At 38.9% G+C, this 60,948-nt stretch overlaps 1 protein-coding gene across 1 annotated transcript; it reads left to right on the forward strand.

The window, feature by feature from the left end:
* The first annotated feature begins 20,548 nt into the window (after positions 1–20,548).
* PTAR1 (protein prenyltransferase alpha subunit repeat containing 1) lies at positions 20,549–55,818 on the forward strand. The gene is made up of 7 exons (XM_017807332.1): positions 20,549–20,680; positions 27,848–28,017; positions 34,283–34,349; positions 38,924–39,028; positions 42,838–43,051; positions 45,283–45,584; positions 46,139–55,818. Exons 1-7 carry the CDS (start codon positions 20,595–20,597, stop codon positions 46,485–46,487), a joined length of 1,293 nt encoding a protein of 430 aa, XP_017662821.1. The 5' UTR covers positions 20,549–20,594; the 3' UTR covers positions 46,488–55,818.
* Positions 55,819–60,948: the final 5,130 nt, after the last annotated feature.

Raw genomic sequence — 60,948 nt, forward strand, 5'->3', positions numbered from 1 at the left:
AAGTAAGTCTACTAAAGGAGAGACAGTGGTGATTATTCACCACAGCAGTAGGCATTGTAAAAAGTTTTGGTCATAATATGTGCAGAATCTGTAAAAATTGAGATAAAATCTCAGTATCCCAAAGTAAGGAGCAAGTTAAAATAAAAAGGAACCATGGTTAAAGGTATAATGCCATGCAAAGATGCTGACAAGTCTGAGCTCAGCTGAAAAGATCACAGCCAACTTAATACCTGGCATGGATGTGGCAGTAATAAAGTAAAATCATTATTAAAAGCTACAGTGCATATGCACAGTGAGTGTATTTCTACTGACACAATCTGGCTCATTTTGAAGAAGCCAGAAATTTGATGGAAAAGACATGTGAATATCTATGCCAGAAAGGTACGCCATGATCAACAAAGTCTTCCTACTTGGAATCCCCTGATTCTGTCCTGCCAGGAGGTTTTCATAATTGCTGCAGGCAGCTTCACAGAAAGCATGAGTGTGAAAGCAGAAGCTATTCCTTTCTGCAGACATGTAAGGAAACATGGTACCCATCAGAAAGTAATAACGTTTTTGTATGAAAGACGTAATTCAGACAACATTGCAATATTCTTCATTGAAATAATTTCTGCTTAAGAACTACCTGTGTTGGTTTTCCTTAAAAAGAGAAATTCCCAAATACCACAGAAGCAGAGAATTCTGTAAGCAGAAGTACTGAAAGCATCTGGTTTTAAAGATTTACTCATACAGTAAATGAATTTTCAAGTGTTTTTATAAATGTAAATCACATATAGATCCTAATTCTGATCTCCACTATATTCACGAAAACCAGGAGAAAGCCTTCCCAAGCCAGTGGAGCTACATTTCATGAGGAGGTCCAATTTAAGATGAAAATACAAGTTTGATGCTGTTAAACAGCTGGTGACCATCAGGCCTGTTGAAATCAGACCACAAACTCATTAAGGCAGGAATAGCTTCTTTGTTTTTGGCTAGTGTCTTATTTCTTAATTGCAAGTGTTATTACAAAATGAGAGCAGAAAGGAAAGCTCTGATTTTTGCTAATTCAAAGCAGAACTAGAACGACATCAGTTTGTTAGGGCTGGAAGCTGAATTTTGACATGTGTAAATAACAGAAACCCTATTACACTGTCAAGCACTAGAAAGTTAAATCACATTTGACTTTGCTATGGTCACACACTCTGTTCAGTACTAACATTTTACGCAACATCTTGCTTTCAGACACACAATTAGTAATTCATTTTCAACGAAGATTCAAAATGTCTTGATGAAAATAGAAAAGAAAAACATCAATTCTGGAAAAAAAAGTACTTCTGAAAATGTTGGCACAGGCAAAATTAAATATTCCGCTTACTTCAGCCTGCCTCATAGTGATGTGTTTCCCTGTTTTTTTTGTCATATTCTCTAAATATTATCAACTAAGTCTTCCCACTGATAGTTCCTGTGTGCCAAAACAACAAATTGAATTTCGAAAAGAGTGTAGTAAAAGGCTAGAGAATAATACAATATTAATACTCAATTAATTTCTATAATAGACATAGGGAGGAAAAAGTAAAATGAGAAAAAAACTAGGATCAGACACTGCTTTCAAGAAACTGCATTTAATGACTCACCTGTAAAGACCCTTCTCACTAAAGGAAGAAAAAGACTTTCTCTTTATATTAATGGCAATAAGTGAGGGTCTTCAGTCACCTACAGATGCTGCAACCTGAAAAGATATGTATCCTTGAAGACTATTTTGGATATAATGAGAATATTTATTTTATTTTATTTTCTCCACTGTTATTTGGTGCTAGAAATAGAAAGGTAGTCTCAATAGCAGCAAAGAGCTTTAGTCAGCCACTAGAACACCCAAACATGTAATACAGATAACAATTTTTTTCTCTGGCATCCAGTGGAGATAATATTAAGAACTTGGGTCATGACCCCATGCAGTGCTACAGGGTGGGGAAAGAGTGGCTGGAAAGCTGCCCAGCACGAAAAGACCTGGGGGTGCCAGCTGAGGGCCAGATGGATATCGGCAGTGTGCCCAGGTGGCTAAGAAGGCCAAGGGTATCCTGTCTCATACAGCAATAGTGAGGCCAACAGAACCAGGGTAGTGACCATCCTCCCGTACTTGGTACTGGAGAGGCCACATCTTGAGTCCTGTGTCCAGTTCTGGGCCCCTAACCACAAGAAAGACATTGAGGTACCGCAGTGTGTCCAGAGAAGGGCAACAGAGCTGCTAAAAGGTCTGGAGCATAAGTCTTATGAGGAGAGGCTGAGGGAGCTGGGGTTGTTTAGCCTGGAGAAAAGGAGGCTCAGGGAAACCTTATTACTCTCCAGAACTACCTCAAAAGTGCTGGAAGCAAAGTGGGTGTCAGTGTCTTCTCTGAGGTAATAAGCAATAGGAAGAGAGGAAATGGCCTCAAGTTGTACCAGGGAAGGTTTGGATTGGATATTACAAAAAAAATTCTTCAGCAATAGGGTTGCCAAGCACTGGAATAGGCTGCCCAGGGAAGTAGTGGAATCACCGTCCTTGGAGGTATTTAAAAGATGTGCCGACATAGCAGTTGGGAACACAGTATAGTGGTAGAGTTGGCAGTGCTAGGTTTACAGTTGGACTTAAGGCCCAAACTAAAAGGTGTTTTCCAACCTAAATGATTTTATGATTTATGATTCATATGATTCTAAAGAACATCAGAGGTCTTAATACAGGAACATGTCATTTTAAGAATCCTCTGAGCAATATGGTTAGGAATTGTCTCCAAGAAAGATCCAAAGGACAATTAGGGAATAAATCCATGATGGTCATGAAAGGCATCTTGCCTCAGCTCATCTGGCACATCACAGCAGAGGATCAAGATTTCTGCTTTCAGAACAGAAACAAACCAGTACTTTTTAAAATTAATTACTGAATGAATAGGTTATTTTCTTTGCCTTACTGTGCTTTTCTTCCTAAATATGAAATTCAAATTTTCAAATATATTTTAAAACCCACCATAACACTAGATCAGAAATTCCCCTTTCTCTTGGAACAGAATGTAGATTCATGTTCAGAATATCACCTCATTTGTAGGCAAGACAGCTACTAGTTCACTGGGATGCAAACTTAAACCCACTTCTTGTCCCTATACACACCATTTAAGTTTTCTCTGTGACTTAAAGGTGCACATAACAGGCAATGGGTCAATTCCTAGTCTCATCCAATCAGATATAAAAGTCAGCAAACTCACATGAAATCAAGGCAGGCAGAATAACACACAAGAGAAGCCTGGTCTTTTAGGCAGGAGCACTAATCTGCCTGCAAAACAGCCTTGCACACTTTTTCTTTTGCCTTTCAAGTGATTTGTATACAGCTGTGACATATGTTTACCATTTCTGCCACTGCTTATTTTCAGGGCAAAGTTTTGTTGGTACAAAGAATCTCCGACCTCTTCCACCTTCACCATTTCCAACTGTGGACTTCCAGCCACTCCACTGTATTCAGCTAGTTCCTTGGCAAACTCCCCTTCCCCTTAGAAGTGATGTCCCAGAGATTAAGTTCTGATTTGCATTTGACAAGCATTCCCGTGTTAAAAGAAGTTGGAGGGTGTTCACAACTGAGGGCAATTTGCATTTGGAACCAATGACTACACAGTTTCAGACACAGATTTAACTTTTTGTGTGTTAAAAGCCCTTGAAGCTAACCCCAGAACAATTATCAGCATTTGTAATGGTGATTTCTGACATGCCATTGGGGATTGCTTCATAATCAGAAAGAACAGAACCACAAAAGTAAAAGTTCTGCCAGAAAAGGAGCAGACTAAACTAGACAGATGGTTAATACTAATTGAAAAGACATCCAGATTTGTGATTTTCTTTTTTCTTAACAGCAGTATCAACAAACAAATCGAGAAAGTTCATAATATTTCTTCAATTAACTGTTCAAACACTTAGTCTCTTTGTATTCCTTAGGTGATCTGTCAGCACCATCAGGTTCATCTCCCAGACAGACAGGGCACATGGGGATAGGTGGAGATCTCACCCTGTTCCAGAGACTTTTTAGTGGAAAACTGTGCACAAAACCCAAAGGCGTAGTGTGCACCCTGGCATGCAGTATCACTGTAACATTGTGCTACTGATGCATTTTGCCTCTCCTAACACAGGGCATGAGGGCACGCACCAACCTCCTGGCACTGCGCATGGTGAGAGAAATCACACATGGTGCAACGTGTGTTTGTGCTGCCTCTTTGTTAACATCCATGTATTGAAACACCCAGCCAGATCTGCACAAGTTTCCCCTGCCCCATCTCAGAGTACACCATGTATGAAGTACATACATGTGCGTCCTGAGTGATGAACCATAGGAAAAGGTCCTTCAGCAAGGCAGGCATTACAGTAAACTGTCTACTTACTCCCACATACTCTCCAATGGTAAAGGAAATTATGTCAAACAAGTTCATCTATGTGTTTTTGTTTCTCCCATACTAGCCCGCTCTGTAACTAGGTCTCCAAGTGGCTTTTTTTCTTCTTGATGCTCAAGTTTCCATGCAAAACGTAAAATTTGTGGCCACTAGGCTGTTATCTTCAAGGCTGGGAGCCATGTGTCTTTCTTCTTGGGTGGCTTCCACAGTAGGATACTATAATCAGGATCAATTATGGATTTATTTCTTAAAAAGAACAGCCACTTCTTATGGTTTACTCTGCCTTTTTGGATAGTAATTGAGACAATTCAGATTCCTGTGTCCCAAACAGAAGAGAAATTCTCTTAAAAAATAGGAGAAGATTTAGCAGACAGGATTTATTGGAAATAACTCTTCCTGCATATAGTAGGTCACAACATAGGCCAAATATATCATTATAAAGTTACTACTAGACCATGAGAAACTAGGGCAATTTCTGCAAAAATATTCTGTAACATTTGAAGCTAACACTTAATATTAGGCAAAAGAAGTACATAGATGAACCAAAGAAGGAAAACAGAGCAAACTCTAGCTTTTTCATACACGAAGTTTTATCTGTGCAACAAATGGAAATGCAGGCTCCTACAGCCCATACCAGAAGATGCAGCTTCATCAAACACTGCTTTGCTGGAGCCACACAGCCTTCCCTGTGAAACAGCCCCATGTGACCATCAAGTGCTGAGAGAGTGGAGATGACAGTGGCCAGCATCAGCTGGGAAGGGGGGCATTCTGTGGGCCCATGGCCCAGGAGACAGAGGATTTCCTCCTGCTGAGTTTCCTAAACAAAACCTGAATTATCAACATGCACAAAAAACCAGGTCCACGCTGAAGAGCCTTTGGCTGTAAGAACACCTCAACAGTGTAAAAGGCGGCCAGGCTACACTACTTCTTTTTTTCCTACTTAGGTGCAGATCTCATTGGCTCTGCTCTGTTTTACATGCCACTAAGGGTACAATGCCAGTGTAACTGCAGTATGCCTTCCTGCAGCCCATGCTGCTGCACTGCAGCCCAGCCTGTGCCCACACAAAAGCCTGCAAAGCTCTCCGTGCATGGAGCAGCAGAAAATGGTGTCGCCTAAGCCAGCATCTCGAGAGACCCATCAGGGTCCAGCTGAGCCAGCAGTCTTGGTACTCACTAGGAGAGAGATTCCAGCCCTACTACACTAATTGACACAGCTGTTTAGCATATCAGATATCCATATTTTGAAAGTTTTATTTGTCATTATTGCCAGATGTCAAAGGAATTATTAACCTAGATGCGAGCAGTATCTGAGATGCCTGCAGCAAGGTTATGGTGACCCATGTAAAAAGTTCTAAGTTCACATTCCTGTGGTCTAGGACTTCAGATTAGTCCTATTAGCAGATAATTCGTACATTTAGGAAGTGTTTATATGTTTCTAATTACTTGAAGCTCCATCTAAAAAGACCATATCTACAAGACCTTGAAAAGGTCACGTATGACCCGGTAAACCATCAAAACAATGAAAAGGCCTTTATAGACATATTACACTTCAGGCTGAAGAAATATGTTTAAGGCTTCCTACTTTGTTCCAGTTTCCCCAGCAAGCTAAAAACTATTCTTCAGTTGTTTTAGAAAGAGGTCATTGAAGTAACAACCACTTTCCTCCAACTCCTCTTGAACTAGGGAGAATAGAAATGAGGAAACAAAAGGTCTTTCACTACTGATATGATTTGGTCTGCACTTTTAGTACCGTGTAACAGAAATGTGACCTGATAACTCCAGTATATCTCTTTGAGAGAATGGGTTTCCTATTTTAAAGCACAATTCTTTCTAGAGTAAAAACTAAGAGGATAGGGATTTGCTATACCCAAGATTCCCATTGCAAAAACTCTCTTCACAAAGAAAACATGTTTTGCTATCTACTTAGCTCATACACCTTCATGGGTGCTCTGTTTTGTGTGCCATTGCCACAAGTATTTTATTTGCAGTTATTGCTGAAACGTGAAACAGAAACAGTCCAGTGGAACAGAACAGAGTGGGGAGAATGGTCACAGAGATGGCTTTGAGGCCTTCTCTCTGTCTACATATCTTCTGGAAGAGCTGTTCCTGCATGGGCTGTCAGCATAACCAGGGCTCAGGAATGTACAGGGATAAAAGTCCCTCTCTGCTGGTTGCAAAGAGTAAGGAACAGAGTACAAGACACAATAACAGTCTGAAACATGTTTCATGTTATCTTAGCTATATTTAGATTGGTTAAAATGCTATTACTATCTCCTAGTTTAATAGCAATTGTTCCATCTGCTCATGTTCATTAGCATAAGAGAGCAAAATAAATATCAAGACAGATGAGGAGTACTTGTTCCTACAGTTTAAATAAGTAACCTCTCATATTTTTTTTGGGGGGGGGGGCATGTAGTGAGAACTACAGCTAGGATGTTGTGGAAAAGGCTCTCAGTCACATGGTGTGATTCTTGGGGCTGTCCTGTGCAGGGCCATGAGTTGGACTTCGATGATCCTAGTGGGTTCCTTCTAACTCAGGAATCTTCTATGATTAATTCTATGAGTATTTACTTGTAACATTTTTTTCCACTCTTCTAACTTGAAAAAAAATAGTAAAATACATAACATATAGGCCTAAAATGAGAATTTGACCCTGCTTCTTAAATCAAACTTTTCCTTCACATGAGAATAAATTGGATAAAATAGTCATTTCTCAACAGTTTTCATCACTTGTGTATAGGAAGAGAGAGTTAAATTTTAGTTCACGCTTCCAATTTTAGCAATCCACTTCCTTTTTGCATTTACTTGGTCTCTTTTAAAAGTTCTCCTCCTCTGTTAAACACCTCCAACTTCAATAACTATGCTCTTTGGACTTTTTCTGAGCTGAAGCACAAAAATTCTTTGATTTCATTCTGGAGTCACTGAAAATTTACAGACAATGGTAAGCTTTCTCTCATGTTTTTGCTTTTAAATCTCTGCAAGTTTAGTGCAGGGGAAGAAGGAGGAAAGCAAAAAGAGTGAGCAAGGTCAGCAGAAGTACTGAAAATTTAAAATAGTGACAGTAGTAAATTTCATGGTTGGTTTTTTTTTTGAGTGTCCAAATGATAGTTGAAATTAATTTTCCTTTTGCAATTTCTCCATCATCAAAATAAAAAATCAAGTCACAATCATTATTTTTCTCACAGCAATAGCCAAAATCAACACCATCACTCTATTCTGAGGTGCATGGGAAAGCAATATCTTGGAGAAAGAAACAAACATCATGAGAACAATGTGTACTATAGTGGGTTGACCCTGGCCGGATGCCAGGTACCCATTAAAGCCACTCTCACTCTCCCTCTGCAACTGGCCAGAGGAGAGAAAAAAAACAGCTAAGGATTCATGAGTTGAGATAACAGCTGGGAGAGATCAGTTACTGATTACCTTCATAGGCAAAACAGGCTCAAAGTGGGGATAGTACTTAAATTTATTACTAACAGGATAAGAGCCAAATAGTGAGAAATAAAACAATCTTAAAAACACCTTCCCCCCACCCTCCTTCTACGTTCTCCCTCCTCCACCCAAGTAGTGTAGGGGGACGGGGAATGGGGGTTACGGTCAGTTGTTGTTTCTGCTGCTGCTCAGAGAGAGGAGTCCTTCTCCTGCTCCCGCGGGGTCCCTCCCATGGGAGACAGTCCTTGATGGACCTCCGGCATGAGTCCATCCCTAGGGTACCAGTTCTTCCCAAACTGCTGTTCCCTGGGTCACTCCTCCATGGGGTGCAATCCTTCACAAATGAGCTGTACTGGCGCCGGTCCCCCACAGGGGCCACAAGTCCTACCCAAGAAAAACCTGCTCCAGCGTGGGCTTCCCTCTCCATGGGCTGCAGGTGCCAGGCAGGACCCTGCTCCATCCTGGGCCTCCCATGGGGTCACAGCTTCTTTCATGCATCCACCTGCTCCAGCACAGGTTCCTCCATGGGCTGCAGGTGGGTCTCTGCACCCCGATGGTCCTCCATGGGCTGCAGGGGCACAGCTGCTCCACCATGGTCTGCACCACGGGCTGCAGGGACCTCAGCTCCGGCACCTGGAGCACCTCCTGCCCCTCCTTCTGCACTGACTTTGGTGTCTACGTTGTTGTTCCTGTGTTCTCGCACCACTCTTCCCTGGCTGGAATTCTTTCTGTGCCACAACCTTCTGTTCTTAAATATGTTATCACAGAGGTGTTACTGTTACTCCTAATTGACTTGGCCTTGGCCTTGGCCAGCGGCAGGAAGTCTGTCCTGGAGCTGGCTGGAATTGGCTCCACAGGACAGGGGAAGCTTCTAGCGGCTTCTAACAGAAGCCACTCCTGTAGACCCCCACCACTACCAAAACGCAGCCACAGAAACCCACTACATGTACTTAGCATGAAATGCCTCAATGTGTGTGAGGAGCACACTAGTGTAGATGTATGAGACAACCCCTGCAAGCACTGATTTATTTGGTACAGCACACCTCCCCTATAAATATCACAATATGAAAGGGTTTTCAGGTTTTTTTTGGTTGATTGGTTGGTTTTTTTGGGTTTTTTGGGTTTTTTTGTTTGGTTGGTTGATTTGGTTTGGTTTGGTTTTGGAGGTGTTTTTTATATTGTGGGACGCTTAACATGGTTATCACCAGATGCTTGTGTTTTTTATGTCCAAGGTAGAATAGAACAGCATGTATTGCAACACACTAAAAAAAACCCAAATTTGAGTTGTACTGGCATGAACAACTGCAAAAAATTGCACTGTCTGTTCCTTAGGAATATATGTTCTTAGGCTCTTCCAGTGAAGCAGGCCTAATGTAAGAATGTCCTGCTGTGTCCTTGGTTTTAGCCATCAAATTCACGTGGCATCTGCTGCCCGACACAGAAGTCTAGTAATTCTGATTCTTCTAATTTTGCTCCATAGACTTTGACTTCTGGACAGGCAGAGTAGAATAGAAGACATGGATCTGAACATGCATATGTGGGTCTCTCTCACACTCATAACTATCCTGTTACCAGCTTTGCATTCTCCATTCATCACCAACAGTCTTCTTTGCCACCCTATTCTGTCCCCCCCTCAACTAAAAAATAAGGTTTTCTCACACAAGAGTAGGGACAAAGATAGGTACAGGATCAGACAGGGCCTAATGCAGACACTCCTTGGTGCAGGATTTGGCATTTTAATTCATTAAATTTCATCCCATTAATCCCAGCTCAATGCTCCAATCTATCCAGATGCCTCTTGGCCTTCAAAAGAGTCAACAGCACCTCCCAGGTTGGTATCATCAGCAAATTTGCTAATGCCTTCCACTCCTACATTCGGTTTGTTGATAAATACATTGAACAGAACTGGCCCTAGAGCTGAACCCTGAGGAACAGCACTGGTGACCTGGCACCACCCACATGTAGCCCTGTTCACTCAAACCTTTGACCTCTGCTCTTCAGCCCCTCTTCAGCTCTACCCCTTTTAGGCTAGGATGCTGTAGGTAGACAGCAAACACTAAAGAAACTGTAAGACATGGGTTTTCTAGGTTCTTTGGTATCACAATAACGTACTGTTTCCACCAGATTAAACTATGAAATATTTCAGGAAATTCAATGACAATCAACCTCTTTAACTAATAGTTACTATAATTTATCAGCTTTAACATCGCTTAATTTTCATACCTATTATATGCTAAGTTATTATACTAGTTTTTACCATAAGTGATTTATTGCCGTTAATAAAACTGAAAGATCAATAAACTAATATTCTGGCAAGAATATACAGAAGTGATTTAGCTCTAAACACATGAAACAGCAATTAAACCTACGTTGTAACAATGGCAGGAAATCTGCAACTATAGTACCTTTAGCAACTGGCTCTTTACTGACAATCTAGAGGAAGACTAAAATAATTATATCCTAATCCTATGCAATATTCCCTCAAAAGTTGCACTCTATTTTTACCTCTCAATCTGATTTTCAGTGAAGACATCCAAAAAAGATGAGCCTGTTAAACAAAATTCACACTTCTGCTGAAACTAAACATACCAAATCAGTGAAGACACATTTACTTTATGATCTTTTACAGTCTTTCCCAAACTTCTGCTGATTTTCCTGTTTCACAGATGCTAATTATGAGGTTCTTTTGCTCCTAGAGGAATAACAGTCTTCAGTTCTCTCCCTCATGACACTCCATGTTTCAAAAGTTTTCTTCGTGTTTAATCTTTTTCACTGAAATATGTCTAGCTGATGAATACATTTAGCAACCTAGTTTCACCGTCTAAACCTACAGTCACATAAAGAAGGAATGCCTATCCCAGAAGTAGCACAATCATCAACAGGCCTAAACAGATGCTGAAAGCACATCCCAAGTACCATTTTAAATTATTTTAGTCAGGAATTTGTTACTTCTTTATTAGATTTCATGTGTCTGAAAACTTTTTTTTGACACCCTAATATATTAAGTAATCCTCTACAAGTTAACTTCTACTCTTCTAAATCTCCTATCAGTAAAATTATCTCAAGAAAGTACTCACATGTTGAAAAGTTTGTGTATTTTTTCTACTAAATTACCTGGTCTAACTAGTATATCTTTTCTCCTATCTGTCCCTACATCACCACAGCTAAAAACAATATTATCATTAAAAGAGCAATCCATCTCTTAAATATACTATTTCTGCAGTTATGACACTCTTCAGCTACGAGTTCCTGAAATTAATATAAAAGATTTTTAAAAGCACTTTTCATGACTTAAAACTGATCCTGTTGAAGACTTAGGGTTTAGTCTGGGACAGGGTAACTCTGGTTCTGTGTTTACACTGGGAAATGAGAGGGTGGAGAGAAGTGCTGTGGAAAGGGACTTGGGATTCCCGGTCAATGGCAAATTGTATATGAGTCAGCAGTGCCCTGGCAGCCAGGAAGGCCAATCATGACCTGCGGGGCATCAGGCAAAGCATTATCAGCCAATCAAGGGAGGGAATTGTCCCACTCTGCTCTGCACTGGGGCAGTCTCACCTTGAATATTGTGTGCAGTTTTGGGCACTGGAATATACGAGAGATATAAAGCTATCATAGAGTGCCCAAATGGGCAATGAAGATGGTGAAGGGCCTTGAGAAGAAGCCGTATGAGGAACAGCTGAGGTCACTTGCTGTGTTCAGCCTGGAGAAGAGGAGACTGAGGGGAGAACTCATTGCAGTCTACAACTTCCTTATGAGGGGAAGAGGAGGGGCAGGCACTGATCTTTCTCTTTGGTGACCAGTGACAGGACCCAAAGGAATGGCCTGAAGTTGTGTCAGGGGAGGTGTAGGTTGGATATCAGGAAAGGGCTTTTCATCCAGAGAGTGGTTGAGCACTGGAACAGGTTCCCCAGGGAAGTGGTCACAGCACGAAGCCTGACAGAGTTCAAGAAGTGTTTGGACAACGATCTCAGGCACATGGTGTGATTCTTGGGGTGTCCTGTGCAGGGCTGGGAGTTGGATGCTATGATCCTGAGGGGTTCCTTCCAACTCAGCATCTTCTATAATTCTATGATTTATTGGAAAGCCGTTGATTTCAAGGGAAGAAATACAATGCCAGAACTAAAACCCTCCAGATACCTTGGTCTTTTGACCTAACTCCTATTGAAATTGAACGCCTAGGCAAGAGTTAGGCAGGTAGTAACTTTCAGGTCTACCTGGTTAGTTACATTCTTTTTCTCCTGCTGCTCTACATTGCTGCTGAGCAAAAAATATGTAAGATCTGTCTCTCATTCATCTTTTTATAAGAGAATATTTTGCAAGAACAGAACCATCAGTTGTCTCTCCTGGTGTGTTTGTTTTGTTGCAATGAGTGGTAGTTCTCGTACTAGGATGCTCCAATAGGATTAGGAGTATCTTAAGTGCCTGTCATGAACTTGACATACACAATAGGCATGATGTAGACTCACTTTTACACTTAAAACACTTTATCTTTTTTTATACTGTTCGCAAAGCAGACTAAGACCAGCTTAAAACCTGACAAAATTATTGGAGAAACAGGATAAAGCCCTGAAAATACAGTCTTTACCAAGTGAGTCTAATGCAAATGCAACACAAGAAGAGCCATTTATGAAAATAAGAAAGGCTTATTCCATCAGCCTCCAAAACAGCCTCTGCAAAATCTAAAATCTGAGTCCAGGTGTAGCTTTGCTTCCATGCCCAACACAACTCTTGTTTTCTGTTTTCTCCAATTTCTGGATCCACCTTCAAATAAAAAGGAAAAAAGGAACATATAATTCTTACCTGTAGGCAAGAGTTTATTTTCCAGGTATGCCCATAGCAAATACACGACAGTTAACATTCTTTCGTTTCCTGAGATGGTAATTTCTTCTTAAGAAGCACTTAGAGTTCAATATCTCAGTTCAATATCTCTCAATGTTAACTTACCAAGACTTAGTTTCTTCTACAACTAGAGGGAACTATTATTCTGCAACTACTATACAGCAATAGTTGCAAACTTGTTGTAAATGCTTTATTTAGACTCCAGGTATTTGTCAACAGAAGCTATTTACACACCTCTTGTTGATATATGAAAATTACTGGATAGTTCAAACACTATCAGTTTTGCTCATTTACAGAAACAGCAAAAGAAGTATGCAAGTAAGTAAGGATGCAGTGAAGGGTGTTCCATCTATTATTATGTGGGTTGTTGATTCTTTTTCCTCAGTAACAAACTGTTTTAGTAACAGAGCTAGCTCTAAGACACAGTAAATACCATGTGAAAGATATATGCCATGCACAGATTTACTAAATATGGCTACTGCTGTGACTAATTCAACTATAAGAAATACCAAACAAATTAATACAAATAAGGTGTTTAAAATTAAATGTTACTCTGGGTTTTTCTAGGTTCATAAGCAATGGAAGAAAATAAGTAATACATGGAGTATTTTTGATGGTAACTGGACAGACAAAATACAGGAGGAGGAAAGACTAAAAGTCTTTCACTTGAAGTGTTATGCTGCTTTTGTGGAAACTTAATCCAATTAAGGTTTCATGTTCGGAACAGCTCCAGTGGTTTGGCACAATCATATTTAAAGTTCTCACTTAAGTGCATTGCTGCATGGTGGCTTCATATACAAAGTACTGCAAAGTACTGAAAGAAAAAGAAGAAAAGAACACTCAGACTGCTTTTACATCTTCAGATATAAAAATAATAAGGTTAGGTTCTACCTTATTCAATGGCAGAACCATTTACCTTCCTTCAGGTTTCAAATACAGGGAAAGAAATCAAATAAGGTTTATATGAAATAAACATATATAAAAATATTTATACGAAAATCCCCCAATAAAACCTACAATTTGTAACTCAAGAGTGGTCAGTTTTAGGAATGGGGGCTTTAGTTACTTTAGTTCCATAGAATTGAGCTTAAGCCATCTGCATATTAAAAAACTAAAAGCACTGAGAAAATAGCCTCCTAAAATGTCCTGAAAAGATTCTATTTGCTGGTTGCAAGACAAAAAAGATTTTACTGTTTATCGCCTCGACTCAACACTTAGGAATCTCCATTTAGTTCTGAGATGAGACAGTGGAAAAAAAAAAAAAGGCAAAATTATCTGGCTTTGGTAACACAGCTGGTTCCACAATGTTACACTGACTACAGCTCTAAAGCAAAAAAAAAAAAAAAAAAGAAAGAAAGAAGCAAAAAACCAAAGCAAACACTGAGAGATTAAAAGAAGCAAAAGCAAGAAGACTACGTAATTTCCAAAAAAATGCATTTTGAAAATTCTTTCCTAATAAGCCAAGAATTGTGGCTGTCTGGAGCTGGAGAAACATAACAAGACATGTTCTTGCCAGCTTTTACAGCTGGATGGGGTAATGTATACTCCAGACTCAGGGGTATGCATTTAGGTAATGGTCCATTTCGGTAACAGTGACAAGTTTTGTATTTTTTACAGTTTTCTGAAGTTTTTTAATGATCATGACAAGTTTGACCACCTTCTCATCAAAAAGAACCTGAAACTTTGACAGCAGTTAAATAAGAACAAATTTTATGTTTGCAGATCATTATATAAATATAAATCATTATATCTCTGTTGGCCTCAATGAAATTACTTGCAAGGCATTTGAAGACACTCAAATATCAATAAGTCCTAATAGTTTTAAGACATAGTTGTCAATACTGTCATCAGATATATATTACTCAGATTTAACTTGATGGTCTAAATATAGTTGTCAAAGGAGTCTTAAACCTGCCTTTGTTAATCCCTTCACCTCTAACACGTATTTACCACTCTCCATTTAATCAGAACAAACTGCTTTATCCAATAGTATGCAACAGCCTGCATGTTTTCAGCCCTATTAGCCCTTTTTTAAGTCCTGTATTTTAAGTGTATTTCCAAAAGATGCCTGAAAACTGTTCTCCAACGTTCGTCTTCTGAAAAATGCTCAGACCAGAGGAGAAACGGGACACAGTTCTTAATTTACTAAAGGTTTCAGCTGCCCAGGGATCCACTGGTCACTCATGTCTTCATTCACACAGGAACAATGTAATCACACTCATTACAGCATGTGCTTGCCTACATAAAGTATCTCTGAACAATACTTGTACATACTAGGCCTGATTTTAATTTCTGTTTCCCAGTCAAAAAGACAACGTAGTTGATGAGCTGTGTGGAAACAGGCTGTCCATGCAAAATTTACCACAAACACTCAGTTAAAGTCCTAAGGGACTGTGGGTCCTATGCTGCTCTTTTTCTATAGCTCAATGTCAGATTTATTATCCACTTCTACTTACTTGGAAATCAATCACTACACATAATTGATTCAACAGAATTAAGCTAAGATTTCTATGCTTGTGGGAAAGAAGGTGGTGATGAGTCTGTTTCACTGTCTATAGACTTTTGGGACGCACACTTTGTACTACAACAAAATCTCCCCTCTAACTCATCTTAGGATGGTGATAAACTATGAATTTATTTTTTGAGAGTAGTCTGTATATCCTAATTTATCAGAGGCAAATTACCAGGACAATCTCTTGGAAGGTGGTGTGGATTTTTAGAAACCAAATATAGCGTTCTTTGGAAGAGAAATCATATTTGGATGCAATGTCAAGATAAATTTAAGCAATTATACTAACTAGATATTTTTGTCTAGATTTCTTTAAGTATGTATTACTCAGGGGTGACACAGGGGTGGGAAGGACAGAAAGAATAAGAACAAAGTAAAATGTGACAGGTGACACCAATATGGCATCAGGCATAATCGTTCAGTGTGGGCACCTGATCTATGCAAAAACGGAGTTCAACACAAAATCCTACCAAAACTGAGTAAGTTGATGTATGTGTTTTAGAGTGAGAACCATCTAAATGACTCATTTGGCAAGAGATGTATACATATTAAATAAAAGGCCAGTACCTTACAGTGGTACCTTAAACCATAGATTACCTGCATCACTGATACCACAAAGCTACAGATCTGCATAAAATCAGTCTTGTGGGTGGATAGCACTGATACAAACAGTGCCTCTGCATTGTACCCCATGCCTAAGCATTGTACCCCATTATGGTACAATGCTTAAAATGGTATTTCTGGATTTGGGGAGTAGAACAAAACACCAGAAAATAATCCTAAAGTATAACTAGTTACTTCTCAGGAGTTTAGATACATGCATATTTTCCATCAAAAGTTAAAAGGATCCAGCATGTAAAATGTCCCAAAATAGGTTAGAAATCCTTGGTTTCCTACCAGGAGTTAAACAGTCTTCATCATTTAGTGTTCTTTATTTCAAAGTCATTATAGTGCTAGCAGGCTTACAGACAGTAACATTTATTTTTCTTATGGTTGTATTTTATTTTTATTATAGATATATTTTTATACTGTCACAGTAGTATAAATTACATGTTCTTTTACATCTAGACTAGCAGAAGATTTTGCCACTATGTCTATATAGTCATACTTAAGTATTATACTGTGCAATCAATATATTTGTAAATAGCATGCTGACAGGTCTTCACCTAAATGACAGTGGTTTCAAGGCAAAGAAAAAAAATAAACCACACCTCTATTTGTAAAATGCAATACAGAGTACTACTAAGTCGTCTCTGCCAAGAGTTGCACCAGAACATCCGGTTGTGAAGTTTGGGTAAGGTCAGCTCTATCTGCACCAAAAGATCAAAGAAGGACAGAAAAAAGGAGTAAAATACATACAAAGGCTCTCCCTCTGCAAGCTACATTACGTCCTCTAGCATATGACTTTTCATTTAAACAGCCTTTCTTCATTTTATCTATGCTTTTCGAGCATAAGTATCTAAGTTTGGAAGTCATCTTTTTACTGCTTTTTTCCCAGTCCTGGAAGGGAAACTTAACCTACTAACAACGAAGCACAGAATAAAAAGCAGTTCTGACCTACACTGGCTGAAGTTTGTTACAATCTTCCCAAACTTTTTCTTCTGCTATGGATATCTTACACCATACAGATGTGTAGTGTTCTTTAACTGACATAATAAAAATTAAAATAATGAATATTTTAAAGTGATCTGGATGACAGCCTGAGAAAATGGCTCGGAGTCTAAAACACATTCTGTCAGTTTCCTGAAAATCAATCACTATTAGTCTGAGATTCTAGATTTACTGCATTCCATCTGGTATGAACAAATGTTTAAATAGTACACAATTAATGACAGAAAACTGATATGAATTAAACCGTTTTAAAGGAATTTGTTAGAGGTGGACATTATTTCCTACATTCAGGGAAGGTTGTTGCTGAAGTCTTAATAATATGTATCTGTCACAAAATATTGCTTCTCCTGCCTTCCACAGCCAAAAAGGGTACAAAAATCAGCAAAATAAATTAAGAAGTGTCATCTTCAGCATGCATTATCTCACTTATTATTTAAATATTTATTTGTTTTTTAAGCAATCCCTCTTCCCAACTGATATATACAGAAAACTTTTAGCTTAAAATAGATTAAATTTTAATCGTATTTGTATCATATAGTGTCATACATATTTTGAGGCCGTATACCATTCTCATCCACATCAGGTCCCCTCCATAAGTATGTCTTTATGTCATTGGTTAAAGGCTTGGGTTGATCATGGGAAAATTCTAAATACGAAGTCCTTCAAACATTTTATTGAAGCAGCTCTTTCAGTTCATCATGCATTCATAATTTCTGCAAGAAATTATAATTTCAGAGGTCCAGTTCACAGTTCTGTGACACACAGAGATAAATGCTCATTATGCTATCAGTGTGCCCTTGTGGCAAAACAAAAAGTGCCAGCACATCCCGGGCTGCATTAGGAGGAAAGTTGCCAGCAGGTGGAGGGATGTGATCCTGCTCCTGCTCTGCACTGCTGAGGACACACTGGAGTGCTGCGTCCAGTTCTGGGCTCTCCAGTACACAGGAAACAGGGACATACCAGAGAGAGCCTACGAAAGGGACGCAGAGATGATGAAGGAAGCAGTGCATTTCTCCTCTGAGGAGAGTCTGAGAGAGCTGTGACTGTTCACCCTGGAGAAGCGAAGGCTCAGATCTTATTAATGTGTACAAACACCCGAAGGGAAGGCACACAGCAGATGGAGCCAGACTCCTTACAGATGTGCCCAGTGACAAGGCCAGAGGTGATGGGCACAAACTGAAACACAGGCAATTCCCCAGAAACATCAGGAGACACTTTTTCACTATGAGGGTGAATGAGCACTTGCAGGGACTTTTTTCCCACTGGATGGTTCTACAATGTGCAGCAGTACCACAACAGCCCCTAAAATGCATACCACAGCCCATCCCTTTGTCATTCCTTGCACCTTTCTCATCTTCTCACATTAGTGTGGCTGCTGTGAGCTCACTGTTTCTGGGTCAATCCTCCACAACCACGTGTGGCTTTTTTACACAGGGTCCTTTTCCTTCCTAACGACTCAGCTCAATAATATGCACCACCAAATTCAATTGTTACCTCAAGTAAAGACCACCAGGGAACAGGGGTGGACTCAGGCCCACTCAGTATGGGATCCATCACCACTAACTAATTATTCCCAAACAAACATACAGTTCACATCAGTGGCAGTCCACAGGGCACGTGTGGTTGGGGGGTGAGCCAGGACCCCTCCCAAGCTTCTGGGAGTCTCAACAAAGCAATCACCGAGTGCCGAAGGCAATAGAACCAGCAGAGGATGGAAATGGTGGAAAACTTCACCCCACCAAAGAAGTAGGGCAGAAGTGGAATAAATTCCACGCCTCCCCTCCCTCCAGTCTAAAAGGTTCATTGCCTAATGCTCCCCACCCCACCCCCCACCTGGGCCGACCTCTCCATCGTAGCTACAGGGAGATGGGGTTTCCCTTAATCATTCTAGCGAGTGTGCGTTTCAATAGGACAGTCATCAAGGCCCGAGCTAGACAAACAATCAAACCTGAGCTAATCTTATTCTAGCAAAGACTGTTGGTGTGGAAAATTCACCAAAAAAAAAAAAAGTAGTATGAAACTATAACAATCCATTGGTAAACAAGCCTACAATCAAAGCTACTTGGTGCAAAAAAATATACAATAAGTGATTTTAATATTAGGAAAGGCCCTGAGCAGTATGCTTTTATGTCTCCGTGGTTTTTTTAGGAGTAGAATTCAAACATCAATCCGTATTGTAAATTCACAGGCAGTATTCTAGACAGCATTCTCATCAAGAGGAGTCAGCCATGGCATTTTCTTGGCACAGCCACAGAGAGGGAATCCATCTATCCATCTGCAGCCGGAGTTGCAATCCAAGGTGGGTCACGTCCCTAAAAGCACGAGGGATAAGGTGCTATTTCGCCCCCTACTGTCCTGGGGCAGGCTCTGGAATCCGTACCAGTGGCGATCCTGTAATAGTCCCTGTCTTCACGTCCAAGCATTTCCCAGCAGCTACAGTTTCATTATTAAAAAGGTGTCTAATAGAACTGTTCCAGCGTTTGACCCTTAATTTACTCATTTTAGGAGATCCACAAGGTAACTCAGAAGAAAAAAACCCAGAGAGAGTCTCAGGATGCTATTGTCTTCAAATCTGCAGCCCAGTCAACTACAGTTTCTTGGAGAAAGATGCCTATGTGAATCTCTTCTTTGCCATAACTGCATTTTCTTTCTCTCCATACTATATTCTATGAGTAAAGAGCTCTGCTTGGCCAGCATAGTTCAGAATTCTGCAATTACATGGTTTGACATGTGGGAGCACCAAAAGATCCTCAGATTATCTACAGAAATTAGTGTTGTAACAAAATCCCCAGTCCAGAATAATGAAAAAAAAAAGAAAATCAAGGGAATTGGGAAAGCAGGAAATCCTGGCTCCTAGTTCCAGGGTATGTGCTCTACATAACTTTCAACCAGAAGAATATGAGCCTAAACAGAACAAAAACAAAGCACTTTGTGAAAACAAGAATAAGGTATGTATGTAGAAAAATATAGCAATTTATAGGTTAAAAGGGTATTCATAAACACCTAAAATTATTTTCTCAGGGAACATGCATGCAGAAAACAACCTAAGAAAGCACTGTAACCTTTCAACAGTCACTGAAATATAACAAAATTTAACTAACAGAAATGCAAGAGGCAACATGAAACACATCTCAGCTTTTAGGCTGGTTTACTTACAAATCCAGCAAAAAACTGCAAACTTCAGCAGGTAAGAACACATTCAGTGTTTCTCTAAGGGACATCCACCTTTCTGGTTTTTTATACTTATGATGACATATGACTGAACAGTTTTCTCCAGTCTTTTTTTTTTTTTTTTTCCTGAAGGAGAACATACAGAAGGGTCCACCAGGCCTTCTCGGGGGAGGGGGTTGGAGGTAACAGGGAAGCAGATGATGATGATGATGATGATGATGATGATGATGATGATGATGATGATGATGATGATGATGACGATGACACTGCAAGCCTTCAAATAAGAGACAATTCAGTCATGCACAGTTAATGCCTTATGAAACAACTTGTTTCGGAATAACGTATTAATTTCTAAACGACAATCAAACGCAAGAGTTAGGATGCAGAACTACAATCGCCTCTCCGCATTCAGCCTTGAAGATAAGCGCTCCCATGTCTCTTGGGAGTCAAGGAAGGCTATACACACCTGCTCATCGTTTAAAGATACGTGGTTTAGCGCCTAGCGCGACTGCTAAAGTAAGAGAAGCCGAAGCCGACAAAATGACGCGCACACTGCCGGCCCCCGCCCCTGCCCGCGTCCCGCCCGGCGCTCCCCGCAGTTCGCGCTGCCCCGGAAGCGTTCGCCGGCCGCCGGGGCCTGCGGGAACATGGCCGAGTCGCCGGAGGAGGTGGCGGTGCTGGTGCAGCGGGTCGTGAAGGACATTCACAACGCATTCCAGCGCAACCCGCACATGTGAGTGCGGCCGGGGCCGGGCCGGGCGGGAGGAAGGGAGGGAGCGCTGCCCGCCCTCCGCCCCGTGCTCGCCCCGCGGCCGCGGGCGGGCGGGCGGGCGGGGTGCGGGTCCCGCCGGGGCCGGGTACTGGGGCCGGTGCCGGTTGCCGGGCCCAAGGTCACGCCGTGAGTGGCCGCGGGGACCAGCTGGGTTTTCTCCGAGCTGCCGTGGCACCTGTGCCTGTCGGGGCAGGGCGCGGTGCCCCCGCGTGTCCGGTGTGCTGCAGCCGCCTCAGCTTCCCCCGGTAGCGCCGCGGACCTGCCCCGGGAGCCTGGGCCCCTGAGCGCCGCGGCCGCTGGGGATGCACAGCCTGGCGGCGAGAACCGATGTCGAGTCACGGACACCAGCGGGGCCTCCGGAATCTGGAAGCGATGAGTATATTTTCAAAGAAAAGTTCTGAAGTGAACTTTCCTCGCGCTTGACTTTTGTTGGTGTTAAACTCATCGCAGCGTCGGGGTGGGGCTGAGCTTTGCGGGCTGGTGGGTCGGCCCTGCCGAGCCCCGCGGGACGCACCGAGGTCTGTGTGTGCCTGGGGTAGAGCATCGGCGCCGGTGGGAACAAAGCTCGGGGTTGAAGCCCACTGAATTGCACCCTTACACAAACAGTGCAGTGTGTGAATGCCACCCTCAAATCTGTATCTGTTGATAGAGATGCCAGTGTGTTGTTTTGAAGGAGACAGAATGACCGTGAAAATACAAACTGCAGTTATGGCTGCCTTGTGAGAATCAGATTTATCCAACAATCTATGGGGCAGATGGTCTGTGTTTTATTTTCGGTTTCACTGTTGACCAGCTTAGACACCCTGTTTGAAGTACCTCCTGTATTTCTTTTTCCTTCACACCCATTGTTTTAAGACACCAGTGGTTTAGGGAAGCATCTTTCTATCTATTTATGCAAGCTCCATGTTGGTTATGGCAAATGAGGTACCACATAATGAATAACACCTTCATAACTTAAGTGAGGTGTATTTGTGTCAGTTGGGAACACTGCAGTCTCTGAGGTGGTGACCTATTAATCTGTTCCAGAAAATGGTAGGCTAAGCAATTATGTAGGAAATTTTATGGCACTTAATTTATCCCTTTGCTTAAAAGAGAGAATTAGAATAAATACCCTCATGTTTCTGTAAATGTAGTAAGCAACTTGGGTGGGTGTTCAGGTTTTAAAATGCAGCATATGGATGCTGTTTAAAAAAAGACTGTGTTTTGCCTTCAGCTTCATTTTTAGCATGTGAGGCATAATGTGCTGTAAACAGTCGATATTTATGAATGAATGTTCTGATTCTTCTAAGTTCCCACTCCTTCACCAGAATTGTTTATTGGTAGCAAACTGAGTTTTTGAAGGATATGCTGCTCTTGCAGTTTTCTGTCATAAATATAATCTCAGAGATGAAAGCACACTGCAAGAGTTCTGTGCAGTGAGACTGATGCACTGTGTCATGCTTCAGGTGAGAAAGCACAAGCTACTGCAAGTTTATCCCCCAAAGCAGAAAAAGTGGCAATTCTGTCTGCTAGATTTCTTGACTGGTTGACACTACTTGAAGTGGGACCATGCAGGCCAGTGTAGGCTGTGAGCCCTTTGCTATGCTGCCTCTCTGCCTCTGGAGCACCAAGGTTCACATAGTTCACAGAATAGTCAGAGTTGAAAGGGACCCAGAGGGATCATCGAGTCCAGCTCTGAAGTGAATGGCCCATACAGGGATCAAACGCATAACCTTGGTGTTATTAGCACCATGCTCTAACCAGCTGAGCTAATGTAAGTTGCAACTCTGCTATCTGGATGTTTTCATCTATCTGCACCTTGTCCTCCTGCTGGTGGCCAATGCAGTTGTAACCAGCTGCAGTCCCTAACAGAAGGTATCCTCTTGAATTCAGCATGTCACAGATCCAGGCTTGAATTCGTTTATGTGGGATATGCCTGGCTTCACTGAAAACAAGGAATCTGCCACAGGCATAATGTTCCTATTCACTTGTCATACTTTTGTCCCCTACTCACCTCTTTGCCTGTATTTACTGACCCTTGTTTTTGACTGTTTGTGCACCTTCCCACTTCACGTCTCTCAGAATGGATGTGTTGTTTTGGCGGGTTCATAGTTTTGTAAGCTTTAAAATAGGATCTGCACTGAAAAGTTCTGAAAATACAGTTTTAGACTAAGTAGAATTTAGGATTTATGTTTTTCTCTTTTTTTTTTTTTTTTTGCTTTAAATTAAATTTGCAACAGGACTGTATATCTTTTTAAGATGAGCTTACTTCTAAGTAAATATGCAGCGCAAAATTCTTTTTGCCTTTTTTTTCTGATAGCTCCATTTTCCTTAGTTAGATAACTGTGTCAGCTAGTTTTCAATATTCTAAGGCGTCTTTTGAATTTACTGCGAGGTATTTTTACCCAGTCTTCCAACCACAGGTCTTGGCAAAGTCTTGTATGTGAGCTATTCCACTGGAACTGGACAGATCACCAACAGTGAACAGATCAATACATACTTTTTCTTTGAACTTTGCTGTTCTTTTACATGTAAAGTGAAGCAGAAATAGATGTGCTTGTCAAAAAAGTTCATGGATTTGTTGGACATAACTGGAAAGATGAACTGTTAGATGGTAGCCCAGCATTTGTGTACAAAATCTGAGGATACTATTTATGCTTTGCCAAGAATTGTTTATGTCACTGTAGATCAAATATTTTTTTCTGTCTCAATTCTTGTCATTCTTAATGTTCTAAAAATACTACACTTCGTTCTGTTAAGTTTGAAGGCTCTGAGTCAAGGATCCTCTTGATGGGATTACAAATTTCTCTGCAGGGGATTCAGAAAATAACATACTCTGTGAAGTCTATATGTAGTGGAGTATGACATTTGTCTCGCCAATGTAATTTTTATTATTTGATACTTTTGTGCAGCACTGATACTTCCAGATATACCATAATAAGTAAAAATAATGTGCTTATAGTACTTGGTGAGAGGGGTTATCAGTGCAGAACTTTGTTACTGCCGCAAAAGTTTCCAATCAAGTGGAGATTAATGTGAGAGCAAACAAAAGGAAATTCCTAAACAGTAGAAGTGTCATATTTATAGCTTCTTTAGAAGTAAATATGGGCTAGAAGTAGTTTGGATTTCAGTAATGTATTACTGTTCTTTTCTTTATGAAAGATTTTGGTAGTGCCATGAAAATAATCACTAATCATAACATGCAAGTTACTCTATTATTTGAAATTGTAAAAGAGAATTGAGTGTATATTACACTGCACAATAAAGAGAAGAAATTTCAACTCTTGGATTTAGGTCCCCTCTTCCCTACCTCTGAGGTGCTGTAAACTCGTTATCCACATAGCAATTTCATGAGTCTTATTTTAATATGAAAATATACACCTGTGCCTATACTCTGGATTGTCTTCCAGTATTAAAGTTCTTACAATTGCAGAAATATTCAACTACTTGAGTCTGGTCTTTATTGCCAGTAGAACCGCAGTTGCATCATGTCCGCTGATTGTACCTCATTTAGATCTCCCAGCCATTATTTAACACCCTTTGTCTAACTCTGTAGTGAGAGGTTGTGTTATTTTAAAGATGATCTTCCAGAAGAGAAATTAGAGAAAGTCCCTTCACATGGGGCCTCTAAAGCTGAACACCCATCATGGTATCATCACACGAAATACCTCCTTCCCTAGTGGTACTGTGGTATTATAGTTTTGTGAAAGGAGGAAGTTTTTTGTATCATCATGGCTTTAAAAGTTGAAAGTAGGTTGGCTAGGGTTTCTTTTGGGGAGGGCCACTGAATGACTGAGTCAACAGACAGGGACTATTGAAGCAGGTCCTGCAATGGCTTGTCAGTACTGTTGTGCCATGTCCAAGGTCTGGATTGTGCCACTACAGATGTCATTTTGCACATCTCTGATCTTAGCTAAGGTTTAAGAAGCACTGTAGTGGCTGCAGACTTCATGACAACTCACCTAAAATCTTCCACTAAGTTCTGACTGCTTCCACAGTGTATTTTAGGAATGCGCTCTTATGTGTATCTTGAGATAATGCATGAAATTTTTGGAATGTGACTGTGGTGCTTGATTTGAGGAAAATAAATGTGAAAGCACTGAATAACTCCTAAACTTCAAGAAATAATATCAGAAAACTGGGAAATCTAGGTAGAGAAATTGAACCTTACTTTAGATGATGCATCTGACAGTACAAATACCAATGAACAGCAGCCCTCAATTGGTGTCATCTTCAGTATTGTGAGCAGATTGCACCTGTCACTTGATCTAAATGCATGCATCCTCCCTCCTGCAAAGAGTTTGGGTGGTCCTGTCATAGGAACAAGCACAACTTCTGTCGTGTGGCCAGGGGCAGTTTATGTGGTCAGTGGCTTCATTTTGCAAGCACTAATTCAGCAATGTCTGCATGTGAAGAATCTTTCCTCAGGTACATGATTGGAGCAGAGGCTGCAGGTATTTTTGAATAGGGTCTCCTGGGCTGGCAGACCTGCCCTGTGACTTAGTCCTTCCACACACCTGAGGGACCTTCAGGAGCATAAATAGATGGTGGCTTGAATGAATTGTTTTGTGTGTGAGATAGGCACTCCACCTTATATAAATACATTTTACTGGTATTTTGCATTGTGAATTCTTTTGCTTCTAAGGAACTAAATGCAATGTGAGGAAAGATATGAAGCTATTAATGAGCATCCAGAGCAGGCCAGCGAAGGTGGTGAAAGGCCTTGAGGGGAAGCCTTATGAGGAGCGGCTGAGGTCACTTGGTGTGTTCAGCCTGGAGAAGAGGAGACTGAGGGGAGACCTCATTGCAGTCTACAACTTCCTCATGAGTGGAAGAGGAGGGGTGGGCCCTGATCTCTTCTGTATGATGACCAGTGACAGGACCTGAGGGAATGGCCTGGAATTGTGTCAGGGAAAGTTTAGGCTGGATATTAGGAAAAGGTTCTTCACCCAGAGGATGGTTGGGCAGTGGAACAGACTCCCTGGAGAAGTGGTCACAGCATGAAGCCTGACAGAGCTCAAGAGGTGTTTGGACAACACTCTCAGGCACATGGTATGACTCTTGGGAATGGTCTTGTGCAGGGCTAAGGGTTGGACTCAGTGATCCTTGTGGGTTCCTTCCAATTTGGCATATTCTGTGATTCTGAACCACATGATCATCAAAAACAATAACACAGTGTTGGAGACAAGATTCCTACCAAATGACAGATCCTGGTTTGCATCCTAGCAAAAACTGAGTAGTTACCAGATAAACCGTTGTTTGTATTGCACTGTGTCTTAGTGAATTTTGCTATGCAGTGGACAAGTCCTCTTGTGGTTTTGACTGCCTGAGTGCACTCTGGAGTTGGGGTGTTCCCAGCTGACTTGTCAGCTTTGTGCAAACTGTACCTGTCAGACATTTTGGCATGTTCAGAGCAGTGTTGTGAAACAGCTCACCTGAGTCAGACTTTTTGTATTTGGTAGAAAGTGAAGGTGTGAATGTATACTTTGGGGTTTTTTCTCTCCTTGCTGTTTACTGTTTTTCTCTCCTGCTTTGGTGTTCTTTTTGTAAGTTACAGCTGGTAAATTCTTAAGGTAATTCACAGAGTTAATGAACAAAGCTGTGGGTGACTGTATCTTCATTTTATTTGGGTACTTTTGGGTCCTTATATGCAAGGCCAGGTAGTTTGGCTGTCTGGGTTTAACATTCATAAAAGAAAAGACCCAGTAGTAAGTACAAATTTCAGGTTATTGAGATACCGTGTTGAAATAAGTAGATTGGAATGTCATTTTAGGTTTAATCTGACTAGCTTCATGAAGAGCTTAACTTGTGTTAAATGGAGTAGCACAGATTAGGATATTTGTTTGATACCCGTTGCTTGTTGGTGATGGGGTAGGAGAATGGTTTTTTTCTTCCCTCTGTCCTCAGATGGCCAGGGAAGGTTAAGGGAGCTGGGTGTGTGTTTGGAAACAGAACCATATGATTTGCAAGTGTCTTACCTTAAGTTCACCTTACTTGTGTTCTTTATGGCTTCTAATGTTGTGATATATGGAAGATTAAATCTGTTTTCCGAATAAGCAAATAAATTCTTAAACAAGCACATTGTGTCACTGTGATTACTTTATTAGTAATCCAGTAAGGACACAGAACTAAATCAGTACACTCCAAGTGCCCAGTGACAAAATTCATTTAAGATAATTGAGTTGAGGTTGAGGGGTTGACACTCGAAGTGTATCTATAGATCTTTTATTGAGAAGACTTGAGGTGGGGAATTCACTTTTTATCTGAGATCACAAGAAATCTTCTTTGTCCTGCCTGAGATCTGAGGATTTCCTTCTCTAGCAACAAATTTTTCCACTGAACAGGAGTTGGTGGAGAAATTATGCATAATGCAAAATATAAAATAATGTTGCTTTCTGTCCAAACAAGTGTGAATGCTTGACAACCTGTGGGTTTTTTTTAAGAAGCTGTTAAAACTGCTATTTCAATATCGTTACATGCTAGAGAAACCTGAGGAAAAAATAAAATATGGTATGGCACATTGAAACTAAACAGCTGAGTCTCTTCTGCTCTGTTTGCTGGCACAAGTTCCGTGTTTGTCACTGTTTTTTTAAAGGCTAAGGTCCCTCATACAGAGTTACCGTTTTACTCAGACTAACCTCTGTGTCTCGAATCTTCCCCCTGTTGATCGTGCTGCCTCGCATAGGACAATGAAAAATGGGACGTGAGGAAGTGAGCCTGTGACTGTCTATGTGATTTTCTTCTGTGTGATCTTTTCGTTTAGAGCACCCAATTATGCTGCTGCGGGGCACACGTGGGTAGCTTTGGATCAGTGAAGTGCCTGTACAAGTTAGCATGTTTTGTTTCCCTTGCAGTAGCATTGTTACAGCTCCATTGCCTGTTTATTAAAAAAACAGGGGTAGTTGTGTTAATTCAGCTGAGTTAAACTGCTTAGGTGATAATTAAAAATATAGGGAAAAAAGGGGCCTTCCTCATTTAGGATCTTTGGGAAAATGGAATAAAACTTTTCACATTACAGATTTCAGCAAAAACAAGGAAAAAAGATGACGGACTGATTGGGTGGGAAGCATTGCCAGCATGCTCCATTGAGAAAAAGGATCATTATCTACTGGAAATAAGTTTAATTATGTTTCTTTCTGTTTTTTTAAGAGATGAAATTGGATTAATACCCTGCCCTGAAGCCAGGTATAACCGGAGCCCTATTGTCCTGGTAGAAAACAAGCTTGGTGTGGAGAGCTGGTGTGTCAAGTTTCTTTTGCCATATGTCCACAATAAACTTCTCCTCTACAAACAAAGAAAACAGTGGCTGAACAAAGATGGTAAGTTACCCAGTTTTAGAATAGTATATTATGTGGTTCTTAGTGCGCGTTTTTTATGTATCATAGAATCATGTAATTTGGAAAAGACCCTTACGGTTATCAAGTCCGGCCATAAACCTAACACTGCTAAGTGCACCACTAAACCATGTTCCTGAGTGTTTACATATCTTCTAAAATACCTCCTGGGATGATGACTCCACCACTTCCTTAGCCACCGTGTTCCAGTGTTTGACAACACTTTCAGTGAAGAAATTTTTCCTCATATCCAACCTAAACCTCTCCTGGTGCAACCTGAGACCATTTTCTCTTGTCTTGTCTCTAGTTGCCTGGGAGAAGAGGCTGACCCCTACCTGGCTACAACATCCTTTTATGTAGTTTTATAGAAGTGATGAGGTTCCCTCGAGCCTCCTTTTCTTCAGGCTAAACACCTCCAGCTCCCTCAGCTCTTCTTTATAAGACTTGGGCTACAGACCCTTCACCAGCTCCAGTTGCCTTCTCTGGACTCGCTCCAGCACCTCAGTGTGTTGGTGAGTACAAGGAGACGGTCACTGCCGTAGTCCTGTTGGACACGCTGTTGTGATCCAAGCCAGGATGCCATTGTTCGTCTTGGCCACTCGGCCATGCTGCTGGCTCGTGTTCAGCCAGTTCTGAGCCAACACCCCCATGTCCTTTTCCACGAAGCAGCTTTCCAGCCACTGTTCCCCAAGCCTATAGCGTTGCATGGGGTTACAGTGACCCTGGGACAGGACCCCTTAGAACCTCATACAGTTTCCCTCAGGCCATGTCCAACCTGTCCAGATCCCTCTGCAGAGCCTTCTTACCCTCCAGCAGATCAACAGTCCCACTCGGTGTAATCTGTGGACAGACTGAGAGTGCACTCAATTCCCTTTTCCAGGTCACTTACCCTTCATAATGCCAGTTCAACCTGTTATGGAAGAAATGATTATTTCTGAGGAGAAGAGCAGGCTTTGGGTAGTGCATTTTGCCAACTTGAACAAGTTGTGTTGAAAATATAAATCCTTTCTCTCTTACCCAAGCTGGAAAGGTTAGAGAGAGACAACTTACTTCAGTAAGTTATTTGTGGAAGTGATGTTAATTGATACAGAAGGAATTTTCTCCTGCTTTCCTGGCTCAGAAGGAAGACTGGTGATACATGTATCTGAAATAAGAAACAAGTGCAGTGTGTTTCAGATATTGGGGTACCAGAAATCATTAATCCATATGTCTTGGTAATTGTAAAGTTTTATTTCCTTTCTCATCTCTTTGTTTTGGTTTGGTTTTTAGTTTATTATGACTTGCATGAAAGATTCTTTAGTATATGTTGTTTAAAAAATTCAAAATAAAGATTTATAAATAGCTGTGACACAGGAAATATTTGACTGCTTAGTAAGTGTCCAGTTTGGAGTAAGAATGAAAAAGAGTAACTAGTTTATGAAATGAAATTTGTTTGTTGTTGCAGTGTCTTCTAAATAGCAATTGGAATAAAGAATGTTCTTATGCTAGGCTTATCTCAGTGTCTTATTTCTGATGTTTATTCTTTTTAAGACTTCTTTCTAATATCTTCTACCTGCTATGGTATTTTTCACATTTTTGTTTCTCAGAGGGGTATCTGTTCTGTTGAAGGGCACCCTGTGACCTCTTAAAAAGTTCAGATCTTTAACATGCAGCTGGGTTTCAGTTTGGGGCTGTTATCGTATTTTATTTTTTTTCTGTTTGCATGTAATTAATCTATCCATAAAGCACTGGCTGTGTCCATTGTGTGCTAAAATGTGTGGGATTGTCTTCCCCTCTTGAAGCATACCAAACAACCCCTATTCACCGGGTTGTATTGATTGCAGCTATAGCAAAGGCAATCTCCCAGGTTGCTTTATGAAGTAGTGAGTTAAAGAATTATGTTTAAGTAGTGGGATAGTAGCAGATATTTGATGCAAACTGGCATTTAGTCATCATGTAGGTAATGTGTTGTACTGTCTCAAACAGATCGGCTTTGAGAGTAGGCCTGTGTAGATCAGAAAAAATGTGTGGTCAGTAACATCCCTCTCTTGATATAACTGGCATTTGCTTTTCTCTAGTATTTTGTTACTGTACTCTGTTTCACTTTAAGTGGATGAAGCCAGCTGTGCACTTATCCTCATTAAACTGTAGTGTAAGGGGCAGTCAGATGGTGTAGTTGAGTTTACATAAATGTGCACCTGAGTTTCTTTTGCATTTGGGGATGATACAGAGAGAGAAGATTGAGGTCTTTAGTGAACCTTTGAATGAATGAATGAATGAATGAAAAGCAGTGAATATTGCCTACTTTTTTTTACCTGAAGGTGGGGGTCTAGATTTATGAAACAGTTTAGTTCCTTCTTACAAACTGGATATATAATGCAAGCATTTTGAAGAGTAACATTAAATAAGAGAAGGTTAATAATGTAAGTATTGTAAATTTAATAAAAAGGGCTTTAATATAGGGAATATAATTAATGTTGAGTCTGGGACATAGCCAGATACAAACTTTAGCATTTAAAGAGTTGAACCTACTAGCACAGCCAGTTTTAGCAACACCAGTGGTTGTCATTGCAGTGTTTTTTACAGGTCTGAGACAGGAGTTTGTGATGTGTATTGTGATCATGCTGCAGATCTCCCTCGGGGATACTTCATTTTTGGTCTCAATTAATTGTTATGGTAAAGTCTACCCTTTGAAGTTTTCACACAGACAGAAACTTGTTGTTTCAAGCCAAACTACACATGCTGAGATTTGTGTGACATTTTTGGGTGTCTGATGACCCCTGATAGCTGTTATCTAAAGGGCAGCTGGATGCTGGTGTGTTGCCACCCTGCTGCAGTCACACCAGTGTTATCGTGACACTGTTGCACCTGCTGGTTCTGCCAGGATGGTGGGTGCACCGACTGCTTGAGGAGTGTCTCTGCTTCCCTCCCTGATGAAACCTTGCAGAACCCTTCCTCTCAAAATGCAGATCATAAAACTGTGTGGATGAATACTGCAGTAGCATGAATTTTAGATTGCTGCCTGTATTTTGCAACTTTTGGGTTTGTTTTGAAAATGAAACACCATTCTCCTTTGTCTCTTCTGTTACAAAAGTCAGTTTCAAATGTGTGAGGTGATCCACTGCATTTTCATGTCTGCTGAGGTTTTGTGTCACCAATGTAAAACATGATCAAGGCCCTCATGTTAATAACATGTTTGTAAAAAAGTTTAATATGTTTTACCATAATTGAGTTTCACATTTGGTAGGAAGTTTTAGCCGAAACTGAACTGCAGTGGTGAAGGGAAAAAGGTGGAAGTCTTTCCCAGGTGGCCTTGGAGAATTACCTCTGAAGTGTCATAAGCAGGTATACTCTATGAAGAGATGTTACTTTTTTCTCTGTTTGAAGTATCAGGAATTTTGCTCCAGTTTCCTTTTTTTAGACAAAAGTGCATGCTTGGAATTTGGCAGGTAGTTGTTTTCTTTTGAATCTAGTGAAGGGATAGATTTATTTGTTACTGCTGTAAAACTCAGTTGTATATTCTGTTGATGCTTGTAATAAACAGTGATTGTGAATGTAGTCTCTTGTTACCTCTTCTGTTTTGTTCAAATCACTGTAAGCCATTTAAAATAGAACAGAGGATAAAAACAGGGTGCTGATTCAAGTGTCTGCTTTCAGATGTGGTGTCTGATATTTTCTCTGGCCGGATCCTGGAAAAAGGAAGTGCTTCATAGTCGTTCACTGATAGGTTACTGTCAGAGATGTGTAATTTAATTACAGTTTCTTTTGGATGCTTGGAATCCACAACCATGACTGCTCTCTTACTACTGTTTCAGTGTAGAGAATCTAATTTTACAATATGTTTTTATCCTTTCTCTGATATTTTTAAAATTTATGCAGGCATAGTATTTGTATTATCTCAAGATAGTCTTCTGAAATTACTGCAAACTACTTCCAGAATATCTAAAAACCTGGGTACAGCCGTATTTAAAAAAGCCGTATTTTTTTATTTCTCCTTTTTCAGCTGGGGAGACTTTAATATACAAAAGGACATGTTCATTGTGAGCACCTGCAATGCTGTTCTTTGCCTAAATATATCCAATGGAAAGTACTTTTAAATTGTAAATAAAAGATGATGGGTTTTTTTACCAACACAGAGGGAAATAGCTGGCAACTACTGACATTATGTGCCGGGTTTGTCATAAGACTTTTCAATGAAAAGTGGCTCAGAAGTTACTAAATTGTGTCATTTGACATCTCCGGCTCAGAATTCACACTTCATGAATCTTTATTTGTTACTGTTTACAGAAAGCATCAAAGAACATTGGCATGAAAGTACTGAGTATTACTTTGAGATTTTCCTTTTGTCTGCATCTTTTCTTTGATAATGTTCAGCGAACCTCTGTAATGGGACAATGGATAAAATAGTAGACAGCTTCTGTTTACGTTGAAGGTAAAACTGAAATAGTAGTCAGCAAAACACATGGTAGATGTTTAATTTTACATATGGGAGGAATCCTGGTTATTTGACTTGGGATATTCAGCTGCATGAAATTAAATAAGTGTTGAAATACTTTGCTGGTTCGGGGATTGGGTAAATCAAAGGAAAATATTTGTACTTCAGGCAGCAAATGAGGAAGAAGCTTTGTGCATATAAGAAATTCACTCCTTGGCAACAAAGAGGAGTATAAAAGGAAATCTTTCATTAAAGGAAAAAAATAATCTTAACTAAAACCCATGAAGATAGAAAGTTAAGTTAGTTCCTTGAGACAATTTTCAAAATACCACAGCTTAGTGGAAAATCAACAATATGCTAAAGAATTCTACACCACACCCCACATCAACCCCCTTCATTATATGATGGTTTAGCATGTTCCTTGTAAGGAAGAACATCATGGGAAACACAAAATTACTTTGTCAGACATAAATGATCAATCAATCATACAGTTATATACAAAGTTATTCCACTTTTTGACTCTCTTCAGTATTAACTTTTGTTTCAAAGATACATGAAGCCATGTCCCTCTTCGTTTTGCATTAATGTATGTTCCATTACTGTTGCATTTCATCACTGACTATTTCACATTTCATTTTACAGTCACATTAACTGCGTTAACCAGAGACCCGGTTCCATGAGATACCATTTTTTTTTTCCTTCAAGTAATGAAGTGCATCTTATTTGCTGGAAGTCACCTGAAGTACAGTGAATTTAGTATGTTAAATGCAGGTTGATTAGGAGAGAATGTAGCCAAACGTTTTGGACAGTAAAAGCTTGGATAGTCACATTCAGTTTAGAACTTCTTGGTCAGTTGCAGAATTACTGTGTAAATGTAAGACTTGTGATTTCAGGACAGGTTGACTGATGTGATGCTGTGCCTTCAGAGAGTAGAGGTTAATGACAGTCCTTGGTATCTCAGTCTTAAGTGAAGATGCCTCATGAATCCCCACTGATTCCCTGATGGGACCCAAAACTGCTGGAATGGTGCAGTGGAATGCAAAGGGAAAGGAAGGACTAGGTTACAATGAAATTATTTTTCCATCCTAAACAACTGTATACCTCAGTCTGTTTTTTATGACATTGTTAAAAATAAGCGTAATATATAAATCTACAGTAGCCAGTGCTTAAATGCAGGATGGAAGACATGGTTTATTTTTTTGTTTGGATTTTTTTAGTGGATTAGTCTTAAAACCTCAGTCTGAAGCACTTCATAATGTATTTAAAGTTTTTCTTTGAAGTTTCAGACTTTTTCTGTGCAGTTTAATAGTAGAGTAATTTTGTAATCCTGATTCATGGTTATGGTGTTTAATTTTTCTAGCTGCAGATTTTTTATAGTGTGTGTATTTTTTGTAACAGTGTGGTATATGGCAGTCATCTGCAGCTCAGACTTGTACTGAAATAGTAAGGTATATTTTTAGTTGTACTATCATATTTAAATTCTTTGGATTTTCTGTGAAGAATTCTGTTTTTCTGATATATACAGTTTGTGTGCAATTTAAATTGCTGAATACACAAGGATTCTGTGTAATGTTTCTTTCCCTTGCTGAGGGCATACTCAGTTCATTATTTTAAATAATAAAAAGGGAGGATATGGCAGGTTTTGCTCCCTCTTAAATTAAGCAATCATTTCTTCTGGAATGAGACAGCAATATTTTACAGAGATGGTCATACGTAGGTACAGCAGCCCGTGGCAGAGAATCTTAGAGGAATGACAGGGATTAAAGGAAGTGCAGAGGGAACACTGCTGTGTGTGAATCATTACTAATCGTGGTGCCTCTTGTTCTGTCATTTTAGAGCTGATAGATATCACGTGTACCTTGCTGCTGCTGAACCCCGACTTCACCACTGCCTGGAATGTGAGGTATGTTGCACTCAGGGAATGACATCAGAAAGACCTGGGCCTTATGTGAGTGAGTCATCTGTAAGCTTTGTTTTAAGTGGTAATTAGTGACACAGCAAGAGCTTGTCCGCTGAAGTGTTCTGAAGGAACGTTAAGAGTTTCTTCTATCCTGTATGTTGCAGATAGTTTGGGACTGTTTTTTTTTTTTTTTTTTGGTAGTGCAGACCAGAGATTACATGTTTGCCCCACATTTTCAGAGTGTGTAAGTGCCCTTGAACTTCCACTTTTCTTTCCTTCTATCAGTTAATGAGGGACATTTCTAACCTTTAGATGGGCATATCCTTTTTGCTGAATCACACAGTGCCCAAGTGAGGTCTGTTATGTGTCGTCACTGTTCTTATTTTACTCCTGTCCTGAGTCCTTTTGAGATTCTGGTTCAGTTTGGTGCCATTACCAGTGCAGTCTGTCAGAGCTGAATAGAGCTCAGTAGATATACTGCAAGAGGAGGGGAGCGGATATCTGCCCTCTATTTCAGACACATTTCCCCTGCTTCCCGCTCCTTTCTTGTACCTGCGGGGTTTAGTATAGCTTCACCCTAGGTTATGCTGCAGAACATATCCAGGAGTCATTATAGAGAAGAAGCAGGAATTTACCTCCTTGCTCTTCAGGAAGTGCAGAAACAGCAGTTCTTTACAACTCTGTAATTTTATGATTTTTCTCTAAATCTCAGAGTTGGAGGAATGTTCTCTTTCTGCTGCCTAGGTAAGACTGGAGACAGTCTTAAAGGTATAGTTTCAGAACTATAGAAGGACTGACAGAAAATTATGATAGTCTCTAGGAGGGCTCTCAGAAATATAGGACTTCTGTACTTAAGGTGCATTACTGTAGTAGATGCATTAACAAAATGACCTAGAAAGATAATGGCTGCATTTAGCTGTCAGCCCCAGCTATGGTGAATTGAACTTTTTCTTTTTTTCTTTCTTCTTTCACTGTTGATGTAGTTCTGAGGGATTCTGCTGTGATCTATATCTTTCTAGCCTCTCAGGTCTAAGAAAGAGGGGTGAATGTGATAGCAAAGGGCTTTCTGTCATGATGATGTATAGCTTGAGTAGCTTTCAAGTGATAAAGTGGTATTAGGAGCATGTATAAGTACTAGAGCTACTACAGTAATGTAGTCTTATGGTACTTATAACCGAGTTCAAGATTTTGGTTTAGGTTTTGTGGAAATTTTTTTTATTTCATATGCATTCATCCTTATCAGTCTGGCTTTTGTTCTGCCTGACAGCTGAAAGAATTAGCTTTTAGGTGCATGAGAGCAGTAGTTCAAAGTTGCGTATGTAATTAAAAGTAGTAAATGGAATTAAAAATGTTAATGGGCTGTTTTCTTCTTTATGATGTTTACAGTTTACTAAAATAAATTACTACAGAAGGTGACATTGCTTCCCAAACTCTGGACCACTGACCTAGCTGACACTCTGTGTTTGAAGGTCTGTTTAGCATCCAGGGAGAGGCTGTTACATAAGCCAGGCAGTATCTGTGGAGTTATCAGTGAGCCTGCTCTAGCCAAGGAACTGCTTTGCTGAATCTGACCCTGCATTGTTTCAGACTGGTGCTGGGAGTTTGCTCTTTTGAAGGGTAGGCACTTTTGTTATGTGGACATACCATTTCAGCTTCTCTGTGAAATTCCTGCTTCAGCAAATTACAAGTCAAGCTAGCCAGATGTGTAACATACGCGGTCACAGAGTGGACAGACTCTGTTCTGCACGGATGCTGGAGATAAATTCTTATCCTGATCTAGTATGAGCTGAGAACTGATTGTGTCAAATTTGCATTCTGCTTGCAGAACATGATGGATCTGTTGTGGGATGACTGGTTTCGTCTTGCTCAGGGGATGTTTGTCCTACCAAATTCATTCAGCCAAGTCAGAAGACTGAAGTGGCATTGTAGAGGGCAAATGAGCATTTCAGCTCAGCTGGCAATCACAGAAAGTTATATCTGGTTAATGAAGCACAGGAGAACGTAGAACTTTAAACGTGCTACCTGCTAGGAAGGAATAGATTGTCAACTTTAAAGCTATTCTAAACAATTGTGTCTACTATGTACAACATAGGCTTGTGTTTTATTTATTTATTTTAATTAGAAGTAAGTGGGAAGCTGCAGAAAGGCAAGTAGAGACTTAACCTAAACTATGAGAACTGAGCAAGGCTAGTTGTATGGTGTAGGAAAACATGATAAAGAATAGGAGCATGTCACTTCTTAGAGTTGAGAGGAAAACCCCTTTTATACTGGATGGGCTACAAGATATCTCCAGTTTTTAATCATAGTTTCAGTTATTTTGTGTTTTTAGAAGTTGAAAAATCTTGCAAGTTAAAATGACCAAAATTTTTATGTAAGTGATTGTAAAGGAATTGTCATAAGTACTTTTGTTCTTGCTGTTATACTTCCTGGCATGTACAATTATTCAAAGTCAAAAGATATTAGGTAACAAGATGCTCTGAGAAGTCAGTGTTTTTACTATTAGATATCAATAGCTTCAAAGGTGTCACATAAGGCAAGTTAAAATTTCAGAATATCTTTTATGGAAGCTATAGTCCGTAACACTGAAAAATTATCTGTGATCCATGTGGCAAGAAAATGAGCTAGAAATTACATACCCCAAGTTGGATGTTAGCTGAAAAAACCCCGAAGAGGGGATATGTAGGAGTGTATGACGCTTGTGATTGCAGTCCTTGTGAATGGGAGAATCTCTCATATGAAAATCTTTGAAGCTAAAACCAGCTTTTCTACCACAGCAGTGAAAGTGAATCTTGTCTGTACTGTTCCTCAACTTTGCAAAAGAGGAAATTTACCTTAAAAGTATGTAAGTGTGAGCCTATTTATTTATAGTTAATGCTTTAAAATAGGAAGAGCAATTTCTTCACTGAGAGTTTCGGTTTGGTAAGGTAGGTGGCCTGGTAATCTAAATCTGTGTTAAATATACACATGCATTTAAGTGTCAGACCGATCTAAGCTGCATTTTCATTGTCTCTGTGGTGATTTTTACCAAAATGTCACCTTTTGCAATGCAGTAGTGGGGCAATTGTTCCACCTGCTCCAGTGTTGACATTCCCTGAATCTTTCTCTTGCCTGCTTTCCAAAAGTCAGTGGCGCTGGCATGGAACAGTGTTGTCAGTCTGCCACTTCTGGCTGGTATACCTGGAAAACCAGCTAAGAGCATCCAATCTAAAGCATGCTGGAACTTGTTTTAGATAAAAATGAATGTCCCATTAGCTATGTTTCTGACCTGTGCAGGCAGTTCTCTACTGACTTCACTAGCCATCAGAAGCAAAACTTAGTTAAGGATTTATACATTTCACCACTTTTCTTCAATTGTAAATAATATTTGCTCACTGCTAGAGTTGCAACCATTAGCGAGACTCAGGCCATAACTTTAGGACCACATTATATATTCTGTGTCAGACTGCAGAGAAGTTTTACCTTCTTACTTGTTAGCAGATATTTTCTGTTCCCCTGGGTTTTTTTGGTCAGAAAGTTGATCATCTGCTCCTTACGTACTAATGCTCCTCTTGCTGAACCTGGTGTTGTGCCTAATGTTATGATGAATCATAAATTTTAAAATAAAACCAAACCACAACCCAAGCCCATGCCAAAATTACTTCTGCTTCTTTCACTCTCAGAGTTATGACTTCTGTAGGTTTGGGGAAATGTATGCTTTCTTTCTGCAGATGGTAACTTTGTAACTTACTGTATCTTTACTTCAAAGCTGCTGCCCACTAGGTTGGAGAACAGGATATGAAGACTATTGTCCTTGGAGGAACCAGTGATGGGGTGATGCCTACAAACATGGTCAGGATAGGCAATAAGAGTTGTAAAGCTAGAAGGAAGAGGTGAGGGGCAGGGAATTCTGTGCAGAGAAGAAGGATTCTGTGAGAAGGCCAAGTACGGACTTTCATTTTGCTCCGTCTGTGATGGAGGTGCTCTGGGAAGGGTTGTGTTGGATGAACATTAAGTTTTGTCGGGGCAAATTATTTTCTTTTTTTTTCTTAAACCAAAAGTTGTTTTACACTGAAGTAAACGTAGTAATTTCAGCCTTTTTTTTAAGTTTGAAAAACATTCTACGCACAAAGAATAGTTTCCCCTTCTTTTTAAATTTAGGGAACCTTGATACTGCATCTTGGGCAGTATTTATAAACTGAAAGTTAGTATTGGAGAGTGCTGTGTGTAATGGTATTTTTAGATGTACATAATGATCTTAGGGCTTAATTTCAAGAGGGAACGTTTATTCATATATGTAACCCTATTGGCTGTTGACTCAGTGATTTCTGGGTAGATTTGAGAACCAATGTGTTGTGTATATTCAGATTAAGATAAGGTTCTTTGATCTGGATTTATTTTATTGGGCCTGATGAATAGTGTGCATGTATGTATAGCACAGTGGAATGGGTGAATCCACCAAAGGGTTTTTAAACTCTTGTAGTTTGACAGTGAAGTTCAGTTCCGATACAAAGGGAATGCCTTGCAATGTGTTACTGGAATTTGTGTTATGTTTCCAGGTTACTACTTTTATTCATACAGATTTATTTTATCTTTTGTAGGAAAGAATTAATACTGTCTGGCACTTTAAATCCACTTAAAGATTTGCATCTTGGAAAACTGGCGTTAACCAAGTTTCCAAAGAGTCCAGAAACATGGATTCATAGGTTTGTTTCCCCTGCCTTTTATTGACTCCTTAAAACCATTTTTCCTAGGGTTTTTTCGTTTCCTGTTCTTGGGTTAAGAAGAGCCATAGGTGAAGGAAGACAATTAACAATATAGCAGAATCTTTGATACAGTCATTGTGGAATACTATGCTTTGGCTTTTGAAGCTACCTGCCTATATTTTACTCTTAGAATTGGAATCATATACACCTTTTTGCTGCATACTTTTTTAATAAACTTGAGGAGTGGGATAGGTTTTCCTAAAGGTTTGTCATGTCTTGCAGCACTTAAAATTCTCAGCCTGAAAATTCCGATGCCATCAATAGTAAGTATTTGAGCACTGTAGGTTTCTCCCTCTTTCCTTCCACCTTACTACTATATCGTGGTCTACAGGCATTCCAGAAAGAGAAGAATCTGCAAAAGCTAATCTTTATAACCAAAGCTGACTTCTTTCCCGTTTCAGTACCGGTCTTTTTGGTTTGTTGAATTTATTTTTATCATTTCTAATGTAAGCAAAGTCATTAAATCACCACTACTAAATATTATAATAATAGATCACACGTTTGGAAAACATAGCACCAGAATTTCACAAATGCACAAAGCTAATTATCTCAGTTCATGACTTAGCATTCATAAAATGCCTGTAGCATAGCCAAGTGAAGTACAGATCCACCGCTCAACTTTGTTTAAAAACAAAATAAATCTTCATATATGTGTGATCTTTATTCATTCTGCCAATAAAAGGATAACTCATCCTTTTATAGACATCTTAAAGAGAACTGAAGGTAGCATGTTAGGAAGCAGTTTACAATGTGGGTGTTTAACATGTCCAGCATTAGGACAACTGTAAAGTTGATACCGCATTAGGGGACTCATACTCTATAAGAAACCTAATTAAAACTTCCATCTTACTGACTACATGAGAATTTTTGGAAGGGGAATTTGTTGGTTAGCTCTTCTTTGTGAGTGCATGAGCTTAAAATTCTTGAAGTTAATTAGAATGTAACACATGGAATGTTCCTGGGTGTTTCTTTCTTAGTAGCATTGATATAGCAGCAACAACAATCAATTTCTGTGGCACTGATTTTTAATTTTGTCGTTCAACTACTCTTCATCATCTTCATGCTACTGACTCATGCTGCTTGATGGTTGTGAAGCAAAAATATGTAGTTATAATGGGAAAAAAACTTGCAGTTTGTCATAGTTTAACCTTTTATACATGGTAGCTAACACTGGCAAAATATGCTTTTTTTGCATTTAAATAGTTCTGAACCTGGTGTCGTTCATAACTTTATGAAGAACAATAAGTTTTTATGAAATTAGTCAGAATGTTGGGTTCTTTATATTTATTTACCTCTTAAAAATAGTAAAAAATTCTATCTATAACTTCCATGCAATCTTGAATTATGAGTATTTTAATACTGTCGTAATTTGTTGCTCTTTCTCTTATATGCCTACATCAGAAAAGTATATTCGAGTATGATTGTACAAATATTTAGCTTGGATTTGGATATGCTGTCTATGATTGATACATGTTGGAAAATAAGATGTGCAAAAATTTTTTTTTCTGCATCGGCATAATGATTATTCTTGGGTTTTCTGTTCCCCCATGGTACCAAATCTCAAGACAGAAGTGCAAAAAAATAGAATGGGGCTATTAATAAAATTCAGTAACACATATTGAAATTGTTTTTTCTTATACACTGCAAGTACACTCACTAAACACATAAAAATACCATTTGTTCATTTTGCCGGATGACCTTCTGCTATACATTTTCAGGTGTTCAGATAGATCTTGTACATATACAGTCAGTATATCTATTGATTGTGCAGCAGTCACTTAACAATCCTTCATTCATTTGTGATAATTCCAGGAACCATAATAGTAATAGGAACATGCAAAAGTGACAGTGACTCCAAATTAATTAGTGGCAATTTCTCTTAAAAACTTTAAAAATAATACCTTGATATTCTGCAGTTTGCAAAAATGCATTTTAAATCTTCTGAAGTTGTGATTGCCTTGTCTAGCAAGTAGCTCAAATTTCTTTATATATTTTTTTAAGGTTGCAGCCACAGAGACCATAAAGTCTGTATTTTTTCACTCTCTCCTGTATATATAATTTATCAGAAATCCTTATCTTATAAAGCATCCTCATTTTAAGAAACTGAAATAATCATAGGCTTGAAATAATTTGTCTTTTTACTGTTTTACTCAGAAGTCAATGTTAATGAAATGATACACATTTTTTGTTAAAGAATGATTCTGCTCATTTAGTTTTTATGCCAAGGAATGACTTTCTGCTCATTTAGTTTTTATGCCTAGTCAATATTCCAGTTTCCATTTCTTGCAAATCTGTGGATTGAAGTGAAAAAATCCTAAAGGTGATGTTTGGATCAAAGACATTTTTAAAAATCAAAAGTTAAGTCTTCAAAATTACTACATTTCATAAAATACAGTTATACAACAGTCAAAGAGGATGGGTTTGTTTGGCTGTACATCTTTAGTTAAAACAAATGCTATATAGGAAGAAAGTGTTCATACACTGCTTTTGATTTCTGCTGACAAACACAGTTTAAAAATGTATTCTTATAAATTATGTTTAATATTGTCTTCCAGTATTTTAAGTCTTTTTTTTTTAATAATCAGGAGAAAAAGATACAGTGTAAATAAAAAAAACCCAGCAAACAAGTATTTTATAAATGTTTTCAAATGAGAAAGAAAGCATATGGATTACCAGTTTTATTTTTTTAAATAAAAAATTGACTTGTCTGCTTCATATATATATATATATATATACACACAAACACAATTTTGTGTATGACTGGCAAAATAGAATTCTCTGTTTAAAAAAATGAATTTATTATTTTTATTTTAGTTATTGATTTCTTTTAACCAGGAGTGACAATTTTCTGAAAGTTGCTATTAATTGATCTTGGAACTGCTGTTAGCCAGTACAAAACAGAAATACCTCTGTGTAGCAGACAACAGGATGTCTGGCTTTCCAGAGCATTCCACTTGGGGCCATTGGAATTCTGTTGGCATGTGCTGTTCTGTGGAAATTTACACGTCTGCGATCTGGTTTTGTAGGACCCTTTCGTGTAGGGGCTGCAGAGGCATGGCTTATGCAGCATTGAGGTTGCCTGTAAAAATATTACTAAAATACTACTAAAAGTCATTCTAGAGTAAATTAAAAAAAATAAATCTAGACTTTTGTGCTTATCTCAGTCACATGAAATCAAATATGTGTAATTCATCAATAAAAAAATTTGTTTTGCTTATACCTATAGCCCTTCAAACTGTAAGCATTTTGCACTTTGTTACTTCTGGTGGTGTACAGAAACTAATTTGACTTGCTGTGTGCAGTACTGTCAGATGTAAAAAATATTGACAGAGCGGAGTTAATTTTTTGTTGAGTGACTTATTTTCTATCTCTTGATGGATACTTCATGTCAGTGCTATGCAAGACTTTGAAAGAGGAGCTCATGAGAAATCCCATGTGCACAGTGTGCATTTTTTTGTAAATTTGCCGTTTCCTTCTGGTTTTTTTCTGTATGCTGTAAGTAGCCATGACCACTTAAGAGTGAACAAACTGATACAGCTGGAGTTAAATTATGTTGGGGTGTGATCATAATGTCATAGGTTTCAGTATGGGAAGCATTCAGATGGTTATGTTTACTGCTTATTCTTACCTGGCTAGAGTGTAGTTCAGATAATTGAGGTATTGGAAGATTTGATTTATATAAATGAAAAACCTTTTTTTTCCTCTTAAAATTGCTCTCTCACCTTTAACACTTTACATCGTTTAACCAGACGATGGGTGCTGCAACAACTAATTCAGGAAAACTCCTTGCCAAGTCTCGCAACTAAAGGAAACCTGGGAGCAGCACCTGTGGAGAGAATTCACCGACTAGTGCAGGAGGAAATGAATGTCTGCTCTGAAGCTGCTGGGAGATATCCAAGCAACTACAATGCCTGGTCCCATCGCATCTGGGTTCTACAGCATTTGGCAAAGCTGACTGTCAAGGTATAACACAGTAGTGAATAAAGTCTTGAATTTTCTTGTCAAAAAAACCCCAACAAACTGTTTTGCTAAGCAGAAGATAGTAATTTTTCTTGTAGACATCCCCAGTAAGGCCTTGGCTGTCTTTTAGATGACTGGGCCTCCAAAGGTACTTGTCTTTTGTGCAAGTGGACAGTGCCATGTTTATCTGGTTATCCTTAAAATCTTTCTTCCCCAGATGCAGTTCCTTTTCATTTCCCCAGTGCCCCAGACCAGGGAGGAAGTTTGGAGCTGCAGTTTATGGTTGGATAAGCACTTTCAAACAAACAAGCATAGGGTCAGGGAAGGTGTAGAAGGGAGTGCAGACCCAGAGGTTATGACAGAGGTCACTGAGCATATATGTCCTATTCTGGAGGAGGCTGCCAGTTCCATGGTACTCAGCTCACCTCTGAAGGTAGAAGACAGCCCTTTGTGAGAGGCTATCAAGAGTGGAGAGGGAGGTGTTTTCGTGCAGTTTGCTTCTCAGAACAATGACAAACGGCTTGTGCTATTCAGTGTGGAAATGGAGAAAACTGGCTTGGTACGAAAGAACCTCTGTTGGAATTCAGACGTTAGCTTGCTTTTTTGTTTACTTCCAGTGTTTGAAGCATCTTCCACTGTTACTCTGAGGTTCCTACATGAGAGGCTTTGGTTTTCTGTAGATCTAAAGAGGTTTTAACAGCAATCTTCTGTATTGCTTTTTTTAAAGAGGTTTTCTAGTTCAGGTAAGGAGTGATCCTTGAATCATTTTGTTCCCTTTGTACAGGGAGTTAAAATGCAATTTAGTAATTAAGATGGTCCCCTGTAACTTTGCAGCTTATATATTTGTCAGATAATTGAATTGGATTATTCCAAGATCTAGGCTGGACATGATGTGCATAGTATCAATTCCTGCTGAATAAAGGCTGGTCTGATTTTTCTGAGCCTCATGTTATTCTTTGACAATTTCAAAGTTCAGAAGTTTAAAACAGTAAGCTTAATTCTGCTGAAAATGGAGAAGCTGATCTTATGGTTTAAAGTGCAGAACTGGAGACGGAGAGGTTTAGTCCCCTTAAGAATTGCATGTGTGGGCTGTTATTTAATACTGCACTTTAGTTTGCTGATCTGTCAAAGGAAGGCAATGCTGATATCTCTTGTCAAGATATAAAAAAACACCTTGAGTATCTCAGGTAGAAGGCACTGTTTACACTGTTTGTATTTGCTCTGATTTCTTTTAGAACAAATGCACCACAAAAAGGTGTATAACTAACCTTGTGTGTTTCCGTGGTTTTCTTTGTGGGAGGCTCTGTCTTTTGTGCTGCAGGAGAAAAAAGAAAGACTTCTCCCTATGAAAGTTGCTTTGCCTCAGCTGGTCCTGTTAAGTGATATAGGTAGCTTAGGAGAAAAGATGAAAAGCAAGAGTATACCAGTAGATTCTATTCAAAGTCTTTAAAAGTAAATGAAAAGGGTAATTTTGATGTCTTTGGAGAGTTTAAACTTTGTAGGAGGAGCAATGTGAGGAAAGAAGTTAAGCCCTGTAACGAAATGAAACCACCAGCTCTAATAGAGAAAATACAGTAAAAGAAGCTTTGTCTGGTAGCCAACTTACCTGTCTCTCCAGAAATTAATTTTGAAGGTTTAGAAGCATTCAGACTTAAGGGAAAATTCTTTATTCCAGAAGTGTTATAAACAGAGCTACAATCAGCAGTATTGTTTACCAGAGTTATTGTGAAACCCTTTTTAGGGGTTCATCAATTACCAAGTCAAGCAACCTGATTATGGACAAATAGTTTTGTATTCCACAGGCGCTAGGACTTGAAACATAATGTTATTGATTGACATTCTTTCCTGGAAAATGAAGGCGTAAATTAATTTAAGTTTTTTTTTTTTTTTCTTTTTAAGTAACTCACCCACCCTCTGACATCCACAATGCCCTAGGCAAAAAGTAAAATTTTTTTAACTAATATCAGTTATTTATTACTAGTATCAGGAGTTTGGTGTACCACCTCTGCCTTCTGTATTTATTCCTAACCATTCTGAAATTCTTAAACCACTGCTTATTTCTTATTTTAAGTAGTTTGGGTTTTTTTCCACATCAGCCTGTGGTTAGGTTTCTGAGAAACCTATCTTTTCAGAGTTTGAAAGAAGTATCGATTTCTTTTCTGCAGGGATGTAGAAGCATTGGTGGCAAGTTCCTTCTTTATACTGGTTGTAAATGTCCCTGCTTTTTGTTTCAGGTTCTCCTTGATGAACTTTCATCCACTAAATATTGGGTATCCATGCATGTCTCGGACCATAGTGGATTTCATTATCGCCAGTTCTTACTCAATTCCTTGATAGGCAGAACTGTGACTGACAGTAACGTACTGGTAAATGAACAAAACCCTAACCTTCAGAAGGAGGAGGAGAGTGCAGGGATAGAAGCTGCTTGTGCAGAGGAGCAAAGCGTGGATCTCCCCCGCCGTTTAGAGGAAGAGATGGAGCTCTGCACTGAACTGATTGATAATTACCCAGGGCATGAAACCTTGTGGTGTCATAGGTAAGAGGACTTGGTCAAAAGAGTTTCTTTCTGATTTGTGGATTGTTCTTTGCTTGATATTTCCAAACAAATTGTTGTTCTGATTTTTAGAAGTACCACTCAACAAAAATTTTTAAGCTACCATGTCTTAAGCCTTTGGAAAATATTCAAGAGCATAATCAGAACTATTGCATGGAAAAATTGATTAGGCTTAAGTATCTTGCTGATTTAAGTTCTGCTTGTCCCTGTGTTTTGTGCAAGAGACACAAGATATTGTTAGGAGCATCCTCACACTTTAAATGTTTAAAGGACAAAAGATGAGCAAAAGGTAGACAGAAGATAGAGTGGCTGCAGAAAACCTGTGCTTTACTAGGTGGGTGCAGGTTCCTGACTAGGTAAGAGCAGATTTGCCTAAGTGAAATTGAGCCCTTTTCGTGAGCAATGACAGCAGATTTTGTCTGTGGGGGAATCTGGCGGGATGGCAAATGAATTGAAGCAGTTTAGCAGCAACAGCAGGTTATTTTCAGTGCATGACTTTTTTCCTTTCTTCTTTCTTCTTTCCTTTTCCTTTGAAGAAGGTGTGTGTTCTACCTTCAGCAGCACCTAAGCAACAAATTTCCTCTTCTGAGTGCAGTGGTATCATCTGCGGACAGCAGTGATGAGACTCTGAATAATTCCCACCACAGTCCTGCAACAAGTCACATGGCTCAAGCTATGGATGTTGATGGTTTGAATGAATCCAGCAGCAAACAAGGTTATACACAAGAAACAAAACGCCTGAAGCGTGCTCCTATGCAGGACTCTCTTGGTCCAGAAATGGAATACCAGTTCATTGATAAAGTCTTATCAACTTGTAGGGATGTGGACCAAGCCAGGTTTGCTACTGCTTATAGGAAATGGTTAGTTAAATTTTTAAGTCAGTGAAGAAAGTGTTTAAAGCTTTCAGGGTTCTTTTTTTAGTGCAATATTCTCTTTTCAGACACAAATGCATGTCTTGGTTGCAAGTGTTAGCCAACCCTGTGTTTCTCTCTCTTTTGATGGTCAGTCCTAAAGTTCAAATTCAGAGTAGAAGTCTGTCACTTTATTAGAAACTGGCATACCTTTTTATTTACCAAATGCAGTTTGTTCCTTAATCATTTTAAGAAATCACTCTGTCAGCTTCCTACCATGACATTTTCTTACGTTTTACTTCTGTGTCAACTCTGAATCATTAGACTTTTTTAAAAAACAAAAGAGGTAAAAGAAGAAAATTTTGAAATGCTTGTGAAAGTGTTTGAAAAAAGGATGGGAGAATCTGTCAGTAACAGCTAAACCTGTTTCCAGGGTGTTCGTCTTTACTGTGTGGTGTCATGCTAACACCTTATTGGATCCAAACTGTATTTGATGAGTGCTATTATTTTTGTATTAGCAACCTTTGGTAGAACACCAGACTGAAGTGTTTCTTTCTCAAGGCTCCAGTAACAATATTGGGGCCATCATGCCTTTTACTGTTTTAACTGGGGTTTTGTTTGCTTGTTAGTTGTCACGTTAGCTTGATAGGGAAGTCTATGAAGTTGAAATCCTTATACAAGAAAACGTGACAGAAAATAGTTCAAACACATTTTCACACACTTAGAGCTGTATTTGGAAATACTTTTCTTAAAATAGACTACCTTCTTTCCTTACTTGGTGTTTATTTATTTTATCTCAACAATCCAGAATTAATCACACTCGATAACATTTCTGAATGTATTATGTTCACTACAGAATCTCAGCCTCCTCAATCACACTTTGCTGATTGTACTTAACCAAGACTGTACAAGGCCAATATTTGATGGAGTAAAAACTAAATCTTCTGACTGGTTGTTGAGACTATACAGTTAAAAAAAAAGAAAGTGACGGCAGGAGGGAGCTATCTCTTCCCTTTTGTTCTTTGAGCTTCAGTCTTTGGGGTTTTTTTTATCTTCTTTACTCTTCCTTAAGAGCTCTTCTGCAACCATATATCTCTGTTAACATAACTGTAAATTTGAAGGGAATTTGAAATTAAATATAGTTGTGTATTCTGTCATTTCCTTAGAACTTGTCTGCATAAGGGATTTTTTACACTAGTAGAATTGTACTGATCTAGAGACCTGGGGGAAACATTCTACAGGTGTAGAAGTCTGTTCAGTGGCAACATGGCCTCTTTTAAAATCAGTCTATTCACTGAGGGGATTCAATTTTCAAGTTAGTGTCCTCATCAGAATTGTTATATATATCTCCTGGCCAAAATGCCTCTTGACCATGATGAAGTTTCAAGATGCTGTTTCTGTTGCACAGAGAGAGAAACAATGAGGGAGGAAAAACACAGGTAGCCTGCTCAAAAGGTATCATTTCAAATGAAAAAAAAGGCACTTGAAATATGGAATTTCAGCACTTCTAAATAGTTTGATGAATGGGGTTTACTCTTGCATTTCAGAATGAAAACAGACCATCTGTAGTCTTTGAGAGTATGTTTGTGACGCATTTCAGGTGCAGAATAGCTAACAAAGACATTTCTATATGTATACACTGTTACTGTTCTGTTTACAGTACCTAGATAAGATTGATCTAGGCTTGAGCATCTCCATGTTGAAGTTTTGTCTCAGAGGGCATCCACACCTGCCTCTCCGTAGCTAGGGATGTTTGGTCATTTGTTTTGAAGTACTCTGGGATACTGTCTTGGTTGATGGTTGTAGTTGCAGAAGAACGTAGTTGTTGTCTGAAGGAGGTGTGGGAATGGCTTGAGAGGATAATTTTGTCATAAGATGTTGCCTCTGTGATTACTAATAAATGGGTAGGTTCAGGTACAAATGGAGTCTGAACTTCAAGAACTTAACTTGAGCAAGAACTTTTACCTATCTCAGAGGACCTGATATTCCTTGAGTATGGATGATATATTATGTATGGTAGCATATGTCAGCTTGATTAATAATATCCCATTAATTAGCAGTATGCCATTAATGACTAGTGCGAACCCAGAAAGTGTGAAATCAAGTATTAAGGATCACATTCTTGGTCCTGGGCTACTTAGTAACGTAGTTGTGTGTTGTTTGCCTTGGCAAAAATTTGTGAGAAAAATATTAGTGATAGGAGCAGCCTCAGAAGTGGGAACATGATAAGAAATATTTCTTGAACTATGGAAAGGAAGAGATGCTCTCTTCTTGCACTGGAATGATTGAGATTGAGGCTTTTAGAGGAAAATAATATTAGAATCTGACTTGAAACCTATTATATACTTCTTCCATACTGTAATCTGCAGTCTTAGTTAGCTTTATTAGAGCTGTACTGTGGAAGTTCTATGCTACTGAATTTGACAATCTTTCCACCATAAACATTTAAACAGATGCTCTCATAATACATGTGTAAGTGATGCATACTCATAGGAAGACAAGACTTGGTCCTATGTAACTGAACAGAGTTGCATTGAATTTAATACTTGGAAAATGTTCTGAATACTCTGATTAGAGATGGTGCTGATATTTTTATTACTTTTGCAAAACACTGATGGCTGTAGTATAGCTCTTAAGAGTGGATTTTCAAAGTCTCCACCTGATGGAAATACTCCCCCACACTTTCTTTTTTTTAAATCCAGTAAGAATAGTTACATTTGGAAATGTTTGCAGACCAGGCTCTGCCACACAGAAAACTGAACAGTAACAGTGAAATTGAAACAAATCATGTTTTTTTGCTTTGAAAGAAATGCAAACAATAAGCTGTTAAATTCAAGCTTTAATTTTTTTATGGTAGCAATATAAATTATATGAAAGAAGAAAATAATATCTAAATTCTTCAAGCTGTCAGTGTCCTGAAGCCTCATACATGAAATGATTGAAGAGGTACTTGTAACAAGTTGCATTAAGCTCAGAACTGATCTTTGCCACATACCTATCTGGCCATTTGGCAGTATTGCAGAGTCCCATTTGGGCGCTGCTTGAAAAAAAAGAGAAGTAGCTTCAGTCCATTGGTAGTTAACACATATAAAGGTTACTGAATACGCTTTCTTTGAGTAAGGTGTATCAGCTGTTTTGTGTTTTGGAGATCAGAAACTAAAAATGTAGTCAGTGAACGTTCTTGGGGAGAAAATGTCCAACAGAAGCTGCAGAATACAAGGCTTTTACTCTCTGAAGTTCCCTCAAATATAAAACCAAACTTTGAACATCTGTAAACATCTTCATGTAATGTTCAGCATCTTTCCTGATTTTGTCATATGCTGTAGTATGTGTCATTTGAATTGATGCGGGCTGTTTTTGCTCACTGGATTAGTCTTTGTAGAAATTTGTGCTAGAAACAAAGGGGTTTGAGGAACAAATGTAATTTAAAACTACAGAGATTGGAATAGAAGGAGTTGCATTTTTAAGGGATTGAATTCTGAGCTGCTAAATACATTGACTGTTATTTCAATGACATTTGGTTTGTCTTGTGTGTTACAGTCACTGGAGAAACATGTGCGGCATTAAAGATAGCTACAATAACAAACCTGTATGACTTTATTGGAATGCATTGCTATAGCTGCACTGATTAATATTTGTTAATCTACTCATGTCTGCATATTTGTGTTTTATTGACTTCTTATATATTTATACAACAAAGTTCATGTGTCATTTAAATAGGGGATAAGCTAAATTGTCGGTTTATACTATTTGATTAATTACCTTATATGTACTTTGCTTTAGGACAAATTAGCAAAGTGTAATATAGATAGAAAGGTTAGATTTTTGTCTTACAATCAAAATTTCTGGCATTTCCAATTTTGTGTTAGTGCTGCTTAATTAGAATGTATAGCTAGACTTTATGGATGGGGGTGAGGTTTTTTTCCTAAATAGATAATTAATGAATTTTTAAAACAGTACTGTATAATATTGATAGATAGAAACAAAGAGTTTTGGAAGGGTTTGTCTGCATAGCCAGACTCAACAAGCATACTCTTTCAGAATAACATATAATACAATGAACAAAATGTGACTACCAGAGAATAATTTAAGTTGTGAGTCTTCAGAGATTTAATGATTTAATTTTTGGACAAGGTTTTTTGCTTAGTTGTATTTTACCTTCTGTGAGGAAAGAATGCTGTTTGGTTTTTTTTTTTTTTCAATCTAGTAGGACATGAACCATTACACTTACAGTGTGGGGGAAAGCGCCCACAACTGCTGAATTGTATCCTGTAGGGCAATTTTGGAAAAAGCAGTGAAGTGAAACATAGATGTGACTTCTAAATGCATCTTTCTCTTATACTCATTTGGTGGCATATTTACAATTAGATCTTACTGCTTTATCAGTGTCAGATACAGAGGAAAGGGTGTAACTCACCTATTCTCAAATGCACTTAGCATTCAAAGTAGTTTCAAAGGAAGTTCAGTGTCCCTGTCTAAGATAATTTTCCTTCTATTTTTCCCCATATGCTCAGAGGTATGTTTTCTTCTCAACTTCTTCTCTGTTCTTCCAAGCAGCAAAGAAGAATGTAGCAAAGCATTGGTGAGGTGGCCTAATTTTGTGTTTATATAACTCTGACTACCTCCCAGGAAGTACTTTGACTGATGTCCTTAAGTGGAGTTCATCAGGCTCAGTTTTTTCAGAACCTCATGCTAGGCCTATATTCTCTTTCAGATGTGAAAAGTAAGAGCTTTTTGAAGCCATCTAGTTTCCCAGGGTGAGTTTGAAGGAGAAAAGATAAAAAGATCATATACTTAAAGTTGGAAAACCTAGAATTAGCATAACTTTTCATTAGTCTTTTCCTCTGAAGAAGCAAAATATTGCTAAAAAATGGAGGAAATATGTGCTTCCAGGGAATTCATTGTATTACTCTTTCAAATTACAGACCTGACACTTCCTAGTGGCTTTTACTTAGTGTGTAATGTTACTTCTCAGGGCATAGTCTATTGTAGTGAATTAGAGTACATTTTTACTATTTATAATTATTGATTTAAAAAAAAAAGACAGCTAAACATGTAATAACTGCCTTTTATTTTTTTTTTTTTTTGTCTAGCATAGTATTTTATATCTACCCAGTGATTTGCAGTAGAATTTTGTCTGCATTATATTGTTATTCTCTATCTTAAATTGCTGTTGCAGGCTTGCAAGAAGCTCCTGACAGCTGCAGGATGTCCTCTCTGAGTTCCCTAGTACTATTCAGTAGAATAGTCAGTATCTCAAAGGGGTATGTTGTAGTGGTGGAGAAGTGTTCAACAGTATCTGTGTTGATTCACCATACATCTTAGATTTAATATTTTTAAATCTTTTGGTAGGACTATGAATGCTAGAACTGCAAAAGCTTTTTTAATAGCTGCCAGACTCTTATGTACAGCAGAGTTATTCTGACAAGCAGAACTCTTAACTGAAGTCTAGTTTATTAAACATCTTTATCTGCACCATCTGGAACGTGCTGTAAATCCTATTGTATAAACAGAGGTGGGAAGACCCCACAGTGAGGTGCCTGTTTTGTTCACAGGACATTTTCTGAACAGAATATAATTAAGATGAAACAAAAAGCTTTTCTTGGATGAGGTACACCTGTATGTTCATTGTGAATAAAGTTATGAAATTGGTACATCATTAATACATTAAGATTTTCTGAATGCTGCGTATAATGAGTAGATAAAGGGACTGGGCTTTTTTCTTAACAGAGTATTTATTACCTGTTATTTAAAAAAGTAATGTAAACGATACAAGGTACCAGATTTTGGTTTTAGAAGGCAAAATATATTTATATCTACTGTGTTTATTCCCTTTTGTAGCAGTTTTTCTTTTTTGAAATGGATGCATTTAAAACTGGGTAGTCATCTTGAAAAGTGCGCTTGGGAATGTCCTCTTTACTTTCATATAATCGAAATAATAGATGTCTTAAGTAGTTGTAAGTAGTATTAAGATCCAAGGTAGTGACAGCACTACAGTGTTCAAGTGAGCCATTAAACACTAATTTTGTAATACTGTCATGTTCATCGAATTACTATTCTATTTAGGGAAATGCTTATTTTATCAAGATATGTGCAAAAAATATTTAACTCTCACAGCTTTCTTATTAAGGGGATATACAGCTAGTTTTAAACATAATATTTTGCAATATATTTTCTATGAAAAATTCTCAGATGCACAGTTGTGACCATTGTAAATCTTATGTAGGTTTCCAAGATAAATTAGAGAAATGGTAAATTTTGTAGCAGAAAGAATAAAATTATGACAGGACTGTCAGACACTGGAAAGTAATCTGCTAAATGACCAGTGTTCTACAGGATAGTGAATGTAAAGCATTAAGTTTGTTTTTCACTGGTCTTACTTTGTCATAGGATGAATTCCTGTCAGATGGGGATGTTTTCTTTCTTTTGTAATCAGTAAAGAGCTTATTTGTGAATAAATTATCTATATTTAGTCTCCCACAGTAAGTGTGCATGTATGTGTGAATGAATGGATGGCGGAACTGTATTTATGTCCTGTGAAAACTGCAAAAATCTCCTACGTTTGGCTATTTTTATATAGCACTGGTGATCTGCAACCAGACTCTTCCGTGAAGGATCTAAGTCTGAATCTAGCAGGATCAGTGCCAGTGCCAGGCTGTTTGCTGAAAGCAACGAGATCTCTTGCTTCCCCTCTCTGTCTTACTCCGCCTAATTTTCATGATACTTGGGCAAATGTGTGCACGCACCAAACAAATCATTATTGGTGGTGTAGGAAGTGTTTGAGACTGTGAAAGAGTTTGTAAGGTCTTGCAAGCTAGGACGACTGGGCAGCGCTCAGCCAATGACCTGCCTGGGGGGATACCTTCCAGGAGTCCTCTAGAAAGGAGTCATCCAAAACATGGATGAAGTGCTTTAGCATCACAGGAGGCTGAGAAAACTATGTCAGACACAAACTAGCAACTTGAACTGGTATTTGAATACAAACAACAACTAGTCTTTTTGGTACTTAATTTTCAATATTTTCGCATGTTCTTTTTATAAAAATAAATCACATCAAAAATATTTCTGGAATTACTCTTCATTCTGAATGCCTTCTGATTTCGAATTACTGTATTTGAGAGCTTTCCTTAAAGGGATCGATTTTATTGGAAAATGCTAGCACCTTTCCTCTCTCCTCCTAGACAATGTGATTCATTCTAAAATGAGCACCTAAAATCATAGAGCACTACTGAAGGTATTGCTTGTCATCCTAAATGCAAAGTTTAAAATTGCAAGGACATGTTTTACTTATACACTTTTTTTTTTCTCTTACTAGCTGCTAGGTAGAGGGAGTATGTAAGGAAGCCCTGAATCGATAAGGACAATCTTTTACTTAATTCGGATGTTCATTAAATCAGAAAGCTTAAAGCAAGTAATAAACCCTCCAGTTTATTTTACAGGATCTGGTTATAAGTTTGTTTTTAATCTGGATGCCTTATTTTTATGTCTGTTAGTGTGAGTGATGAGACTCTCACTGACTTCATTGACATAGGATCAGACCATGCTGTGGAGGGGGTATTAGCCACTATCTGATAGCCAGGACATATTTAATGTGATCAATTTTAATCAACTTCTTTGTCTTTAACGAATTGTCATATTAATGGCTTCAGTGAAGAAAAGAACAGTTAGGGTAGTGTATGCTCATCAGCACTGTGAAAAAGAAGCTGTTGAGGCTGTGGAATGTTTTAGTTTTAAAAGGGCAGCTAGAGAAAAATGAAGGGTACTACAGGGTATCAGTAGCTGAGAAAGCTTCCTTGTCCTCTCTCTTTTTTTTTTTTCTCCCTCTATTTTTATCTCCCTTCTCTCCCACCTCTGCCCCTCCGGCCATTCCTCCTCTTCTCTCCCCTGCCCCTGTGCTTTTTTAAATCTTTTCTAGTGATAGAAGGTTTCATACAATATGCCTGTGTGTGGCAATGGATTTGCCATATGCAGGATGGAAAAAGTCCTGTCAGAGATGGACTGGTGAGGAAAACAGCTCAAACGTTACGGAGACAGAAGTTTTTACTGTGGTTTAAACATGTTTTCAAAATGGCTTTTTGTATTTTCTGCAGTGTCACTGTCTCCCTCTTCCCGACACCCCCTGTGAAGGGCTATTGTCTCTCATACAGAGTGTCCTGGGAAGGTGTCCTGAGATGTTTCTCATTGGTCCTTTGTTAACCCCTTCCTACTGGCTGTTGACCCTTTACCTGATGGTTTTTTCTGTGTGACCCTGACCTTATGATTGGTCCCCTTTTGACCCTCCTAAAAGCCTTATAAACCCCAACCCCACAATAAACTTCCTCTTTTGTCCGTCCCTCCCTGGTGGTCTGTGTGTGCTCCTTGCGGGGTCGCCGGGCCACGTGCAGGGGTGGGGGGAAGAGCATTCACCTCGCAGGTAATGGGGCCAGCAGCCTAAGGCCTGGAGGTCTCCCCAAATCCCACTAATCCGCCGTACCTGTGTGCAAACCAAGGTAACACTTTAGTTTTGGAAATATTGCATATCAATAGCATGCAGATAGATGCCCGAGGTTTATGCAAGATATTTAGGGATGACTGGTAATCTTTTAAGTGGCATGTGATAATTGATGCAATATTGAAGGGGGAAAGTCTTAATAAATAGTGATGGCCTAAGCATTGCTGTTCTCCAGGCATGCTGTCTACATTTATGATCAACAGTAAACTGCACGTTTGTCACCCTTTCATCTCACAAATGCTTATAACTAGGTAACAGCAAATTTACCTTTTAAAATATATCTACATGATGTTGATTTGAGATTTTCTACAATTAGTCGTTGTTATCTAGTACTAGATAATTCTCACCACACCTTTAGTCCATCTTCAGTGGAACCTAGCCAAGTATAAATGGTTATAAATCTAGTTTTGCTGTGAAGGGAAGTTGAAATTCCACCATATAAAACATGCATTTTCCTGATGTTTATTTAGAAACATAGAAGGGCATCCTAGCACTACTTTCCTGTTGTGCACACTGAGTTTTACATTGTTTATCTCAAATATTTTGCATTGCATGTTAATTAACTTTTTTCATATCCTAGTAGTACAAAATTAATTACAAAATAATAAAAGGCACCCTTACAGTTCTAACTATTCTATGCAGATGTCTTCCAAAATTTACAGGTACAGTTTTAGTGGTGGTGGTTAGTAAATGGATTTTTTTCTTATTTATTGGCAGACTTGTTTTTATATGTATTAGTGACAAAATGGACTAAGCATTGCTGTAAGTTATTGTATTTCTGTAGAAAATGAAAAATAGTGTAAGATTGTTTTTGTTAAATGTTGGCAGTTTATAAATAAACTTGTCATCTCCTAAAACCCCTGTTTTCTGACAACATATTTGACTCCAGTTTCTTTGTTTTCCAACTGATATCCTTCGTAATTATTGTTAATCACTTTTCAGTGATAAGCTGCCTTTAGCTTGAACTGCACCTTCTTTTGTGAATTAGATGATGACAACAGACTTACTATGGTTCTTTTGAACATCGACAATTAAGCCTTTTTAAAATGTTTTTTTAGCTCTTTGTTCAAGCTTAGCTTCTAAAAGGGTTGAGGTGAACAGCAGCTCTTCTGGATAAGAAGTTTCTAGTTGGCACTAGACAGCTGACCGTACTGTGTAGAGTCGCAGAATTTGGACAGATGGTTGATGCTTATGTTTCTGTAACTTTTTTTAAGGTTCAGCATGAAATTCTGTGACTTGCCTTTTTAAAAATCTGGAATCGAGTGGAGTAGCTTATTCCAGTTTTTCCAAGTTCCATGCAAGTTTTGTGCAGACATAATTAAAGGGAAGACATTTCACAGATCTTAAAAGCCGGTAATTGCCCTCTTATGTTAAAAAAATGTATTTTGTTTGATTATATTAAAGATAGATGTAGTATGGAAGCAAGGTACTTTGATTCCAGTTGACTGCCTTTAGAACATAAATTTTGCTGTATAAATTTTGTGAGACTACCTGAAGAAGAATCCTCAGGTAAACCATAATCAGAACTGGATGAAAAGGTATGCTTTTCATACTTGAGGTATGCTTATTATTTTTGTAAGCTTTCTAATTATGCAAATACTTATGCATTAACAACTGGATCTATAGCATTGATATTTTAGATCTGCAGTTAAGCTTCTGAAGTAGTATACTACTTTATGTATAGTTCTATGATTTTATGAAAAGTTGTTAATTTTTTGTCAAAACTGACTTACACATTAAGATCTCTTTTATGGACTTGGGTTAATGCTACAGTAAATTTGCTTCCAGTCCTTGTATATCAGGGCAATCAGTAGCTCTATAAAGAGCTTTCATTCCAGGCTGTTATCCAAATAATTCTGAGATTAATTTAAATAATGTATTAAGTTAATAAATATTAATAAAATATTGAACTGTCAGAGTGTGTGATTGGGGTTGGGTTTTTATTATTTAAGCAGTGGGATATTTTGGTATATTGGGATATTTTAGTATAACATCATATGTAAAAACTCTTTAAGTTAAGTTAGAGAGTTTTCTATTTTATATCTTTTACAGAATATGACTAGAGTTGTAGGTCCCATAGTTCTCAGGTTCACTTAAAGTGTTTCTTGTCTTGTCATCTTGGTATCTTGTTCAGATATACATGCAAAGAAGTGAAAAATATCTCTGCGTGGTCATTATCTTCTACTTGCACTACGTAATAATTATTTGCTCTCTGATATAGTCCTACAAGTTCTCTAGTTCCAATAAATCTAAATCTTCCCCAGCTACTAATAAGCAAATGAACGTCTAGAATTTCTTTGCTGGCTGCTGGAAGGCATTGGTGGTATTGTCTGGTTTTCCAGAAGCCTGGAGTCTGCAGTCTGCTTGAGGTTGCTGTGTGTCTGAAAAGCTAGCTACGAATTCACTACTTCTTTTGTAACAATGCTTGAAGCGCCTTTGAGAACTTCTTTTCTGCAGTATCTGGTAAAGATGTAAAATAAAAAAAGTTGAAATGTTATGTCAAGAAGTATCGGTAGGGAGAGGTAAGTTCATGAGGCACAGCGTGAAAAAAAAGCACGACAAAAGCAGTTTGTTTGGCTGAGTCTTCCTACTTCCTACCTGCATGAGCTATGTCTGACATGCAGACATGTTGACAAACTAGGAAAGCAGTTTCTAGGGGAAGATGGCAGTCTTTGGAGAGCAAGTGTTTTTCGAATTTTGAAGTGGAGTGTTCAGAAGAGAAGTGGGAAGTTTTCTATTTAATGTGAGACAGTTTGGGGTTTTTTATCCTTAATATATTCTCAGCTGACATACCTTGTAGTATCAGGGGTTTGGGGTTTTTTGGTGGGTGGGGGTTTTTTTGTTTGGTAGTGGGTTTTTTTGGGTTTTTTGTTTGTTTGGTTTTGTTTTTTTGCCAAAGCACCCTTTCCTGGTGTCTTAACGCTGAAAAGATAAAGGGGATAACAAAGACTTTTAGCTAAAAGCTTACAGATTCAAACACAGGCGCGAAGCAAACTCAAACTATAAGGTATCCCAGTTCTATAGTGTCACTTCAGGTTAGCATGTCTGTGTATGCATGTTTAGCTGTGTGGGAGACAACTATTTTTACCCAGGGAGATTTAGCAGCACTGCAAACATCAGTGGAACCATGAAAATTTAGTACCCAACGTGGCTTCACTGCTGAAGTAGTCGCTTCGCTACTGAAGTAGTCGCTTCACTACTGAAGGACAACACAGCTTTTTCTGACGAAAAGGGAAATGGGAATCTTCCACTCCATGCATAACTGGTATCTTTACAAGGTACTGTCTAACTGTGTTTTTTGAGGGACTGACCTCTTTTGTACCCCCTGCTGTCTTACCACTGTCTACCACTACCTCCCCATCCCCACTCCTGCACATCCTTCACCAGTCTGCGCAGCTACACTGGCCCCCTTGTACATCCTGGACCCTCAGGTTTGCATCCCCATCAGTTGCAACTTTCCAGTTTGCCTGTGGTTTCTTAATAACCCATTCATTAGTGTGGCTGATGAGTTCTGGTTTTTGCCTTTGCCTCTGTTAGTTCATCTGTTGGGTTTATGTCTAAGTGTGCTCTTGTTTGTGCCTTCCCCTTTACTTGTTACACCTTTTGGTATTGGAATACCAGATACCCGTAAGAGAGCAGAGACTCTCTCCTGTTACATACCCTTGCACAAACTGGTTTGCCTGCTTTCAGGAAGACTGAAAACCTTGCTTCACTGTAGTTTTTTTTATCCCATGTCAGCTTTATTCTTTCACTTCTGAAGCCTTTTCATTTTCACTGGAAATGTAAAAGCTTTCAAAAAGTCTTAAAATTAATAGATTTATTGGTTCCTACAGTCCCATGAAACACAGCCTATTCAGTTTGGTAGTGCTTGACTTGAATTAATACAGAAATTAAAATTCGATTCCAGCTGCTCATGAGATTTGAGCAGTAGTTACAGTTTTCCCTGTAAGATAGGGCAACTGCAAAAACAAAGGGAAAACTAAAACTACTGCTTGAATTGAGGAATCAGAGAGGCGAGTGGGTGGCAGAGGTTAGAAGTAGTTCCTTGTGGACTAGAATGAGGATGGAAAGTGAACAACATGAAATATAAATAGATAAATTCCTTTCCTGTCTTGAAAGGTTTCGGGTTTTCTCCATCGGCAGTAGGTCTGCAACTGAGGAAGAGAACATGCTAATGAACATATTAATGAAGTGAGTGCCACTGGGTTAAAAATAGGGATGCAGACTTAAGTGCGTATTGATACACAGCAGCTCAAAGCTGGCTGCACTGAGTCATATTTAGGAACATGAAAATGACCTGGGAAAATGTCAGTTCTTTGCTGTCCCTGCTAGCAGAACTAACCACTGCAAACTTAGCAGCTTGGGGGTTAAACTATCAGATTGTCTGTAGGAAGTAGCACTGTAATAACCTGGACATTAAGGAAAGAGGAGAAGGTGCGTATCTCCATCCCTCTCTGATTAGAGGTTTCCATAAGGGAAGCAGACATATAAAGCATATTTTTCTTTAAATCTGGAGGGCAGAGGAGGGGGTGAAGAGAAGCCTACTGAATCTACACAGAAAGTAAGATTGACTCACCACCCCAAAGGAGAATAATCACACGACACAGGAGACCTGCTTCACCACTGCATGGAACGGGCAGATGGGCCTGCTTGTCAGCCTTTATCAAGCCTGATATGTCCCTTTTGTAAGGGCTAAAAGCTGCTTTATGCTTTTGGGAGTCTGGCTATGTCAGTAAAGTTGTCTCTTCCTACATCTCCCTGTATGGTAACTGGTTTGCAAGATATTGTCATCCTTCTTTTTATCTCCATTTTTTTTATTTTCTGAATCAGTGAATATGATGGTTTGTTTGTTTGTTTTCTTTAGTGCCAAAGATTTGATAGGAAGAATAATGATATATCCCCACTCAGGCCAAGAAGACAACCATGCTTGCAAATGATACATAAATTAACATTAACATACAGTTAATATGTCACAGCAGTACAGTATGCTGTGGCAGGGGCCCCTGGTGGTCTAGTGGTTAAGGTGCAGCACTCTCACCGCTGCGACCCAGGTTCGATTCCCAGCCCCCCGGGCAGATGGAGCTCGTCAGCCTTGTAAGGCAATCCATCTAAGAGAAGGTCACTCTAAACAAACCTACGTCCTGAGACCCTCACTGCCACTGTCCAAGCTTGCTCGGCCCCTGCAGATGAACCTCAGGATTAAAGGGTGGGCTCAGTTCAGTGCACGCTGTGTCTCACCTAAAAAATCCACTGCGCAGGCTCGAAGGGTTAATGACCTTTCCCAAATCTTCGCTCGCGAAGACTGGCCATACAAAAAAAAAATAAAAAAAAATGCTGTGGCACAAAACAGGAGTGATTGTTTTTTCATTTTGATGAATCTGCAGAAGGACGGGATTTTATCTGTGCTTTCGTATTTAACACCTGACTTCTGTGACTTTCATTTTGAAGAGTTTAAGTCATGGCATGTGTTGTGAAAGGGCTTGTTAATTTTACTAAAGCAGATGATTAATGACCAAAGGTAATGGGAAAGGGAAAGGAAACAGCTATTTGGCCTTCTAGCTGTTGATCTTCAGAGTGCCATCATTCAATAGTTAGTGTTTTGATAATCAACGCTGATCAACCTTGCTGTGGCTGGCATCTCTGTCCTCAGGGAATGCACAGTCTCTTTTCTTCATATTAGAATGAATGGGATTTCAATATTGATATTTCATACATAGGATTTGATATTTTAATAATAAGTTTAATAATGGTTTTAATAATAAGTTTAATTGACAAGTTCAATAATAGATGTTTGATAATAATTAATGAAGTTTAATAGTTGAAAACAAGTTAAAACAATAGTGGTAAATAGTAAGTGATGATAACAATGGAAAGGAAAAAGTCCCAAATAAGTGATACACAGCTCAACTGCTCACCACCTGCTGACTGATGCCAGACTCCCTTTCCTGAACCCAGATTGGCCCCCCTTCCAGGTAACTTCTCCAGTTTATATAGTGGGCATGAC

This window comes from Lepidothrix coronata, unplaced genomic scaffold, assembly GCF_001604755.1.
Source record: "Lepidothrix coronata isolate B3197 unplaced genomic scaffold, Lepidothrix_coronata-1.0 Scaffold18, whole genome shotgun sequence".
In the NCBI taxonomy this organism is placed as follows: Eukaryota; Metazoa; Chordata; class Aves; order Passeriformes; family Pipridae; genus Lepidothrix; species Lepidothrix coronata.

Bases quoted from the DNA above. Each gene is read 5' to 3' on its own strand.
- PTAR1 (XM_017807332.1), top strand. From the start codon at position 20,595: ATGGCCGAGTCGCCGGAGGAGGTGGCGGTGCTGGTGCAGCGGGTCGTG. The intron at 28,018-34,282 runs GTAAGTTACCCA...CTGTCATTTTAG, and splicing joins ACAGTGGCTGAACAAAGATG to AGCTGATAGATATCACGTGT. The intron at 39,029-42,837 runs GTTTGTTTCCCC...TCGTTTAACCAG, and splicing joins CCAGAAACATGGATTCATAG to ACGATGGGTGCTGCAACAAC.